Raw genomic sequence first — 71624 nt, forward strand, 5'->3', positions numbered from 1 at the left:
GGTGGAGTCACGTTGAACAATGGACGGTATACGAGAACTGGACTAAGCGAGTGTGACGTCACCCATGGAAAATGCCTTACTTCCAGCTCCAGAGAAATAAGGCCAATTCTGTCGCCATTGTTCTGCGATACGTACGCCGCCATGTTGGATCCAGACGAGGTTAGTAAGCAGTGATTGACCTGAGTCAACATTCCTGTAGCTCTTAATGTCGTCAATCAGGGGTTAGCTTGTTGGAAGTGCATACTCCCTCCTCTTAAAGCGTGCTCAGGAGAATGCGTCAATCAAACATTTTGCAAAGGTGGGGCCCAGCGGACATGACAAGCTGTTATTGACGCATTTGTTTGGTCAGTTTATAATTTGAATGACTTGAGATAAAGAAAAAAAATGAATTAGCAGGATCATTTTAAAGCATGTATCAGAGCAAGAATAGTTGTTCTGACCAATAGAATGACTGAGTAATAGCTGTTTATTTCTAAATAGAAGTCTATGGGATTTTGGCTTCCTGGAGCCAGCAGCTACTTCCTATTTGGAACGTGAGGGGAGATGAGTCACTCAGTCCAATTTTTGTACATTCACGTTGAATGTTCGAACCGTTTGATGAACAGATTCTTCCGAGGCCGCCTTGAGTGGAAGGGGTGGTTGCCATGTAAATGTTGACTCAGACCGACACGGATCAATCTCTGCTTATTAAGGCTGTCTGGCTCCAACATGGCAAAAGCCGTATCCCGGGAAAATGGTGACTGAATTAACCTAATTCAGTTGAAACCGGATGTAAGTCAAATGCTACTCACTCGGTCCAGTTTTCATATGTAGTCAATGGTTTTTAACCCTGCAGAACCCACTGAAAATGTCAGATTTGTTTTTAAAGAATTTTAAAGTTAACTTGACATTGTTTGTTTGTTCCATTTTGGTAGCAGCAATTAAGCCAAAAAACGGAAAAAAAGGGTGGCCAAATTTGACCCCATTGGTTCTCCAAGGTTTTAGAAGCTAAATTTATCTTTTCATTTTGTTGAAAAGGTACATAATTTTAAAGGCTTTAATAAATAGAACGTCATTATAGATGATCAGTCACAGCTTTAAAGTGGACTCGTTAAAAAAAAAAAAAGATGACAAACACTTCCCCGATACTTTACGTTGCTCTTATGAACTATCACCTCACAATTGTAACAGATGAAAGTAAAAATTAAGCTTTTATTCATTATAACCCATTCTTTTAAATGCATCAGTCTTCTAAACCTGCTGAATCCCTTTCAGGGTGATGGGGTTGCTGGAGCCAACCCAGCTACTGTTGGGCAAAGGCCAGGTCCATCCTGAACAGGTCATCAGTCTGTTGCACACATGCACACCTAGGTCGAATTTGGAATCATCAATCAACCTACAACTTGTGTTTTTGAACTGTGGGAGAGCCCAGCTGGAAATGGAACCAGGGCTCTCGACATGAGGCAAGAGCACCAACCACTACTCCATCCTACAGCCCATTCTTTTTTAGCAATATCTATAAAGTTTTTATTCTAGCTTTTTTACAGGGTGTCAGCATCTTACTGCTCCCATTGAAAAATTTCAATGAGCAATGTTTTTATTTGTACTTTTCCTTGTTTGGGAAGATCTCATCCACATGAGCCAGGTAGAAAGTACATGTGGAGATGCTGGTCTCTCTTTTATACAAACATGCACTTCAATAAGGAGAGATCTTGAAAGTGATTAAAAGATTTAATAGTGAAACAGGAATTGAACATGATTAGTCTGAAGTTTTTGACGGTTGGACTCAGAGTGAGGACTAATTGATGAGGGACGTGGTAAAGTGATGAATCAGCAACCAGAATACCTGAAGATGACGTAGTTCATCCTAATTGATATTGTGCCATAGCCTACCTCTAAATTTCTCATGTAAACTGATTTTGATTGGTTATTAGCTGTAACAGTAACGGTGACACACAGGATTACAGACGAGAATAAAGGGCAAAAACATGACTGACGTTAAACAGTTTTCTGCACTTTCTCAGAGCAAATGTTTTATATATGCTTGACAGTTTCAACTGAATGCCCATGTAAAGAGTTTTTATTACCAAGGATAAGACTTGTGCTACTTTGTTGTCATCATCATCATCATCATCATCATCATCATCATCATCATCATCATCATCATCATCATCATCATCATCATCAGGGGTAGCTACTCTTCCAAACATCAGCAATGGACCCTAACCATTTGAGACTCCTGTGAAATAAATGCTCTGCAGAGCCCCTTTCAGGGAGATGAGACCAGAGCTCTTTAGAAGCCAAATATGTGCTTAATGTATACAAACTGTAACTGGACGCCACCCCCAAACACCATAGCAACTCTTTGGATGCGAGAGTCTAAATACGTTAAGGTACTGAAACAGCATCATAAAATCAAAGGGAGCCTGATTGGAAAAAGATTTAAATTTTCCCTATGTAACATAATAAAAAGGAACTTTTGGGATTGGGATGACTGGGTGTAGAAGAACGTCCCAGAATCCCAGTTGAGGGTTTCATTCTTTTAGCTGGTATCACATCATCTTTCCTTAAGAAACATTTGAATTCCCTTGCATCTTTTGCACTGTGGGAGGGAACAGGATTGCTTTCCTAAAAAAGTCATGAATTGTAAAAGTCATTGTCATAGACTTTACTGTTGTTGCAGTTCAAACTACAACATTGAGAAGAGTACAAATTGAAGAGGCGAATAATCCTACAGGAAATTGAGAGTCCTTGAATGTCTTGATTTTTCGGTGCTTCATAATCGAGCTCATTGTCTGTGGGTAACATCCCTGCTTGTCAAATCCAGACCATAAACATCGAAAACATTAAAGAAGTCTGTCTTTTTACTCTAGATGTTCTACTTCAATTTCTCTGCTTTAGGTAAATGGCACCTTCCTCAGGTGCAGTTATCAAAAAACTAAAGGACCATTTGGTATTTTTATATGATTTCAGTACAGTGTGGAATGTTTGAGAAAAACTATCACCCAAACATACCTCTAACGTGACTCAGAATGTTTTGAATTAAACAGTCAGATGTCAGTACTGCGATCAATCAGTGGAGGTAAATCAAGATTATTATCCTTTGTGTGAAACGCTCTTGGAAACGGAGGAGAAAGAACAATTTACCACGAAAGAATGGATAAAGAACCACCAAGAGACATGGACAAACACCTGCAAAACAAGATAGAAAAAGCAAAAAGAATGCTTTACATTGATGGTTTGTTACAGCAGTGCATTCTTTTAAGAATATTTTATCAGGCTAAACTAGTATTTTGTCTTTGCTCTTCTTTAGAGAAAAAAAAAAGATCAGTTTTATGAAAAAAGGGAAAAGTTTTGTTTGATTTTATGAAGAATTCTTTTCAGCTTTAGCTTTTTGTCAATCAATTTGCAGGAGTGCAATGTACGGTGGCCCTGAAGTTCAAATCACACCAACTTATCACTCAACACAAAGACATTACAACATTATTACAACAAGATCGCAACATGAATTTAAGAAGTAAAACAAATAAAAAAATAAAAAATAAATCACATTTAAGCAATCAAAACGACCTTTCAGAAACCAAAACCCAATTCCAAAAAAAAGAAATCAAAATGAAACATTTTAGAAATGAAAATGAAGTGTTAAAAAACAAAGCACAAAAAGACACTGGAAAAGGAACTGTCGCTGATGGGATAATGACGGATTTTTGATGTTTGAATTTTTGAAATGTGTCTTCTTATTATCAATTTTAATGATGATTACAGAGCAGATCCAGCATCGCTTCATGCCAAATGACATTCGGTTGAAATGATGGACAAACGTCATCATCCGATCAGTGATGACTCATACCTACCTTTTCCCCTGCTTCTTGTTTTCTTTACGTTTCATTTTGATTTCCTGGAAATTATTTTTTATTTTAAATTAACTTTTGTTTTGCTTTTATAATTGTTCTTGAGACGTTTAATATGTTTTTGCGTTGAGTGATTTATTGGTGTGATTTGCACTTTCAGGGAGTATAAGCTTAAGGAGGACCTGATTGAAATAATTGGGCTGATGCAAGTAGAAGAGCATATTTGGTAAATACGGCTGTACTGGGGCTTGTTGGCAGATGTGGCCTCCTCATATCTGCACCTGAACTATTAGACCTGGAATAGTTGATTTACACAAATAGACATTGAGTATGTGCTAAAAAAAAAAAAAGAACAAAAAAAAATGGTTTCAATTCTACAATATCAGTCCATCAAACCAGATATTTGTTTGTTCGTGCATCTAGCAGAATGTATTGATACTGTAATGTGTTCCCTCTCCTCATAAGGCAAAGCAGCTGCACACAGAGCAGGACTTCCCTTTTTACTGTAAACTGTCTGGAGAGTTTCCCTCAAAAGCAAATCTCGTAATTCACAGCAGGAATCATGCAGATCCCACTCATGTTGCCTTTGCTTGCTCACATCACATTTCACTATCCAAACAGCCCCCCCCCCCCCCCCCCCATTTGCTTTCCCACCACATCCCTTCTGTTTCCATTGGAACTTCCTATATAAGGACACAGTTCTATTTGCTACAGTAAATCATGGCCCCGGGTGAAAGCTGCAAACTGCTTTGCGCCAGAAGCGGAGCCCCGCGTTGGTGTGTCCATGTGTGAAGCTTAATGGACTTGGGGAGCAACGAGGAGTGCCTTCAGAGTCCTCTGCCAACTCCATAGAGGACATGAGAGAGGCAGATAGACAGCCTGGAAACCTCAGCAGAGACAGGATGGGAGACGGACAGAGGGAGGGATGAGGAAAACAGGGAGGCTGCAGTGCGTGCCATATAAGGAGAGTGGCTTCTGTATGGAATCTCAGCAGCTTTCTGTGTAACTTTAGTGCATCAACGCCAGGCCCCAGTGACTAAATATGGTGCAACAGCAATGCTAGAACATAGTTGCTTCCCCGGGGACAGTTCTGATCATTGGACTACAGAGAGTTGTGGAGGATCAGTAGATTATCTGAGTGGGATGGGTAAAGGTTTAGACCTTCACCTTTTAGGACCATTGCATAAGTCAAAAGGGAAAATATTGCTTCAATATCTCTTTCTGTTGGGGTGTTTAGTGATTAATAATGAGGAACTCAGAGTTTGGTGGGTGAGGAGCTCTGGTAAGCTGAGCATCTCCTCAGCTCATTGGTACTCTAGTTAGAGACTGAAAATAAATTGTCCAAGCATCTCCTCAGGGAGAAGCTGTGAGTCCACATGTTCAAAAGACAAAGTCTAAAAAAGAAGTGGCTTATAACAGCACATTTAACAACCAAAGATGGCTGTTAATTGGAAAGTAGAAATGTTCATGGACATGTTTGACTCTCTGGGACTGCAAATCACATTCTAATTTGATCCCAGTGGAACACATCAACAATCTCCACCGCAGTGGATGATGTTTATCCAGCTGCTTCTTCTGCAAACAATCTCTTAAGTCAAGAGGTGCCACCTATTAGAGGGCAAACAGTCAGCTAAAGGTTCAGCTTCTGCTGCTCACACCATCCCCTTTGAAGAACTTTCCTCCTGTGGGAATCAAGTACTGAGGCCTAATGAAACCAGGAATCCATCTGGAGATAAAAGGGTTACCGTGTTGTACCAAATGCAAAAAAATCCTGTTAAATATGATGAACTTGTTGTGGAATCAAAAGGGTTCGGACAATTCAAACGTGTGGATGGAGGTCACCTCCAAGGATGTGAATTCAAACTAAAGGACAAAAATTATGTGAGGTAACAAAGCTAAGATGCCTCACTTGGTAAAAGAAAATCACAACAAGCACGTTAGTTTGGAGGGAGGACAGTGGAGAGAATTTTTGTAAACACGTTTACAGTCATATTTGTTGGGTTACCTGATTATCATTTGCTTACACGCTCTATTCACCATAATATGATCGTCTCAGTTCTATCTTTCATCAAGAAAACACTGACATGCTTGGTGCTGACTATCCAAGATATGATGTTCCTGTACTGCTTGATTGAATAACTCACTTTTATGTTATCAACCCCGGCCACCAATAAAACCAGGATGGATACACCGGGAAGGCAGAACTCCTCTGTGACAGCCTTGCGCTGTGACGGACGGGCTTCTCCTTCTGCAGAAGTCTAGCAAAAAATTCTCATCTCCTGTGTGGTTCTTCTCTTTGTTAGGGAAAAGTCATAACCCTGACAATATTCTTAAAAAAAAGAAAAGAAAGAAAAGCTTAGATTTAAAAACTGCAGTCTGAATTATCGGTAAGATAAAATATTTATCTCAGTTAAATAAAAATTAAAGGAATTTAAATCACGAGTTTCAGTTAGTCTTTTTTGTAAAGAAACGATAACATCAGTGCTGCTGGACGTAAAAGCTGCAGTCTGAGGTTCAGTGTTCTGCTGTTAATGAATCCCCCCCCCCCCCCACCACCACCACCAGAAATGCTGGCTTTGACCTGATGTCTCCCTCCAACTGCCTTCTGTTTGAACATCAGTCCTTGTAGTTTCATAGATCTGGTTCTTATGCTAATAAAATGTAAATAAACAAAGTTTTCTGGAATTTAGATAAACAAAATCCTAATCGGGACTTCTGAAGTTTTTAACAAAAGAGCTGAAGAACATTACAGCAGATTTTCTTTTTGTTTTTTTGAAGAACTGATGCTCTGTGTGAAATGGGATCAGATAATCGCAGTGAGTAATCCACTTCATGATCAAAATAAATCTATTGTAAAAACTATAGATATACAAAGAGAGATAGAGATTACGACGGAGTTTTAGGGCCACCAAAAAAAAAGAGCAAAATTATGACATTTTATCTCGTAAATTTACGAGAAAAAAGTCATAGATTAACAAGGAGAAAACACCGATGTTGTCCGAGATGAAAGATGTGGAGCCTTTTGTGAAGCTTTATTTCCGGATTATTATAGGTTTTATAGATTATTATAGGTTTAAAACAAAGAGATTCTGAACCTTTGGCGACTAAAAATCAGATTATTGTCAGTAGATGCTGCTTTCCGGGGTTCAGTGTCAGTAAAGCGGAGTTTCATATGTAAAATAAGGAGCTCAGAGACACGTTTGGGTGCAGAGGATCGCTGCAGCTTTTATTCTCCTTTTCAGTCACAAACCCTGAAGTTCATCTGTCACCTTACGTCATGAACCTGTCATCAGATCCGAACACCAATGCGGAAGTAAACGTCCCGTTATATCATTAAACAACAAAGATGAATGAAAATAGTCTATTATATTAGCATTACAACGTTGAAAATGCCAAAAAAGTGATCCTCCTCCTCAGACGGAAGCGTCACACAAACGTAGAGATCTTGTTTTTGGTGGAGGAAGAAAGGATTGAAGTGGACATCTGCAGGGACACCGATGGCTTCATCGGGCTGCAGGGATCCTGCAAACCACCCATCAATAAATAAAACTTTAATAAATCGTAAATCAAACAAGCTTCCAGATATTTGGAACGTTATCAATAAACATTCAGCTCACCTGTTCAACTGAGTTTAGTCGGTTTGCTATGTTGCTGCGCGACGTTCACCTGCTGCTCTGCATGCTCACTACCACTCATTTTTCTCATAAATTTACGACTTAAAATCTTGTAAATTTACGAGTTTTTTTCTCATAAATTTACTAGTTTTTATCTCCTAAATTTACGAGATAAAAACTCGTAATTTTACTTTTTTTTTTTTGGTGGCCCTTATACTCCGTCGTAAGAGATGGACAAAATTGGGACTTTTAATAAACAAAGTAAGAGATTAACAGAGTTTTATGCTGATAAATCAGTCTGAATCAGTCTAAATGAGGGAACACTGCCCCCAAGCGGCGAAGAAGGAACACAGCAACAGAACTGGCCTAGTGTTTGGCACAAAAGTTTATTTGGAACATCCCAAATGTGAGTATAAAAACATTTTTAAAACATGAGCAATTGAGAATAAAACCATCAGCACCAGTTCCACCAATAAAACAAAACCATAAACGACAACATTCAATACTTTACACGAGACGTTTTAAAACGCTTAAATGTATCTGCTGCAATCTCTCTGGGATGTGAACAGGAATCAACAGCCGGAGCTTCTTAAAACCTCCAGCCATATTTACTGATGAGGTCCTGCAGGTGGTTTTACAGACGCTCCTCCCTGGAGAAACACGCTTCCTCTGTTATCACCGCTGTTCATGAAGTGAGACACCAGGCCATACAGAAGAGGTCTGCAGACAAAGAAGAAGAAGAAATTTAACATTCTGGTCAAACATTTTTCAAACTTTCCTCAGTCATAGATAGGTGGGAAGTGACAGGTGACCTCTGTTTCAAAAGTCAGCAATCATGAACGAGTTCAGGGAAAGGTGATGGAAATTCAGCTGAAATGATTAGGAGTTTGTTGCCGCGGTAACAGTGGCAGCTTTTCACCTGAGAGGGCGTGTCGGTTTCACCTTTTCATTTCCACCTTCACCAAACTTATAACCAACAGTGACCCACAAGGATTCATCTAGAAGCACATTTATCAAAATCAAAGGTTTGAAATGGGTGGGAGTTTTTATTTTCACGGGGTATGATGATGATAAAGAAGAGAAAACTCATGCAGATTCACCTCAGAAAATGTTTCCTCTGGATAATATAAAACATTCTATTGAAATAAACATATTTTTTCATATGTGAAGCTCCGCATGGTGGGCGGTTTTAAACTCATCTTGAGTCAGTCAGCAGTTTGGATGAGAAAAGTCTTCTGGCTTCAGTTTCAGTTTCCACACACCTCTGATGAAGAGGACTACCGGTAAATAAGATCACTTCAAATTTCTGTTTGAATGAATGTTTGGATTCACTGACATTTCCTTTGCAGGGTTTTAACACACACAGATCTTCATCACAGTATGCGTTGATGAGGAAGAGTTTGCAAACCAGAGGTCCCTCATAAACCTGCAGACTGACTGAACACATTTCAATGTTTTGATCATGAATTTGTCGTCTCCCGAGTTCATTTCAACAGCAACACCTGTTCATTTCCTTTGCTCCCACCATATTTCATACATATTTGTACAAAGGTCTTCCTATTCAGGATTAAACAAGGTTTACTCGTCCAGCTACATGAGGTTTTGTCGACTTGCTGCTATGGTAACTCCATAAATTTGAGCCCTAAAACATGGTTGCTATTTTACGGTCCATGTCAGAGTGGGTCAAACTGATCCTGATCAGATGTTTGATACCAACAACAATCCCATCCTAGGCTCGTCCCGGACAAAGTCCTCCAGCAGGTCAGCCTCATTCTGGAGTCAAACAAATAATGAATTACTTTGATGGTTTTCAAAGTGCCCAGGAGGCTGATCTGAACAGCATCCCTGCTTTGACTTATTTTAAATGGCAAGACTTTCAAAATATTTTCAGGTGAGCGCTTCCCCAAAGTGTTCAGGTCTTCTCACGACAGTCATCAGACCTGATGACGTTTACACATTAAAAAAAAAAAAAGAACATTTGAATGGATCTATGTTGAAAGCAGAGATAGAAAAGAAATCTATGAAAAAGTGCCCCCCCTAAAATTGGGATGTTGTGGGTTTGAATCCACCATGAAGTCATCTCAAAGAGGGAGGGGACTCGTTGGCTCACTGACTGGCCCTCAGGATTAAAGGTTCGATCGGATGGCGAATGGTTCCTGACAGCAGCTGTGACTGCAGTCTGGTGCAGCCTCAGGAAGGGATCTAACCCAGAGGACACATTTCCCACAATGCTCTCTTAAAATTATGTTTCTGCAGAGCACAAACCCAGATTTACAGACTTACACAGACTTGGAGCTCGCATCCTGTGACACTTTCAGCTCCTCTGCGAGAAACTGTCTGTCCAGGTGAGCTTCAGGTAGCCCTGACTCTGAAAAGACAGACATGGTTAGGAAACAGTAAAAATGGCCCTTAAATCAGTCCACCTTCAATAGAACTCCACCTCCCGATGTTACGTCAGTGACCACGGCGGCGTTTCAGCTCACCTGCTGTGAGAACAGAGGCGGTGTGCCTGTACCTGTTGAACACCAGGTACTCCCGGATGAGCTCGTTGATGATCAGGTTTTCGTGGGACAGCGGCGGCAGCGACTGGCGCTCCACGTCCAGGGCGCTAAACACTTCCGCTCGCACGCGGGCCCTGAGCTCGTGCAGAACGCCGCGAGACTCTAGAGTGTCCCTGATGGCTGAAACGGTTGATCCGTCAGGCATTTCGAGCTTTTAAAACTAAAGCTGCACATACACTTTATTTAAACTTCTAAATCCCCGAAGAGCAGATAGCTGTATGTAAACACCCATAAAGAAAAAAGCCACAAGACAAAAAGAAAAAAAAAAAGCCACCCCAGAGTTTATTCTTATCTTTGCAACAAGCGTCAAATCTGATTACTTAGGAGTAAAACCCCACGAATTATACTAACATTTATTTACTTCGCTAAACAGCCAGACTTTGGATATAAACGCGGAAAAGTAAAGTATTCTTTGTTTCATTAGTGATGTTAACAAAGTGGTGTTCGTTGCTGCTAACTTTGTGTAACTAGCGGACAAAAGGAGGGTAAATGTGAAACCCACCGCTTTTGAGTTCCGTGATGGTCGCCATTGTTGAAGATGTAAACAAACCCTGGTCGGGCCTACTGTCTACTGCTCTCTAGCGATGGAGTCTTGTAACTACAACAGAGGACATTTTCACTGGGTATGTCCAAATTCCTTCACCACATGGTGCACGATATAGTGTAATTTAAAAGTTCTTGTTCCTATAGAATCAACTCTCGCTACCTGATCGGTAACAGGTTACCCATCAGTGTGCGCATGCGCAAATGTTACGTCATTTCCGCCATAACGGTTTCCGATCTGTGATGTATTTTTTTTAAAAAACAATTATTGACCAATTGCAGAATACCAAAAACAATAATGCAGCATTTATGCAAATATAAAGTGCAATACCGAATAAACATGGTATAACCCTTGGATATTTTTAATTATGAAGAACAATCACAGAAGGAAATTACAAAAAAAAAAAACAACAAAAAAATAACACACGTAGACAAATATATATGCGAGAGTAAACTTATGTCGTTCCAAAAGATTTACAGATGTTAATCGTTTTTTGAGCCTTGCCCTGGAGGTATGCTGTTATGAGTAAGTACAGGAGTATGATGCTCAGAGGGCTGTGTCAGGACTTTGTGGAGGGACAGGTTGCTCGGAATGAACAAGTTGCATCTGCTGCAGAAGCACACTCCAAAATCCAGCTTTACTATTTCCAGCAAGGGTGCTCAGCTCACCCAAGCATCTCTGGTCTAATTCTCGACCAAGCTCCTCCTGACACATTCCCCGAATGGTTTTGACATGCCAACTAACAGCAGGATCGTTTGGACTAGGTAAGTCACCAAGATTTGCAGGGTCAAGTTGGGATATTGCTCGATCAGAGGAGTACTGTATAAGAGTTCGCCCTTTTGGATGATCTGGGTCGTCCGGTACTCTCACTACCTTTTCAATATCACCATAAACTTTTAAAAAATCGACAATATCCTCATCAGTATATGTTTCATCTACGCCTGTCACATAAATGCAACTAGGCCCATGCAGATCAAACTGGTTACAAAGATCCATTTTCAACTAAATGTGAAATATCAATATTCAAAATATTTTCTTTACACACTGTTTGGGGTGGAATTTGATTTAAATTGCCCCAGCCCCACGTTGGGCGCCACTTTTGTAACTCTCTCTTTGCTCCACAGGCGGGGCTGTCCACTGTGGTAGAGGGGAAATTTTTTCTCAGGTTGGGTGAAGGCTTGGGTCAAATTTTGACTATCAAGGTTTATAATATCCACCCCAAGAATTTCACACGAAACGTACTGAAAATGATAACAAATGTATTAATAACAGACTTATACTCAACAGTTTCAAAATAAAAGTTGTTCAGACATAAACCGAAGGGATTCTGAAATTCTGCCAATTTACAGATATTTTTCCTTTCTTTTTTTTTCCACTTCAGGAAAAAAAATAATAAATAAAAAAAACAAAAAAAACACTGAGATCTCAGGGAAAATTGCAATTTGGAGCTCCAAAAAAAAAAGACAAAAAACCCACAAAAAATACCCTCAATTGAGTGCACTCAACAGTCCTACCGCCCTCTAATGTCCAGGAATGTAGTTCACAGAGTCGGTTTGGGTGTAAGGGGATGATGGGATGGGACCAACAGGCTTTTCACTTGAGGGAAATGATCCAAGATGGAGGTGTAGAAGGACCGGGAACAGAAGACGGCAGACGAAAGAAACTCTTCTGGAATGTCACATGTGGAATAAAGTTCCAGATAGATGTGGGGCTATTGAAATATTTCTTAATCCAGATTACCTTGAGTGTATTATTAAGCGCAGGGAAATCAATACAATTTAAGACGCCTTTATCAGAGGTATTTAAAATAACAGATTTTCGGATATAGTGAGATTTATTACTCTGTAAAAAAATCATATAATATTGTATTGATTGCATTGGAGACTGCGTTATTAACCTGTAAAGATTGAGCTGCATAGGTCAAATGAGAGATCCCAGCGGTTGGGGTCCGCTGCTGTATATGACATTTTTATTACATGTTCTGGGTAAATACTCAATTTTGAATGGCTCTAAGTCTGGATAAAGTAAGGGATAATGCCCAATGAGTTGGCCATTAGCAAAAATCTATTCTAACATTTCAGTAATTTTGCTTTATTTTTAACAATGTCCTTTTTTTAATGACAAATCTCTGTTTTGTTTGATGTCCCCTTTTGTTCTGATTACATACCTTTACTTTTCTCATGTTTTGTAATTCTTCTGTTAAGTTCACACATTTTTTGGAGACAAGATTTATGTTAAAAGCCACAAACCATGTTACATGTTTCATGGGTTTAAATGCATATGTAACCGGCAGGTATGCCTGTGACAGGTGCATGCCTGCTTGATTGGGGATGTAGTTCAGCTGTGTCTGCCCCTTTATAAGGAACGGAGAATGTAGATCACCTTTTACTCATTTTTATTCTGCTCTTTTAACTAGATGCTGTAAGCGGCTGGACGTGTTGCACATGTCATGAGCCACTGCGTGTTCTTTACCCACCCTTTTTATACATTTTAATGTGTTTTAGTGTGGTGCTGTATTTATTGTGTGGTTGACTCTGATTTCCTTTTATTGTTGCATAGGTCTGAGTCGGGCGCCGGTGCGTGTGGTGTTGGTGAGGGGGGCCCCTTGTGGCAGCGTCGTCCTCACTCCAGTTCCCTCACTGTATTTGTTTATTTCCCTTTTAGTGTGTAGTGGAAGTTAATTTTGCACGTTTTTCTTATTGTGTGTGTGGATTTGTTGTCAGCACGGAGTGGAGTGAGGTGCGCTGCCACGTACTGGCTTGGTCCACGGCCTCTCTCTTCCCTCTCCTCCTGCACGGGCGGTCGGCTCGGCCTTCCTGTTTTTATTCCTGCCTCTCCCCTTTTATTGTTTTATCTGTGTACTGCTAATCGGAGTAAAACTGCACTTTTAGATTTTAAATTGTTTATTAGATTAAATTTTTATAAGCTTTTATTGTCTCAGCCATTTTTGTTTTGGTGGCTCCACTCTGCACTGACGGTACCTTGGTCACACATAATCATTGATTCAAATAAAAAAAAAATCTCCTGTAATCTCTGAATCTGAATTTTGGCACATAAAACCTTTATTATCCAGCATAATGTATGACACAAGATATTACAGTACACAATACTAAAAGATCAATGAAAATGATCAAGCTTGTTACAAAAGTATAAATACAAAACAGTCCTCTTTATTTTGAGGACACTTAATGCATTTTGTCATTTGACATAAATTAACACTTAGGTTTTCTCACAATATATTGTCTAAACCAGTAAGACAAAAACACACAAGGCCTCTTCTCTCTGAAAAGTTCGGTGGGCTGCTTTATGACTCAAGAGCAAAGCTTCATATGAAGTGTCTACAGTCTGTCATGTCAGCACCTTAAGAACAATACTGATTTCCTCCTCTCTGTGTATGGCCGGAGTTGGAGTGCGGCACGCAGAGACAGTCCCATGGAGATTTATCACCATTGTGTCAAGAGGCATTCTCTTCATTCAAGGCGGTTTTTACAACCGGTGTCAGGTTGAAGCTAACCAGTGAGCTCTCTGTTGGCTTTTTTATGTGTTTACTTAGACAGAAATAAACAACAACCACAGCATAGTTGGACGATTGCTTAAGCCTTGGCCCACTTCAGTGTTTTCCCTTCACTCTCGCTCTTTTTTACCTGACTTAAAAATGGCCTCAAGCTCAGATTTGGAAGGTTGCAAAACCCCCACTTCGCCTTCTTTTGCCAGCATGGACCTTTTGAAGGTTACTGTGTCGGAACATTTTCCTATCCCAATTTTTGGGAAAATAACATAAAATAGATATAAACGTCTGTCAGTTTGCAAAAAATACGAAAGTGCCCCATCTTTTGGTGTAGGTTTCAAAATGAGAGTAAACATCAAAGTCTAAGCCTGAGGAAACATCGAAAACACATCATGTGCTTTATAAAACACTTAAAAAACGAAAAAAATATCATAGCTTCCATTCTTAAGAGGAAAATCATCAAGATTTGTAGTACCTTCTCGTTCCAGACTTTGGCTTTAAGGCTAAACTGGTTCATCACTTTAAATGTAATATTTATAGCTGAGTGTTCTTCATCGGAGGTTAATACGAGTCTCTCCCCAGCTTTGGAGAAGGTTTAACAAAACAGTGGAGACTGTTGCAGCAGCTGCTTTTGAGATGAAAGGACAATGTCCTCGCCGAGATGAGTAAGAGCTGCCACAAAGCTTGGAAAGGCCCAGTTCAACTTGTGTTTAGGAGGAACACAAATTGACTACAAATGTAAACCAGGCCTTAGTTTTCTAGTCTGAGGCCCAAGAGGGAGAATGCTAGACCAGCCCAGCTTCCCGGCACATCCTGTAAAACTGTCCCCGCTGCGAGATCAGGTTGGCCGGAGAGTCCATCTCAGAAATGTAGCCCCTGTCCATAACAATGACCCTGCAAATAAGACAAAAAAAAACGTGTTTATAGGTTTAGATCCCACACCTTCCTGTCCTTTCCAACTGATAAATGTGTGGAATCATGTTCTGTTCATCCACTTCTAGCAACGGACACACAATGAAGAGCTGTCTCAGCTAACTGACTCAATTGAAAAAGAGTGAGTTCATGAAAAAACAGAAAGGGGTTTAATGCAATGGTGACAAAATATAACTAACACCCTGTGAAAATTATTAGCATCTCTCTTTAAAACTCATAGTTTGTTGTTAAATGAAGATCTAACTGGACCTTAAACTTGAAACCCTGATGAGTTCTAGGGAGGACAATAGGGTGAGGCTGTTTTCCCGTTCCTTGTAAAGGTACACATAGCAGAAATGGTTTTATTTTTACGACATTTGAAAAATAGAAAGATTCAACATAATTGATATAAGGATTTTGTCATTGAAATGCAAATAGTGGCTTGAGTCTTGATTGTTAGAAATGAACTGCTTTCAAAGAAAATATTCTCAGTTAGTGATGATAAATGCTCAGAAAAATGGCAAAGACTTTCTGAGGATTTATCCGTCTTTTAATTATCTCTGTTTATTGTGTAATTTTGCATTTATTATCCTCTGAAGCCGCAGTTTAAGGCAGACAGTTAAATCTCCTCCAATAACACACAGCTAAAAATTGTCTAAATTGTGAGGAGATTAACTAAATCCTCTAACCTGAAACATGTTCTCAGTCAGATTTTTGTCTGATGTGATTCTGATGGGGGAAGTGCAGCTTTACATATCAGGTTCGCACCGATATGCAACACATTGTACATGTAAAGTGTTGCATCAATGCGCAAGGCCAGGTTTCTCCACAACAGAATCAGTTGATTTACATGGATTGCATAATCACTTCACTACTATACAGTGTTGGATGTCAGCGCGGTGCTGCTTTTCTCAGCTTCAGAATCTGCTGGAATTATGTTATTTGAATACACGGTTGGAGAGTCACAGTGGTCAAAAGAATGTAAACAGTTAAAGCTCCGATGTGAAAGGGTTAAAAACGCTGGTGGAGTGACATTTCTGGATTAGATTTGTTTGAACTGACACATCTTGGGGCTCTACCTTGTGTAGTCCATAATGGTGTTAAGCCGATGAGCGATCGTCAGGACTGTGCAGTCCTCAAACTGGGTGCGGATGGTTGACTGGATGAGAGTGTCTGTCTCCAGATCCACAGCTGCTGTTGCTTCATCCAGAACCAGGATCTTGGTTTTCCTGAGTAAAGCCCTCGCTAGGCACACCAGCTGACGTTGACCCAGACTTTAAAGTGCATTAAAGATAAGAGAAAGGACTAAACACATGGCCTAACACATGGTGGGCGGTCTACATGAATGCGAGATTCCCTACCTGAGGTTTTCTCCTCCTTCTGAGCACTCGTGGTTGAGTTTGTCGGGGAGGTTAGACACAAAGTCTTTGAGGTGAGCGAGCTCCAGCGAACTCCAAATTTCTTCATCTGTGTATATATCAAAGGGGTCCAGGTTCATCCTGAGAGAACCTGAGAACAGCACAGGGTCCTGGAGCAGAAGAAATTGGATTTATAATAACAATATTAGGACTGCCAAGGTTTCACTTACATTTGTTTCTAGGATCGGTACCTGCGGAATGATTGTGATGCGAGATCTGAGATCGTGGAGTCCGATCTCAGCAATGTTGACTCCATCTATGAAGATCCTTCCCTTTGCTGCCTCGAGGATTCTGAAGATTCCCAAAGCAAGTGAAGACTTCCCAGCTCCAGTTCTGCCAACAATTCCAATCTACAAAGGAAAGTTTTAATTTTGAGATAACCAGCAATTTCAGTGTTTCAGACTGGGAATGGCAGCTTTCACATTTAACTAGATGAGTCACCTTCTCTCTTTTTTGAATCTGCAGCGTAATCCCTTTCAAAGCCAGCTCCAGGCCTTTTCGGTACTGCAGCCCGTAGTCCTGGAACTCTATGGTTCCGCTCTGGGGCCAGGCCAGAGGCAAGGCGCTGCCCTCGGTGTTCCAGCTGGCCTGTGTTGGGCAGTGAGACAGTGTGAGCAGAGAACAAGAAAAAGCCTCTTTTGAACAATGCTTTCCATGTTTTGCTCCAACCTCTTTCGGAGTATCAGCGTACTCGTTCACCCTCTCCACAGACACAATGTTATTTTCCACATCAGTCCAGGACCGCACAATCCAGCTCAGGATTCCAGTCACCTGCAAAAAGAAGAAAAGTGTGCTTTACCAAAGAGACGTGGAAAATTCAGGCAACGATCACACAAACCAGTAGATCTGCATTATTTTCACTCATGGTTTTTCCCACCTGGAGGGAGTGCGACACAGCCAATCCCACGATGCCTGGGCTCACTGTGCTTTTCCCAATCACAGAGAGAACGGCAGCAGCCAAGACCACACCGTTACCAACAAACTCCAGATTGACTGCCAACCATCTGCAGAGTTACAAAAGTTTAGAAACCAGGTAGACAACTTTTAATGTCCACTATCATTACAAACATCTCCTCAGGAGATAAATAAATAAATAGAACTCCTCAAAAACGACAAATATCTCACCGGGTGGCAACAAATCGAGGAAAGTAGGATGTCTGATTGAAGTCGACCCTTTCGTTAGCCTGCATGATGAACCTGGACTGCTCACCAAAGGCCCGGATCACACTGGCACCCTGTACCGTCTCATTGAAGTGGGTGTAGATGGGCGAGCGGCTCACAGCCTCCAGCCTGCGCAGCTGACAGGATGTGGCAACATAGAAGCTCTGTGGACCACAGTGGAAAAGTGGAAGACCGGTTTTAGGAGGCCGCACTAAAACGGAGAACGTCGGGCTTTCCCATAATTAAAACTGAATGTGGGTCGTGTGTGTCAGCACAAGGCAAAATCAGCAGTTGGAGCTCAGAGCTTTCTAATAATACACAGTAATGGAAACCAGCTTTGCTGAACCACATTGGATTGAAAAATCTTCAAAAGAAAGAGAGAAAAAATATGCAAGGGATCAACTTTTTACTTTGATAGTTTTTGAAAAGCACAAACCTGAACAAAGGCATAGAGGAAAGCCAAGGGGAGGATGATCACAGCTGCAATGGGGGTTGCTATCAACACGATGATGCACACCTCCACAAGTTTAAAGACATAGCTTAGCATCATCTTCAAGCCTTCAGGTACCATGCAGTCGATGGCATCAATCTCCTTGACGAAGCGGTTCAAGAGGTTGCCGCTGGGTGTGGACTCAAAAAAAGCCATTGGGGAGCGCAGAACATTGACAAGCAGGTCCATATGCAACTGGCGAGATGCGATGATGCCGCAGATGGAAATGGCAACAGTCGTGCCGAAGATAGCAATACCTGAGGAAAAGGAGATGAAAATGAGCAAGTCTGTTGACAAACTTGTGTCAACTTCAAAGAGTCCAGCAACTGACCTTGTACAAAACCAAGAGCTCCAAAAACAGCAAGTTTTAGATCTCTGTCTGTCTGGGTGCCGTTAACAACTGGATCATCAGCCCACATGCTGAGCCAATAGCTGTAGGCCAGAGAGGCCCCCTGCTGGAAGGCATACAGGAAGACGATGGGAATGATGATTGCCAAGCCAATGGTCTTGAAGTACTTCTTATACATATCCAGTTTCACCTGCAGTGGGAAACATTAGAAGTTCAATCCATGTATTTTAGTCGAGTGCAATAAACGCTTAAAACCACAGGAAGTGAAGCAAGGCACCAGTTTTAGACTTACTCGTCCGGTGTGAGCTTTGTCAGCCTCAGTCAGTTTCCCCAAGTCCTCGGGTACCTGATCCTGGTCGTTTTCTGATACAGGCTCCATGTTTTGCAGGTTTGTATTTGTGGTGTCTCCTCTGAAATATTAGGGCAGGTCAATTGTCAGTTTTAACAAAAGAAGATGCCTTGCGCCTTAGTCACATGCCCTTGTTGTAGACAGGAGCGGCTGCATCTTAAGGAGAGGACAGGTGTGCAGTTCCCTTGAGGCGCCAGAGTCCACCTCATGAAAATGGAACGTACCATTGTTGTTCGTGTGGTGAAGTGTATTGTGAAGTATTTGTACGAATAATGTAAGTTGTACACACTTATAACGTAGGGGTGATGCTGTTGGACGGTGCCCTTCACGCAGCATTGCAGATGTTAGTAAGATTCGTGAACTGGCTCCTAACTGACAATTACTACATGCACAAAGTCTGTATGTGATATGTAAGTGCCTGTGAGACACTTGTAAGATTCCCACACAAATTATGCTCTGATTGTGTAATTTCCTGATTTCCATGATCTTAAGATGTAGCGCGGGAGCTCTTGCATTCCCCACAGGGATTTGCCGATTTATCACCTGCAGACAGCCCGTTTCCACCCATAAGGGCAGTTGTGACTAAGGCATTAGATTCGAGTTCACTTCTACTGTTAATGTACCCAATGAGTTGCTCTTGTGACAGGTCTCTGGAGAATGGCATGAAGTCGACCATACTCAAACGAGCATTGGATCTCCTGGAACCAGCTACACAAAAAACAAAAAAACAAGAAGACTTGTTTAGTCCATGCAGTTTGTGGGTTATTACAAAAGTTGTGACAAGTAATCTTGTAGATGTTCCAGTACCTCTCTGTATGGCACTTTCTTTTTTCTCTGTGCTTGCAAACGTGTGGATGAAGTCAGCAAAAGCCCCGTGGTGGCTGAGAAGCTCCTGGTAGGAGCCACTCTCTGTGATTTCTCCATCTATCAGTACGAGGATGAGGTCAGCCTGCGGCAAGAAGCTCATCCCATGGGTCACCAGGATGCGGGTCTTTAAATACAACCACACAAGAGAAAAAAAATAAGATTTCCAGCAGCCATCAGAGGCTTTCTTTTACACACTTTCAGCGAAACATTGGTTTCCGTATAATGTTAACAACAGCAGAGCTTTGGGTTGTAAATGGTGGCATTCCAAAGTTGTGTCTCAACAGATGTGAACAGCCTTTAGTGCATGGCTTTACCCTGTCTTTAAGGACTCCTTTTGGTCCAATGACTTTGTCGAAGATATGCTGACCAACATGAGCATCGACAGCCGACAGTGGGTCGTCTAGGAGGTACAGGTCAGCTTTTCTGTAGACCGCCCTGGCCAGACTCACTCTTTGCTTCTGTCCACCTGAAAGGTTCAATCCCTGCAAGATAAAAAAGAAAAACAATGAGGGCCTATGGACAGTCTGGATCAACTCAAGTAAAGTAAAAAAAAAAAAAAAACTGTAAGGTGTTTTCCATACTTTCTCTCCAATTTCTGTAGCATCCCCTGCAGGTAGAATGTCGAGGTCTGGCAGCAGGGCGCAGGCCTCCAGCACACGTTGGTACCATGTTTTCAACTTCTCACGGCCAAATAATATATTGTCTTGGACAGTGGCATTTTGGATCCAGGCCTGCTGGGGCACGTAAGCCACAGAACCCTGCAAAGACACATTCAGAGAGAGACACAGGGCATCAATATTTATTAAATGTAACCATGGAACACACATGGAACATTAGCTTTGTACCTTAACGGTGACTTGGCCGCTTCTTTTTTCTGTTTCGCCGAGCATGGCGGACAACAAAGAGGACTTTCCACTGCCCACATGCCCGACCACAGCAACAAGGGAACCTCGTGGGACACGGACACTGATCCTGTCAACACAGACATGAGTCAGACCACAGGCCTCCTTTGTTACTGTTGATGTTTTTGAACCCTCATTGAACAGCACACACCTTTTGAGACATGGAGGACCTTCTTTGGACCAACTGAAAGTACCGTTCTCTATGACCACATCTTCTCCATCTGAACAAGACAGAAAACCACAAAGAACGTAACCTGCAATGAGCTCTCAGAGAGGATGTGTTCTTTCAGACTGAGGCACAAGCTTTCAAAACAAAGTTTCCTTCTGCAGTTACTCATCAGAAAGCTTTCTGGGTGTAATTACATGTGAATCTGTTTAATCAGACTAATTACAGGGTTGCTGCCTTTTCCACAAGCTGTCTCAGGAAGTGTTGACAGATCATAGGCAGAAAAATACTTTTTTCTTAATTTCTCTATGAATCGTATCTTTATAACCATGCCACGATTTTAGTTTAACCACCAAATTGGAAGATGCTATAATTACGCCGTCTACCAGTCAGCCTCGGCCCAAGGAAGTGACAGTGCACATGATCCAAACAAGGTTGTGTTACCTTGCAATTACAAACAACATCATCTCACAGGCTGTCAATATTGATTATGGCAACCTGCAATTTCTGGCTGCATGTGCTCAAAATTGTGGAAATCTGACAGCATATAAAAGCTCATTTGAATGGTTTGTACTGTACATGAATGACTGTTTTACCAGAGCTTGACAAGGCCTTTGAGACGCCGTCCACCTTCAGCTCCTCTGAGCACAGGTATTTTCCCAGTCGCCTCAGTGAGACCAGAGCCTAAAAGGTGATTATTGAAACAAATTGTTTTTCAGATGTTAACCATTTAAAGAAACCACTTTGGAATCTGTGAGAAAACTCACTCACCTGCATGGTGGTGCTTATTGCAAATGGAAGCTGACTTAGTGGTGTCTTCAAGATGTTGATCAGAGCCATGGAGACAAAAACCTTCTGTGCATCCAGAACATTCCTTTCATCCAGCATCACATAGACTCCAAACATGGCAAAGGCAATCTTGGGAAGAGAGAAGAACAGTAGGGCATTGCATCAGGCTGAAACTTGTACAGATGATGGAGTTTAGACAGCTTCAGTCACATGTTGCCTGATTGTTAAATGTCTTCTTCGTTTGCAGCTTAAATGCAAACGCAAGAAATTAAAACATTTCAACATTCTTGCAATTATAGCTTTCGAATAATGAAATCTAATGATGTGATCATTTGCTGTTTTCCTCAAACAACGTGCTCATAGTGTGTTCCAAGGAAGCAAAATCCTTAGAAATCACCAAAGATATTATAAGAAATCTTTAAATGTCTACTCAAGTCTTCTAACAAAAATGGATAGGACTTTGATAAGCTCAAAGACTTTGCTTAAACACAAAACAAACATGAAGAGATTTGTTAAATGTTTTGGCTTACTGCTGATGATGACACAGTCAAAGCTCTGTTTGCCAAAGTAAGCTTCAGCATCTCATAGACATGATCTCAGATAGTGAATAAAATGTTGCAAAACAGCGGCATCCTTTGTTGTTTTTTTCCAGTTTTTGGTGTTGTGCATGTATTATATGATGGCATATGATGGGCACTAAAACGGGAAAGGCATTTTGTAAGTATTATTTGTCTGCTATATACATATATATATATATATATATATATATATATATAGTAGTCCACACAGGGGGGGTCTCACTCCCAGAAGGAACAATAGCAGACATCGAGGACAGTTACAAGTACCTTGGAATTCCACAGGCAAATGGCAACCTGGAGCAGGCAACAAGGAAAGCTGCAACAGCTAAATACCTCCAAAGAGTAAGGCAAGTCCTGAGAAGCCAGCTCAATGGCAAAAATAAGACCCGGGCAATTAACAGCTACGCACTGCCAGTTATCAGATACCCTGCAGGAATAATAAGATGGCCAAAGGAAGAGATACAGACCACGGATGTTAAAACACGAAAGCTCCTCACCATGCATGGAGGGTTCCATCCCAAATCCAGCACCCTGAGACTGTATGCTAGCCGCAAGGAAGGAGGCCGAGGACTAGTGAGCGCAGAAGCCACTATCCAGGATGAAACATCCAAGATCCATGAGTACATCAAGCTCAAGGCCCCAACTGACAGTGTGCTCAGTGAATGTCTCAGGCAATGGAGAGCAGAGGATACAGTGCTGGAGGACAGATCCTCATGGGAGGACAAACCCCTGCATGGGATGTACCACCGGACCATAACTGAAGCAGCTGATATCAAGAAGTCCTACCAATGGCTAGAAAGGGCTGGCCTACAGGACAGTACTGAAGCGCTCATCCTGGCAGCTCAGGAACAAGCCCTGAGCACCAGAGCGATAGAGGCTCAGATCTACCACACCAGACAAGACCCAAGGTGTAGGCTGTGCAAAGAGGCGCCTGAAACAATCCAGCACATAACTGCAGGGTGTAAGATGCTGGCAGGGAAAGCATACATGGAGCGCCACAATCAAGTGGCTGGAATAATATACAGGAACATGTGTGCAGAATATGAACTGGAAAGCCCAAGGTCAAAATGGGAAACACCTCCGAAGGTGGTAGAGAATGAGAGGGCAAAGATCCTGTGGGACTTCCAGATCCAGACTGATAGGATGGTAATGGCGAACCAACCAGACATTGTAGTGGTGGATAAAGAACAGAGGAAAGCCGTTGTGGTGGATGTGGCAGTGCCAAGCGATGGGAACATCAGGAAGAAGGAACATGAGAAACTGGAGAAATACCAGGGACTCAGAGAAGAACTGGAGAAAGCCTGGAAAGTGAAGGTGACAGTGGTGCCTGTGGTAATTGGAGCACTCGGGGCAGTAACCCCCAAGCTGGAGGAGTGGCTACAACAGATACCTGGAAAGACCTCAGACCTCTCAGTCCAGAAAAGCGCAGTGCTAGGAACAGCTAAGAGACTGCAGGACCCTCAAGCTCCCAGGCCTCTGGTAGAGGACCCGAGCTTGGAGGAGAAACCACCCGCGGAGGGTGAGAGGGGCATTTTATATATATATACATATATATATATATATATATTGAGTCGGATTTTACCAACCATATATATATATATATATATGGTTGGTAAAATCCGACTCAACTGGGAGGTTGATCTGTGCAGCCGTGTGTATAAACTGCTTACAATACTAAGTTTGGCTAAATTCTCATGTTTGAAAGTTTGGAGTTTAACAGCTGCATTTATTTAATAAAATCTCTTGATATTTTTTAAATATTGAAAAAAAAAGTATTTTCATCACATGAGAGACACATATGTTCAGCAATTGGTTAAGTGATGGCTATGGTCTAAACTTTGAGGTTGAATTTTAAGGCTGAAAAGACACTGATATCAAAATCCTGTTCTTGCAGTGTCACATCTTCAAACTGAGATGTCACATTAACTTCAGATGCTATTGTCTAACCCTAGTCTAAAGACTGTAGCTAATGCTCCATACTGATGCATCCACTTGCAGACAACTGTGTACCTCTTTGTTCTGCTCGTCTGATCTGGCATCTGGCTTAAAACTGTTCGGCTCAATAGCTCTGATATTGCTCGCCCCTATTGTTGCATCAGTAATGATAGGTTGGGGTGTGAGAGACTGTGTGCTAGCGGGAGAGAGTGTAAACAGATGGATGATGGGAAGTGTAGGTCGGCTAACTCCATGCCAACAGTCCCACCCACAACTCAGAGGTCACTTTCTGACAAACTCCTGCTACTCTGCAGAAACTATGTCCTAGAAAACAACACAGGTTTTTTTGATTTTGCATAGAAACAGCATAATCATAATTAAAAGATCACTGATAATGCTTTTACAACAGATCAAAAGATGATCAGAGTGGATCTTTAAATACTAGGTACAGCAATGCAACCTATCATTATTGCTAAAAATGACAGGCAGTGATTGTGAGGATCTATGCCATTACTTCATTTTTCTATGCTTTGTTCTTTTTTTTCCCTTTTTTTGTGTGCAGCTCAGTTACAAAGTAGACTTCTTTCCTCGGGTTCTCTTTCCACTCTTTTTAGCTTCACACCAGGTTTCCTTTACATGTAAATGTTTGTCCTTCAGCCTGGCTTTAGTCAGGTAGGCTACGTGTCAAAAACTTAAATGGCTAGAAGGTAAACATTTGCATGTGTTCTCTAGTTAACTTTCAAATTCTATATTAGCTGTGTTGGCATGTGACAAGGTAACGTGGTCTCATAGGGAAACTGGGTTACCAGAGAAATCAGTCTACTGGTCTACATGCATCCATATCCAGAGTCATCATCAACAACAAGCTGCTTTCCAGTTTGTATCCTCTGAAAATCTTGAACACCAATGCAGATTGAACAAAAAGAATCTAGTCTGCTACAGACAGGGCGGCTTGCTTAAATAACAGATGAATTCTGGTCTAATTTATTTCAGTGTGAATGCACTGCACACTTTCCAAAGAGTAAAAGCAAACCATAGGTTGTCCTATAAGCCACATTCTGAAATAAACTTTAACACGTTCTTTACTTAAATATTCTTACCAGGAAAGAGGAGGAGTTAAAGGACGCAATGGAGATGGAATAAAGGACCTGGGACTTCTTCAAGGCCTTGAGTTCTTTTTCTCTGTAGCCCAAAACCTGCTCCAGGAAGGCCTTTTCCCAGGCATAAAACTTCAAGATCTTTATTCCATTCAGGATCTCGTTCATCAGTCTGACCCGGCCATCCATGAACTTCATCTGAATCTCCTGTTGACCAGACAGAGAGGATACTTTTTACGACTTGGAAAACACGCATCTGAGTTAAAACTAGGACACTATAAGAAGAACCTCAGCAAAGCAAATACATGAAGTTGTGCACAGTGCCCTGATTGCAACAACAGTCGTTTTCCTGAAGCACAGAATGTGATTAATTCGGTAAGAATTTGCAGCTTCTTACAATGTAGTGAGTTTTATTGCAAGTAAACAACAAAGAACCAGGAATGTGGTCAGTTAATTGAAAACTAAATTTGATTGAACTGCCAGCCAAATTTTCTCTGTACTTTTTCCAAAGAAATGAAAAATGACGCTCTCCTTTTGCCAACCCTTTCCTGTCATTGTTTTTTGAACACATTATATGTGTCAGACATCAAAAGGACAAGAGAGAATGCAGCATCCATGCCAAACACCCACACAACTTTTCAGCTACTATCTAAACCAGCTGTGGTGTTCCTTGACCTGACATGCCAGATGTTTTGGCTTCTGTGCTGTACACATGGAGACTTTTACCTGCAGCTTGCTTCTTTTCTTTGCAATGAATCCGTTGAGGGGAAAAATCAGGATGACAGTGGCAATCCCTGCCAGAGCTGACGGGCCAAGATGCTGCACGGAGAGCAAACCGTGTGAAGGGAGACTCAGTTCATTTGCATGTGAGTGACAGTTAAACTACATTTCAACGTACCTGCCAGAGAAAGAAGAGGCAGAGGCCAATCTCAATAGGAGCCAGCCAGACTGCGTTGAAATACACCACAAAGTCCATGAGCTTCTGAGTGTCTGCTGAGACCAGATTCACAATCTCGCCCACAGTGCAAGTCCGCCTGGCAGCGCTGTTTATCACCAAAGACTGCAGTGACAAAAAAAGAAGGCATTTCAGCCCGTGGCTGGAAGTATGTGGTTGGTATAATTTCAAATCCAGATGAAAATTAAACAGCCCCAGTCATTTTAGGTGAGAAATGTTCATCTTTTTACAATAAGTGTAATTTAAGACCTGATGTCTGTCATGTTGAAGGGGTTAAACGACAACTCCACCTTTACACACCTTTCTGTAAACCAAGCCCATGACAGCCGTCTTCACCCTCATGCCGACGGTGAAGCAAGTGTACATGTACTGATGATTAAAAAGAGACTGGAGGCAGGACAGCAGGAACATCAGAGTGGCATAGAAGTAGCCTTTCCACTGCGGAGCTTCGGGATCCCTTATGAAACCCAGAAGAAGGCTGTGGAGGTGGGAGGAAGGATATTAGTGTCTCAGCATTTTTTGCTTTGTTATCAAAACCCATCAAAGCCTGGGATTTTCTGGAAAGAGAGATCTGCTCGTACTTTTTCTACCAAAGTGTAACTCTCTTTTAGCGCCTTTAACTTTCGGCCTTTGCTAACTGGTCCACACTGAGTGGTTAAAGTTGCACAACAGAGCTCAGCTTGCGGCCAGGCTGCACTCACACTTGGCCTGCGGCACCCTTATTGTGGTCCAACAGCATTTCTGGAGCCTCCTCTCTCTTTTCTGCCTGTCCTCCATGCTGGAGCGCAGGGTCTGTGGTCTCGTCTGCTTTTCTTGCTCGCAGCTCCACGGCCGTAATTTACACTTCCAGCGATTGTGCGCTGTGCATGAACAACAACATTCCAGTCTGACTGGCAGGGTGGCGAGGGAGTGGGCAGTGGGTCAGCCGTGACCCATACTGACTGCTGCCAGCCGCTGGTTTGTCGTGTTGATTGAGTCATAAATGTTTTTATCTTTCTGTTTATCCATCTATCCTATATGGTGGTATTTCTGTTCCTTCAGTTTAACAGAAATAGAATGTGTTTTTAGTCAAGTCTCACAAAAAAAAAAATCAAAGCTATTTTTACTGCAGCCTGGATTCCAATGTATTAGAGTATTTTCACTTTGAGCTGAGGTTTGGAAAGTTTTACTTTAGTTTACCTACTACAGCACATTCAATGCCATTTGGTTTGTGGGAAGCAAAGTGCTGCCAAAGATATATTTGACAGACTCAACATCATAATCTTCCTCCACAACATTATGACACTGTGCACCCAACAACCTTCTGTTGAGACCTTTTACTGATGCTTTCATCTGGGAGACAAGATGTTCTGCTGAGATTATCATCACTGTAAAACCCGAGTTTCTGGAATTTACCTCAGCACCTGAGGGATGGCGAACATGAAGGCATCGTGGAAGATAATACACAAGGTGCCAGTCAGGAAGTATGGACCAAACTTTCGTGCCAGGGTCCTGAGAAGGAAGAAACCGGAGCTCTGCTCCTTCTGCAGCTTTCTGAGGAGCTGGGCTTGATCTGGCAGTCTACTTCCCAACACAGGGGCGGACTCCAGGGATTTCTCCTGCCTGGAAGAGGAAAAAAACTCAGCATTAACATAAAAAGTGGAAAACATTTACTTTTTTCCTTGCTGGCACCAATGAATCAAAGAGTTCACAGCTGCTGTGAAAGAGGATCATCCAGTGGGATCATGATCAGACTCAAACTTCAGACCAAGACAACTGTCAAACATGTGTGTCTGCCCTTGTTCAAACTTTATATTACATTAATACCCTCAGCAGACTTCTTTGTGCGTGTCTTTTTTTTTCATTGTTGTGGTGCTGGATGGAGACTTTCAGTTTCCACAGTTAAGGCCATGTTGGGCTCTGTTTTGTGCCATTTTTGCAGGTTTGACCCAACCGCAGGAAAACTGAGTTTATTCAGAGGTCACAAAGTTCGCTGTGACAGAGCAGGAAACTCTCTGAGCAGAGACAACACATGTGACCAGACTGTCAGGGCTGTTTGGCCCAGAGTGAAAACCTCTGAGTCGAGCCTATTCATCATACCTTGCAGCAGATCTGCAATGTGAGGGCTCCTGCATGTCTTTACTCAAAGAAGGTAGCCATTAGAGGTGGATTTGAAAGTTCAACGCTGTGTGTTTGGCCTTTGAATACACCCCCTTCTCCAAAAAAAAAAAAAAATATTGTGTTGTGTTTCATGTGTGCTTTGAGTCTGAATGAAGCCAATGATTCTTCCAGCCGCTACAGCAGCTTCATCCTGTTCAGGATTATCGGAAAGGATGAGCTGGGATGCAGCGTGGAGAAGCTGCCAGGTTTCCAAGCCCACACAGAGACAAACAACTCACTCCAACAGACAGCTCAGAATGACCCATCAACCAAAAATGTATGTTTTTAGACTGCGGGAAGAAGCTGGACTGCCCAGAGAAAACCCCCACTTGAATGGGGTGAACATGAAAACTCAAACTGTGACCAAGTTTCAAACCATGGCCTTTTTGATGTGAGATGACTGGGCTAACCACTACACCACTGTGCAGCTGATGATGTCACAAGGATGTGTGTCATCACGATTATGTGAGCTTAAAACGACTCAGGAAAAATCCAAAGCATCACAGTCCAACAATATGGCAGATTTACACCACAGTCCACCCAGTGCTGTGGCGCTGAAAGGTCCTGCGGTCAGTTTATTGTATCAACAAAATACTCACTTCTGGAGTTTGGCACATTCAGCTCCCCATTCCTGCTGCAGGTCGGAGATGATTTTGTGAGATGTGTCTTCTTCCCTCAGAGTCCACAGGTCCGTCGCTTCCAGTGGGGTGCGATATCCTTTCACAACAAGCCTGAAGGGGGCCATGGAGATGATTCACAGTCCATCAGCAAAACTCGCGTGTTATTGTAAACAAGCACAAATCATTGCTGCAGTGAGTCAGCCTGTGGCAGAAAATGAGGGCTTTTCAAAGAACCATCTTACCCAGTGAACCACCAGAAGAGGATCTTTGACAGGAAAGAAGCATCTTTCACGGGACAAGGATTCTGCAACAAATTAAAGACCTGGTTCAGGTTTTTTCTCAGCAAATAATTCACTGCCTAAACGCTTCATGAGCCTCACAACGTCATTGGATGGTGTCTGAACGCTGGTACGAGCAGCAGGTTAGAAAATACTACTGTGTGTAAACAAGGGGGTACATTCAGGGGGTCCATTGTGAGGAACAGACGCTGTGAACTCCCACCACTCAATGTAAATAAGAGCTACGTAAGGGGGAAGGTGACATTTGAGGTGCAGACAGAGCAGATATGTGTCATCCCCAACAAGTTTGCTCTTTCACGAAAACTAATAAATAGCATCTCCTCCGCCCTTCCACCCCCTCACTGGGGTGTTTGCTCTGCTCATTACAGCACCACGACTTTTACCCCCCACTTCCCTTCTTCCTGTGACTAACTAACCAGAGCATGAGGAACAGAGGAGGAGAAGGAGGTGGAGGAGGAAGAGGAGACGCCACCGGGTGTGTCCACAATGTCAGACTGCGGCTTCTACAGCCCAAGCCTCCTCCCTCCCAGGCAACAGTTTGTTAGGGACTTTTTCTAGCTCCTTCGATAGTTTATCATCACACGGAAATGACCTCACGTGTCACTATGATATATTAGAAGTTCATTTTCATTCAACTGCCAGAAGTCCAGCTTCAGCGTGTTACTCTGAGTTTAAAAAACCTTCTGTCACGCTCCTGGTTGGAGGAATATCAGCTCTGCATCAAAAACGTATCCTGTATTGTGTGGAAAGGTGAAGTCTTGCTCAAAATCCCACAGTTGCACTAACAGTTTGTGTGAGTACAGAATCAAGCACATACACTACTTCACACACCTGTTACAGGTCAAGTGGTGAAGTGTGAGAGAACTGGGGGGGGGGCTCACATCATTTCCTCCAAATGGCAAACACTTTTTGAGCAGCAGTGTAAAAAAAAGAAAACAGCTTGCCTTGCACTTTTCTTTTCTGGGTTTTGGGAAACAGAGGACATTTTTGATGGATGCATTCTTCTCTGCCTACCTTTTCCAAGTTGGGTTTTCCTTGTGGGGGCTGGTCAGCAAAGCAGCAAAGAAACAGCTGTGCCATTTGGATTGTGAAGTAGGAGAAGAAGGCGAGGTACCGAACAATGTCTGAGGCGATGCCCTGTGGAATAAAGTGCATATGACTGGACTGTAAAGGCTGTTACTTTGTAGGCCTGTAAAGGAGAACAAAGAAAGTCCTTACAGGAATCCAAAGGATTTTAAAGAGTCTCAGAGTGCCTCTTCTAACATGACTTCCTGTATTATACTGCATCATTTATTATAACTGTGGCTTTGTTTCACAACAGGACTTCTTTTGTGTAGCACCGCATGGTTTATGCAAAAAGATCACAAACACAATGAAGAATAATTTGGACCGGTGAGCTAAATCCAAGTGAAACCCCAGAGATTTTAATGGAGTTCTCCACAAAAATGAAGCAATAGTTGAAGTTGCTCAGTCACGCTATCTGAAAATGGAAAGATTGGGGTTTAACAAACCAGCACTCTTACTTTTAATCAAGAGTGCAGCTGCAGTATTATCCTCAAAGAGTTCTGCACTGCAAAGGAACGGACTTGCATGTTATTCTTGACATGCAGAAATTATGGTTTTTGGCAGAGAACACTGTTTACCACAGAGTAGTGCCAAGGGCAGCATGTTGGGCAGCAGTGTGTGTGAGAGGGAGACAAAGTGGCAGCCCTAGTAAACAATAGCAGTCAATGGAGTGCTGCACCCACAAAACATATATGCAGAGCTCAAATAAATCCTGTCACAAAAACAATCAAGATGACCAAAGAGCGGGTGGGAAAATGTGGGTCAAACAGCTGAGGCCAGAGCTGACACAGACCGTCAGCTCCAGCTAATATTTATTGGATATTGAAATTATTTAGAAATCTCCTTCATAGTCTACAGAAGCATCTACTGAGCTGTTACCTAAAGAAAAAAAAGTGTGCATGACAATGTAACACTGCAACATAAGTATTTGTATAAGGGTTAAGACAGGGATGTCCAAACATTTTGCAAAGAGGGCCAGATATAGAGAGGTTTAAATGTGTGAGGGGCCAACCATTCTCCCTACATTTAAACCATTTTATAACATTACATTTAAAAAAACTATTTACTGAACACTTGTTTCAATGGCACACTTTGGATTTTTTCCCCCATAGATTACAAATACATCTAAAAACAGGCTTCGTCATTAGGAGTTAGCTTGTCATAGATGCGTCATCTGGTACGTTCTCTTGATATTGAACTCCATAAAAACTGCTACAGTCTCTGTTAGGCAGACACAGTTGTTTCATATTTCACCGAAAAAGTGTGTCAATTTCTACTTGTCCAAGTGTCACAGGAGGGTCCGAAGATAAAGGTTTGCCTTAGGTTTACAATCAGTTAAAAACATAGTTTAGCCAACTACAATTAAGAAATCATGAACGTTTCTTGTGAAAAATACAGAGGGCCACATGTCACTGATTTCATTAAGGAGCCTGGCGGCCGTCGGAAATTTGAACACAGGCCGCATTGGGCCCCTGAGGTCTTTGGACATGCTTGGGTTAAGGGTTTTGGTAAAACGAAATCTAATCTGATATTTAAAAAGATGATACCTCCACCCCACCCTAAATGGCTGCTACTGCGATAAACTGCATGTTTGCATATCTTACCGCTAGTATCTCCACCATTGAAATGCATAGTGGCTTCTGCACTACCTCTATGTGCCCAATACTTAATGGTTTGTTGATACGAACTATGCTCTATTGGGTTGATATCAATTAAAATTTTAAATGATACCTTCTTTGTTCACAAGGTGAACAAAGGATTAACAGTGTTTAAACAGCCGACTTCAAACATTTCTTTAAAGACTCCCGCTTTTAAGGATGATTTCAAAGGAGAAAACATCTCCTATAGCCAACTTTAGAGGTAAATAGAATGCAACAAAAATTTCTCAGCATTTAATTGCATAGAGGGGCTTTGGGTAAATTGTCTTTGGTATTTTTGTAGTAGGTTAACATTTGGTAAGGATACCTTAAAACCTCAAAACAAGTGTTTTCCTGTCTACTGATAATTCCTCTAAATCCAAATATGGCAACATGAGAACAATTTTTGTTGCATCTTCATCCTTTGTAAATGCCACTTATAGTCCTACTCTATCATTTTACCCACATTTGGTCTTTTTTTGTATACATGAATTTGAATGAAGACAGATTTCAGCATGGATTTACACTGGAATGCTTTGCAGCTCTTTGTAACTAGAAAGCATTTTGTGCTCCAATATTTTGTTTGAGAAGTGCTACATTAAAAATAGCTAGTTTGAGGTCATTTGGAGTGGATATCTGACATTGTTGGATGATGATGAAGGTTCAATCCTCTTCATCAATCAGCACTAAAGACGCAGTCTCCTTCAGTGTCTGCACCTTAATAAACATCTGTAGGCAGCATTGTAGAGAATCTTGCAAGTTGTAAACATTAATTGTATTATGTAGCTATCACATTTATAGGATGAAACACAACCTCGTTGTAAAGCTTTCTTTTTTGGTATCTTTTTAGTCTCTGCCTTTTGCCTTCAGAAAAACAGAGAGCCTCTTTTGTAATTTTTTCCCAAATGTATTTTAATGTTTCTAATAAAAAAATTGAGATTAAGGTCTAATAGTCTAATATTTGCAACAAAATGAGAGCTAAATTCCAAGATTTAGATTTGGCTTTAGCTGTTGATAATTGGGATGAGACATGGGGTTCATAGAAAGGTTGCCATGTGTGCTTCTTGTGTGCTTTTTGTGTCTGCCCACAAGTAGCTGTTTGCTTCTAAACTGTACAGGCCTTTGCATTATATGCGGATGCATGGATTATGATCTGGCAGTGTTTGCAGCAGTGCAGGGCCATAAACACAGCTCTGACGTTCCTCTGGTCTGACCCCAGGCTGCCATGTCTCACCAGCATTTATCCCAAGCCCATCATTACTCCCCCCCTAAGCAGTGTGGGAATGTCACACTGAGGATGATAAAATAGAAATATGGATGTGTGGATGTGTTTTTATAGAAATGCAAATGGAACTGCCCCATGGCTGTGTGCACTGACCTACCCCATTCAACAATGATTGCAATGTCTGACAGGAGACTCAGGAAGAAAGGGAGCCCTTAAACACACACAGACTTGACCAGAATTGGCAGTGTCATCCTCCAAAACTTTGTGTTAACTTTAGGTTACCTTGGCTAAAACTGGCGATGAAAAAAAAACTTTTTGCTGACACAGGATACATCTCAAGCTGTGCTTCTGGAGGCTGTCTAGACTTTGGGTAGGAGCAGGACTGATTAAATATTCCTACACTATGTTTTGACACTGGAAGTTCACCAAGTTCAAAACAAATACACAAACAGATTTCCTTCCTCAGTTTTGAGAGGGCTTGAGCTAATTTGATGCTTGAGAGTGTTTACCAGCAAACAAAAAATGAACATTATAAAAGCATAATATCAGATGCAACGGTGTTGTGTTAATGTTAGGCGCGTGTCTTACCTCATCCACAGCTAGTTGGATCTTCGCTCGGAGAGGCACCAGAGAACAAACGACGGACAAGACCCAGAACAAAAAAAGAAAGATGGAGGAGCGGCAGCCCCTTATTCTTTCTAACTGGATGATGCATAAGGCCAGGATCTGCACAGAGAAAGATAAAGGAAAAAAAGAAATCTACTTAAAAATCTAGGACACCAGAAAACAAATGCTGAATGGGAAATGTTGTGCATGTATGTAGAAGGCCCAAAGTGCTTTACAGTAACAGTCCCATTCACCTACAGGGAGGCAGTCTAACTAAATCAAATAAATCATCGGACACTGACAGACAAAAAGTCACAAAAAGAAAGGAAACACACTGTCAGTTTAGCAGAGTTGACTAAATAAGGGTAAAAGTCATGTCACCCACTCTAGGCTATTTGATTAGTGGTAATTGCAAGTCCCTCTATATTTATAGAATCAGTGCAACTGTTTTCTGCTTCAATGAATAACTCACTTACAGTTATTGACCCTGAATTCCTTCCTGTTTGCATGAAGAAACTACATCACAGTCTCACCAGACAATGACAAAATGAAACTTTCCCAGTCATGTCTTAATATAGATTAGCATATCTCATTTTTAAATGTCATCTGAACAAAATATTACTCACCTGAGGAAAAAAGTGAGTCGATGCAGTTTTTATTTAAGCGTACCTGTGTTTTTCCTGTTCTTGCTTTTTGTGTTTGATTGCTTCTTCTAGTTCACTTTACTCATTTTTCACTGCTTGTGTTAAATGCCAAAGCTATGGGTGTTTTTTCTGACTGGCCTTTGGAACAGAGAAACGATTTAAAAATTGACTATTGCAATCCTGCATCCAGTCTCTGGGATCAGCTACCTCCAATTCCTCTGCAGTAACAACAGCGGATGAAATCCCCTCTAGCAGCTAGCATTGAAGCAAGCGTTTTTGCCTGATCTATTTCAGAGGATTGATGGTGGACTGGTTTATTTCAAGCAATTTTCATGAGTAAAAAGAACGTAAAAATACATCTAATGTGTTTAGGCTATTAATTCATAAATTGACTAAAAAAATAATCAACGAAGCTATGCCATCTTCTTGACTTCATAACTTTTCCAATATCAAAAATAGACATGTTTACACCAGTACCATTCTCTATTACTGTGAGATTACAGTGTTAATAAAAAATGAAGTGTGTAGCATGTAGTGATCAACTTTAACTTGCACTGTCCTGAGAATAGAACGTTGCCCTATGAAATGGCCTTGCTGGGTGTTTGAACACCGTTTTGTGTGGTTAGCCAAGTGCCAATTCATCAGGAATTGTGGGTAAGTCGCCTATAGATTTTGTAATGAGCAGCATTTTGTTCATAATTAGTTTTTGGATAAGACAAGGCGACAACCTTCCATCACACTGCAGTCTGTCACGGTTCTCCCACATAAAAAAACATTTTTTTGCCCAGCAACCACGTCAGCCAGCAGGTTATATAAGCTGTAGCGATATTCTTTCATTTACCCCTTTTTCATTTTTCTCCTCCACACACCAACATTTGTTACAAACAGAGAGGAACCTGTTGTCACACCCATGGGGAATTTGCAGCCTACCTGGCTAAGACTACTGCAGCAAACGGCAAATCTGCTATGTCAAATGAGCATGAAGGCAACGAATGAAGCCCATAGCAGATCACACATACTCAAGTCTGATTATCAATCTCGCCTTTAACTCATGAAAGGAGAGAAAAACGCCTCAATTGAGAGCTTAAGACAGTAGCTGGCCTGGGGTCAAAGAGGGAAGGCCCCCACTGGCTCTCTGCTTCAACATGCTCCAACAAAACATCAGTCCATCTGTTTACATAACTTAAAGGGTGGGGCTATCTGCATCACTAAGGACTGAATCAAACCCCTACCTTGTAATTAGACGGGGGTTGGAATAAAAGTTGACGTCAACATATCACCGCTGGAGGGTTGTGAATAACGACCGTGCTTGGGTCATGGCCTGCCTGTTTTTGGTTAAAGCCAAACCCTTCTGCAGTTTTACTTAAGGGGCAACAAAACAAGCGGATCAGGGCAACAAGAGAGCGACATGTCAACCCTGCATCCAGGAAACGAGTGGAGACGTGTAGTTACAAGCATCATCCTGGCAATTATATCCTTTTAATAAAGACAAGCCTGACAAGAAGATTAAAAGACTTGTGACAGGCTCTTCGCATGATTTAGTGTGTCTGGACCCCTCTTATGGCAAACAGTGAAATTAAATAAAAAGTTTTTTTAAGATGCATCTGTCAGTTTAACAAAGCATCCAGTGTGTTTTCAGCCAAACACATGCTGGTGTTTACTCAAACGTCTGAGAAGACCACAGGTGGGCACGAGCGTCTGGCTTAAGGAGCCCAACGGACCACAGCCTGTTCCCAGCTGTAAAAGAGGTTCTGTTTAGAGTTTGGGGCTCAAGGAGCCACCATGCCCTGCATCATGGTTCTTACGTCGCTCCCACTGTTAGATAAACAGCTGTGAACCACCCATGGTAAGCTGCGCTCCTCCTCTATTTTGTTTACTCTTACCAGGTACAGGTATAATTTCTAATCTTCTGAAAATTAGTAGTTTCTGAAATTTCCATTCACTTGTGGCTCCGAAAAACGTGATTGCATGTTGTCTATAATCAATGTAATGGAGCCCCCCCACCCACATGCCACCCCGGTCCAGGCCAAACTCTCTACAAAAAAGTATATTTGTTGGTTCTCTGACAGTTTTGATATTATGTATGTTTTCTGTTGGCAGATTCATGAGTTTGTTATAACTATTTGAGTGTCTTTTGTTATAGTGATACATAATTTTTCCACTTATTTCATTGAAATGTGTGCTGTTAAGCTTAATGTCGAGTTAGTTTAGTTTATCTAACTAAAAATCTACCAAATGTACAGTTTTTGCAGAGCTGAGGACATCGGGGTTTCATTGAAGTATTCAAGGAGGATTTTTAGGGGTTAACATCTTCTCAGTTGGAAGAGAAAAACTCTGATTGGATTCTAAAAAATCGATTTATCTTCAAGTTTAAAAAAAAATGTATTTATCTTTTTTAACTTTACCCTTTCACACCTATTCTATGCCTTGCTTGGTTGCACGAGATTCGAGAGCATAAGACACCCAAGCCAAATTCCTTGTATGTGCACCGTCTTTGTCCAATAAAGCTGATTCTGATTTATTCCACCTTTGGGCTGAGCTTTTGCTAAACGTTAAACCTTCTTGTAAGAGAAAGGTGGCTGAAGGTCTTACCTACTTTTTTCTATTGGAGTAAAAACAAACAAAAAACTCTTCTCGGATCTCTCGGATGTAGATAAATGAGACCCGAAATCTTCGCTTTTTTTGCTCATAACACTTAAGAGTCCAGATCAAATAGTAACTGATGCTTCCACATATTTGCTCTGCATGACTGTAATATTTACATTGCATGTGATGCAAACAATTAAAACTCTCAGCAATAGGCAAATCTACAACACACACACACACATGCATGTGCACACTCATGTATAGACAGTATGTTTTTTTACTGACGCCAAATGAAATATGTCTAAAACCTTCTCAGTAATTGAGGGAGGATGTGAAAATCTTGGTGCCAACTCAACAGGATGCTTCATTCTGCTGCTGTGAACAGCCTCTGTGTTTTGGAAGACAGACGTCAACATGTCTTGATTGCTGTTATCCAGTTTCGTTTTTCAGAATAAAACCAAACCTCTTTTTGAAATTTGGAAGAGTTGTCTTTATGCAGAACACAACCAAGCGTCCAAGCAGTGAGTGTAATGCCGACTCCATGCAAACATTTGATGTTTTTAATGAATCTTAGCCACTGTATTTACCACAGTCATGCTGCGTATGATGGGGCTGAGCAGGAAAACCATGTGATGGCCAATATCTTGGCTTCGCTCCAGCAGGATGTAGAAAAATTCAACAAAACCAAAGGAGGCCAGAAGGAATCCCAACACCTGAAAGACACAAGCAGGTTCTGGAACAAACATATTTCCATGTGCAGATGGCAAATTTGGGATTTTGTGAATCACAGACCGATGAATTGACCGTACGACTTCTCACCATTTTTGCCATGCAGAGGCAGGACATTCGGATCCGTCCACTGTCGTGACAGTAAAGGTGAAGACAGTAGAAAGGCACCAACAGCCACAGGTAGATGCATGGTACCCACACCAGCACCGTGTTCTGGAAACACTGGGTCAGGTCAGGGTTGGCTGTGTACCAAGTTCGATTCCAGTCCTGCCAGACAAAGACAAGTATTCACATTTTGATTACGAATTTGAGCAGGCAAAGACTGGAATAAAAAAATAAATAAAAATACATTCAGAGTGGAAGCTACACATTGACTGTCGGGAGCAAACTGCAGCAATAAAAACTGTGCATTTTTTTTGGTCTGCTGTTCCTCTAAAAGTAGAAGGGTTATGTAACAGGTGAGGCTACTTTTAAAGTTAAAGTTAAAGTTTAGGAAATTTGGAGAAAATGTTTTTGTGTGAATAAAATGCTGGAGGTTGAGAGGTTCATTGCTGTTCTTGTTTATCACCTCTCTTGCCAAATCAGGGTCCGGGTGTCTGGCTGTGCTAACGACACTAACCACAACAGGAAGTGGTTGAAAACTCCCAACATGGCAGCTGAGTCTGCTGGACTCCCAACCAGGATAAGGTGGCGTGGCCACAATTGGTGGCAGCTGTAAGATCATTATGTAACAAGCATCGTCACCACAGGTCTGCAAGTAAGCCATGGCAGTAACCCCAAGTAACCCCACGAATGCATCCTGCAACTGCATATCTGAGAACCATCCGTTTGAGCTGTTTGGTGCCTGTGGAGACTGATAAACTGACTGAACCTCAAATCAGAAGTGCATTTCTCATTTCCCTGTTAAAACCAAGCTGAATGCCTTCATAAATCTTTAAAATGTGGCCAGTAAAAGTTGCACAGTGATCCCACCAATTTGCAGGTAGACTAAGACCTGTTGCAAGGGCAAAAGTCTGCAGACGCTGAGTGGGAGGTGACTTTCACAACCACTTCTGAGTCCTGCGGTCAATGGCAGGCATATGGTCAGAGCACTTCATGAAAAGAAACAGCCTGCCAAGCCCTCTCCAAGGTCTTTCTTCTAGATTTTACTCAGGCTTCATCCTGAATCTCACCTTAGCCTGAAGTGGCTGCCACAAACTTGTGCAGGCTGGCAGCAGCTGCATGGGGTCTATTTTTACTGGGCAAACACAGAGTTGTGAAAGTGGAGAGCAGAGACTTTTTTTGCACCAATGCCAATTTGCTGAGTTCACTTTTTTTACATTCCCAATTTGCCAGACATGTCTGAATAAACCATGAGCTGAGGAAAAATACTTTGCAGAGAATCTTAAGGTGGACTCGACTGAGTCCTGTGCAAATTCACTCTTGTAGTTCCCTTTTCAGGATGCTTTAACCCAATAACACCAAGATAGAAGAAAAGGCAGTACCTCAGACGTGCATGGTTCTACATGATGCTTGCCCTTAGGCAAACTTTGCTAATTAATATAAAATTTCGGCTTTGTAAGGGCTACGTCTACTCAACAGTTTTTATTTGGGATTTTAAACTGGACTTAAAAACATCACTTCCACTTATTGTAAGTTTTTTAAAAACTTTTAAGGAAGATTTTAGTTTATTTTGGAAAAAACCTTGATAACCATTTGCCATGATTTGTGCACTGTCCTCACATGTATTTTGTGCTTCAGTTTGTGTGTGCATGCCAATGCATGGATGGATATGTCGGCACCAATATCCATATTTGAGTCTAAACTCTGCCCAGTGTGACTCAACATTTGAACTTCCTGTGTGAAGCTTACTCAGCTATGTGACCCCAGCAGTGACCTTTCATACTGACCTGTTGAGTGTGAACAGATGAATAACCATGTGACACTCAGCTTTATGTAACACGTATTGACTGTATAAGAGAACTGGACTGAGTGACCCCTCCCCCTCGCATTCCAAACAGGAAGTGCCTGTGAACTCCAAAAAACAAAAAATCCTGTGGATTTTGTTGAGACACAAACAACCATTCCTCGGTCATTCTATTTGTCAGAATAACCATTCTTTCTCAGATATTATTTTTTTTTTTTTACTACAGTAGTTCTTGCTCATCTTAACATTTATTTATTATATTTTTTGTAGTGCAAATCATTTAAGTTATAATCTTCCCAATCAGCTGCCTCAATTAAAGTACATTCAAAAACGTAGGATGGACATATTCTCCCGAGCCCACTTTCCGGTTGTGAAAAGCCCACCCCCGATTGGTGAGGGGTGCTGCATGGGGTCTTCTGATACTTTAACTGGGCAAACACAGAGAGTTGTGAAAGTGGAGAGCAGTGACCTGTTTTGCACCAATGCCCAATTTGCTGAGTTTCACTATTGTTAGATTTAAATTTGCCAGACACGTCACTGAAAAAAGACCCATGAACAATCCATGCGCAAAAGGAACACACTTTGCAGGACAAATTATGAAGGACTGAATTGAGTCCTGTGCAAATTCACTCCCGTAGACCACTCTTCAGGACGGTTTAACTCAATGACAGCAAGATGAACACAGGTAGTACCTCCGATGTACACTGTCCTCAAGTAGAGAGTTTGCTGATTATGTGGTGCCATAGTGTGGTTGCCATAGAAACGCTGACTCAGACCAACTCGGACCATTTACTGCTGATAGCAGCTGGCTCCAACATGGCATTGTCCACATCATGCATAAATAATGACTGAATTGACTTAATTTTCTTGGAGCTGGAATTAAGCCATTCTCTAGGGGTGACGTTACACTCCCTCGGTCCAGTTCTCATATACAGTCAGTGCTAACAAGTGACTTGGCCTAACAAGTGAAGGAGCTGCACAGCCAACACACAGAAATAGGTTCCAACACCGTGTAGCATGCTGTAGATTAAGTAGCAACTGCACATGAAACAGAGACTTTCACTTGCATGACAGTTGTTGCTGCTTGTTTTGGAGTCTTTCTAAAACATGTGGGCTGTAATGAGATCCAGAACTTGACGGATCAAGGGAGGAAGAGACCTGCCGGGAATTGCTGTGCTCACTTCCAGCTGGATTTCCCCCCATTCTGCTTTTTTATTTATTTATTTATTTTCTTTAGCTCAGATCCAGAATGTGGAGGTTTACTTGTTCACAAAACTAAAAAGCCTTTGGAAGCACACAGGTTCACTCAGTGAGATGCTTTCCCGACAGTCAGGATCTCACGGGACTGAGTCACAGAAATGAAACACACCTTTGACTGAGCCCCTCTCAGGCCACCACAGGATTTACCTCCTGTGTGACTGAGTGCTGCCGAATAATGTTTTTCACCACACACACACACATTATTTATTTTGCCTTTCAGTGGTGGGGGAGAAACTTTCCAACGTTTCTAATGGGGAGGACCTTGGGAGGTGAAACTCTAAACAGAGTCAATTACCAGTCAATTATCTTTAAGTCCAAGAAGCTTCTCAGTTTTTAAGAAAGTCAACATTAGTTGTGGGGTGGAAGGAGAAGTTTGAAAAATTTCTGAGATTACTCACAATTTCAACAAATTCTGTTTTTTGTCCACACTTTTTCAATGTAGATTTTTTTGTAAAGTCAATGCTTTATTTGCTAGTCTTTTCTTTGTGTTTAGATCTTCTGCATATTGTAAATAACTAAAATAAGCAAAGGAAAACTTACTTCAAAACAATCAAGAGTCATTGTGATAAATGCCAGACAGCAAAACTAGACAAAGACCTCATTGAACAGAAGGTCACTCGGGACAAACATTCATTGAAAAACAATGGGTCTTTACAAATATACATTTATGACCTACCAGTGATATCAAGCTCCTCAGCGAGAAAACACTTATTGGAGGGTCAGTGAACACATCACACACTCACCCACAGGGGGTCCAGGCCGCTGAGTCTGCAGAAGGCATCCATCCACTTGCTTGCTTCTTCCTCCTCGCTGCACAGCTGCTTCTGGTCAGTCCGTCCTGCTCCTCAGGCTGGGCTCTGCTTTCTGCACCAGAACTGCTTCAGTTATGAGTGTGTTAAAGCAACTCTATTTCTCTGATATTTACGGGTTTAGTCTGCTCTTGCTTCAGTTACTTGAAGGTTTCGCTTTATTTATGTAAAATTTAAACTTTTCCTCCGCTTTAGTAAAACATCTTGCGTCAAAGAGGCTCTAATTCTGCAAAACTCTCTGCAAAGCTCTCAGTTTGAGCTGCTGCTGCTGCTGCTGCTGCTACTGCTGCTGCTGCCCTCGGGTCCTGTGTCTTTCTGACAGCGCCGCAGTCTGCTGGCTGTTTAAGAGCGTGTCTCCTCTCTGGGTGGGTGGAAATATGTCTCTCTCTCTTCCTCACTCACACCCCTCTCTCGTCTCCCACGTCTACTGGATCTGGATCAAAACACCACAACTACACCACTGAATGGGATGACAGTCCCACACCCAAACACACTCCTCCCATTTTCACTTGCTGCCCCCTCACCTCCTTCCTTTTCCCCACATCCCACACAGCCAGTCGTCTGGCCACAAAGTGTCTGGTTGTACGTAGATATACTTTTTGAAGCCAGGCTTGCCCGACTCAGATGAATACAACTATTTCACAGGTTTTTACTTTTAACACTGCAAAAACAGGCCCCTTAGAAAAAACTCAGAAATGCTTAACCCATTGGGAGATTTTCTTTAAATAAGTAAAGAAATCTGGCAGTGGGCTACAAAAAATGGTCTTACCAAGAATTCTTATTTAAGAAAAAATCATAGTAACTAAAACCTGTTTTCTCAAACTAAGATTATTTTGCTTTCTTGATGAGATTGTTTTTCTAGAAAGCAATACACTTTTTCTGGCAACAAGGGGTTTCTTGAGTTTTTGCAGTGAACCCACATTCATTCAGTCGTTGTTTACCATTTTCTGTGAAAGCTTCGGGCCGCCATAAACCTGAGCAGAAGCGTGGAAGGCACGCTGAGCTTCCCTGCAAGTGACACCTCCAACATGCCCTTCTATAATTAGCAGAGGTGAAAACTGAGTATGCGGAAGTTTTCCTCTCACTTTTCGTTAACATGTCAGACATTATGATGTGTTGTGGAGCAGTGGTTGTAGTGGAGGCTGTTAGCTTGTTCTTGAGTGGACCTTTACGAGTGCTTTGGTTTTCCTCCACACCTCCAAGGTGCCGGGTTTTTAGATGACACTGAGGTGGACTACCTTCACCGGGAGCCTGAATAGCCCCATGTGGCTCTAGACGATATGGAGCCCCTGAGACATTTTAAATTAAAATGTTGGTCTTGAAAAGATTACAGACATTCAGGAGAAAACGTATTTAGGTTCACACCTAAAAGTGACCAATCACCAGGTCAACCAGAATCTCAAACCACCTACCAGTCCGTTCAGATCTTTACACAGAAACTGTCAGCTGAATGGTGGAGAAATTTATCAGGTTATTAGTCCAGAATCATTTGCGGTTCCACTGTCTCCACCTCAGTCAGCTGCAGAAAATAAAGACCTATTTTACACTGAATCATTCAGCTCTGGAGTGTGAGTAATTCCACAGTTTAGCACCATCCAAGTCAGGCCCCCGCATTTCTGTTGTTATGCTTCCAAGGAATCAGACAAGTCGTCTGGAGCGGACTTCTTAAAGTCCTTTAAAGCTTTTCCTGGCACAAATGTTCTCTCTTTACTTGGTAACTTTTTGATCTCTAATGGTTTTCAGCATAAAAATGCAACAAAAAGCCAGAGTTGCACAGATTTGGATGGAAAATCAAGCAAAGGATGAGCTTTAGATGCTTGAATTTGACTTAAAATGGCTAAAAACGTTGCTACGGGTTTGTTTTTGTTCAGAAAACAAGACTGTTTAATCCACTTTTGGGACAAGAACGTTTTTTATTTTGAAGCAAAAAGCGAAAAATGAGGGTTGTCTGAGATTTTTGGACAGTAGAGGATAAAAGTATAACAGTAAAATAATTTCTTTCATGTGGCACATTATGCACCTATGATTTTACTTCATTTCAATTTCCAATGTTTGTATTTCAAACGTTCAATTGAAGTTTTTTCCCACCCCACCTTTATACTGTTAAAAATGATCTCTAAAGAACCAATGCAGACGTATCCCTTTGACATGCTTTCACATTTTAAAAGCTGAGTGGAAAATTTTGACCCATCTTCTTTGTGCAAGCCAACTCCGGAGATTGGAAAACCTGCTGATATGGAAAGATCTAGAAGCTAGCTGGTTAATGGCTCATCTTGCTGCAGAGAGACTTGCACTGTCAGTGGAAAAAGTTCTGATTTCTCTTACCGGTGTCATATTAACCCTTGTGCTATCTTAGATGACCCCACCCTTGCATTGACGTGTTCTCCCTACCATGACAAAGGTGGAAAAAGGTGGAAAGATTTCATGTAATCCATGGACACCAGTGAAGATCACAAATCATTGAAGAAAAAAGGTTCAGAGCACTGTCTAGTGGGTCTAGATGACCCAACTCTCAATGTTAAAGTGCTTAGGATAGCACAAGGGTTAAAAAAAAAGTTGGCTTTAAAGTAGTTGTGACATCAGCAATGGCTCAGTGGCTGAGCTTGTGACCCAGGAGTTTATTTCAGAGCAGATCCTTGAGCTAAGTTTTCTTGAGAAACAAGAATCACACAATAAATACTAGATTCTAAACTTGTCAAAGTTCTTTGAAGCCTGCTTAAATGAATTGTCAAATGGAATGACGCTGGTCAACAGAAAGAAAGGCCTTGGCTGCAGGAAAGTATGACGCCATCTGGCCAAGCAGCATCATCAGTGCAGAGAAGAAACATGGAAAGTTCAGCAGAGTGGCAGACCACCACCGTCCCATGTCTCGCCATGAGTAAAAATGGCAATATTTGCTTTAATAAATGAGTCATCACTTTATGGTTTCAATTTCGGGCAACTAAGTCAGAAAGAGTTTTGTGTAGAAGGACACATGTTATGCAACGTGGCAGATGTTAACTCAGCTTGATGTAAAACTGGTTAATTAATTGCAAATTTTCAGTTTAGAGGACAAAAATAACACATTTTTTGGGCACACGTGCCAGAAATCCTTTTAATTAGAAGCTAAAAAAGATTCAAAAAGAGTTAATGATTTCCTTGATGTTAAAAGCTTCGATGGATGAGTATAAAAATAATACAAAAAATTAGTTTAATGCTGCTGTCAGACGTATCCAAACAAAAAAGGCATTCAAGGTCTGACCAACTACAGTATTGTTATGTCTCAGCCCTACAGCCTTAGTGTTGCTGCTACTGAGAAATTGTCTGAAACTCTTTATGCAATGCACCACAGCCAAAGAGGTGGGTGGTGTGTGTCTGTGTGCGAATGGTTCTGGTGTGTACAAGGTTCCCAAAGGTTGTCAGGGAACAGCTCTTTTCCTTTTTTAAGTCTTTAGTTGAAGGTGTTTTTTAATCAGCTGTAGACAAATGACAACATTTGGATGTTGGCAACAAAAGAGGACATTTGTAAAGGAGTTTCCGACCCACCTTAGTATGGTCTATTTCACTGCGGTTTGCATATTTTCTTTCCTAAAGCTGTCTCATAACTGTTGCCTGTGCAGCTTGCCAAAAATGTACAGCCATGTTCACTAACATGAGAGGGGCCAAATAACTTTTACTTTTATGTCCAACATAAACGTTGCCGAGACCTCTGGGCCAAGTCTGCTCAACTGATCATTCCCAGACTTGATCCAGAGGCTAAGGGGTGTTGCAATGTTAAAAAAGTAAAAGACACAAAGAATCTGCACAGTCCATAAGAGGAGTGTGCAAACTGTGCATACAGGCCCAAACACAAACATACACATGGCTGCCCAGTAAAACCGACCCAAATAAGCTCTGGTACAGCCAAAGCCCAGACAGCAGACTGTTTACAGCAATAAAGAAAGGGAAAGCACGGAGCATGCACCCAATAGGCGGCTGGTGCTGGAACAGGACCGCTTGTGGTCATGGTATGTAGTAGTAGTAATGCAGCCCTGGCAGGCAGTGGATGCAGGGGTGGCTTGGAGGGGGTGGCATGCTTTCAGCTAGTGCGTGGCTGTGCAGCGGTTAACCAGTCTGGGTCACCTACACTTCCTCTGGCCTCTTTCTCCCTCTGGGAGGAAAAACAGTCTAGTCAAAGTAATGCTGTCATTTTGGCTTATTACGTTCAAGCACAGAGAGACAAATTTAGCAGGGGCAAAGCAAAGCAAAGGGAGGGACCTGAGAAACTTAAGGAAACAAACAAGAAAAATCTCTGCAGCATTTTTTTCTCACTGCTCTCAAGTAAGCAAATCTAATGAGAACTGCACCTCCAGCCGTCTGAAGGTTCAAATATGTTGGCCTACGCCAGCAATCAGATCAGGCTCCTTCTCCCCCTGTCACAGCATCTGTGGAATGTCTCCTCTTCGCTTCATTAGGTTTCGTCTCTGACCTGCTTCCTGCATGTCAGGATGACTGCTCCTCAGTGAGACCTTGTATGACGGCAAAGGTGGAGGTCCAATCCACCTGTGCATCCCTTTGTCGCAGCTGGGCCTCTTCCGTCTGCAGACTTCAGACCTTTCTCACATGCCTACGTGAGTGAGTCCAGCCCAGAAGTATTTAACACCATGCCGACATGGCACCTACACATTCACAGGAAGTCCAACTTCTCCCAGATTGATCATCATACACCGCCTCATACATACTGCACTGTATCTCTTTTTCACAGAACGCAGAGATTGATGACTGAAGATCAGGGTGGAGCAAACCCACCTGAGACTGAATGTGACAAAAGCAGAACTATGTTTTAACTAAGTACTTAAATTATGTTATGGGCTCGCTTTCGGATCTCCACCGCCTCCATGATACGAAAGCGAGCCCATATTTCCATGAACAGGGATGAGGGGGCCTCCCTGCTCTCTCGCACCTGGGTCAACATCGTCCAGCAAGAAACTGACATCAAGGGGCGGAGTCACTTGTCAAAGTTTGACAGGGGACTCCGCCTCAGTCACAATCATGTTTTTAAAGACGTCACACACTACCACCTGATGACGACCCTGACGAAGGCGGAAGGTATTCCACCGAAACATGTCGGTACGTTTAACGAAAACAAAACAGTGTCTGATAGAAAAATACTCAGTATAATTTATAGACATAATGAACTTTATTGAATCATTATTTTTTTGATTAAGTCACATACCTGCACAGTGATGCAGTCAAGACTGTTTACACCCTTTTATATTAATAGTGGGAAACTTTGACTATTTTCAAACACAAAGCAATTGAAGTGAATCATTTTTAGGTGATTGTAAGGTTTCTGTAATTTAGTTTGTTTCTTATGTTGTGTTAGTTCATGTTCGGAGTGGCCTTTTGTTAGTTTGTTAGTAAACAGTTTCACTAGTTTCAGGTTAATCGTGACCCTCAGCTGGTTTCATTTTAGTTAATTACCCTCAGCCTATGTTACTGTCTGGTGTTCAGGTCATCTGCTCTGCTCTGTCACTCATTTGGTTCTCCATGGTTTTTGTCATGTTTCATTTTTTTTTAATAGATGTTTTAGTTTCTGCTACCAGGCCTGATCTCCTGCCTTTTGGGTCCTACACCACCAGCTCTAAATGGTGAATTTAAGCCAAACCCATTTTAAACTTAACCCTTGACGAATGTGACGCATTAACTGCATCTTTTTTAAACTCTTTTTAAAGGGCCTATACCATGCACAATCAAACTTTTGAACTTTTAAGTGTATTACGTTAATTTCTCAAGAAAAAAAAAAAGAAACCTCAAAGCTGTATTTTGATCCATGTCCCCATTTCTGAGTATTCCCTCAAAAACCTGCTCTATGAGGACCAGCCCCTCCCAACCCATGAAAACGAGTGGATTCTCACAAGCTCACGTAGACAGGTGAGAACCGCCCCTTTCAGGAAGAGTCGACGCTGACAGCACCGCCCCCAGTCTAACACACACACACACACACACAAAAACACACACACACACACTTTCTCTGCAGAGTGATCGGCAAAAACGCTTTCCTTTTATATGCACAATATGCACATTCAGCTTTGCAAGAGTTTGAATCTTTATTTTCGTGGGTGGAACGCCGACACGCTGCAGAGGCCGACTCTAGGTTGATGTCATGAAATGGGCGGCACCCACAAGGAGGGAAAGGTGGAGCCTTAGAGATCAAGTTGACTCACGTTGGAAAAGAACTCAGGAAAATAACTAATATTTATGTAAAAAAATTATTGTGTGTGCCAAAAGTAATATATTATCATATACATGGGTATTGCTAACCATAAAAGGCTTAAGAATAGCATAGTATAGAGCCTTTAAGAAACCAGTTTGTCTAAAAACCACAGCCAAACTCTAAGTGCCAGCATGTGATATTTTGTTTTATGTGAAGTCAAGCCAAAATGTCCATCCCAAAAGCTGATGCCAAACCTAATTCTAGTTCTTTTATTGGTTACCATTCGTTAGTTGCAAAAGAAAGTCAATGATTCCTGGAATAGGCTTATGTCTATAGTAACATACATGGTTTTTGGATCAATGTTTGGATATTTTTTCAAGAAATCTTAACCTGCTGGGTTTTGGAAAAAAAATACCAATAAATATTTTTTACCAGGTAGCAGATAATTTTTTAAAATGACAAAGTTCTGCAGGTTTGTGCCCTGTCATCGAGAGAAGCTTAGTGAACAAATCCAGGCATAAAGCCAAAACTGTCATGACGCTGCTTCTGACATCAGGGACTGTTAGATTGGCCAGTAGTTTGTTGAAAAAAACAGTAAGTCAGTAAGTCGGTTTCTACTGAAAGTACAAGTTTGGAGAAAAAAACTTATGATGATCACCAAAAACTCTACATTGATGTCTAACAGAAGCCAACCTTTTGGGAGACAAAATTTGAAGAAATATGAGGAAACTGTAGCGTAAAGCCCAGAAAAACAGTTTATGTTGCTGTTCCTTTTGACTCCTGTCACTTTGAAATGCAGTTCAACAGCATAAAAACTTGTTCTGGCTCTGATTCTACAGGGGATTATATTATGGTCCGGGTAAATACTGGATTCTGATTGGCTGCTGGGTGGGGATTAAAAAGTGATAACAGACAGTGAAAATGTACACCTAGAAAAGAAGTTCCGGTCAAATAGCTTAAATGTTTTATATTACTGCACTGGCCTCTTTAAAACAAACTTTTGCTTCATTATCTGAACAAAAACAAGTGGTAAAAGGGGAACGTTCTCTCTGAACTGATGCTTTGTTTAACTCAGGGGTGTCAAACTCATTTTGGTTCGGGGGCCACATTCAACCCGTCTGATATTAAGGGGGCCGGACCACTAACATAAAAGCAAAATGACAGCTTTGTTTTTTTTTGTTTTTACTCGGTTGGAAAAAATTCCTCAACCAACATGGTAGCCTAATCACTTTTTATTACACATTCATTCACAGAGGCCAATGGATCTCAAATAAAATGCATTTTGCTGTAAAAAAAAATTGGTTTATTCAATTTAATACAGACTGAATATTTTATATTTTATCTGACACTGAAGCAATCCTACGATGGAGTTTTAGGGCCACAGTGAGAAAAAAAATTCTTGAAGATAAGTTTTTCCCCTCACCTACAGGAAAAAAAAGTTGAAATGGTGAGATTAAAGGCGAAACAAAGTTTTGAGAAAAAAGTTGAAATGTTGCTCAAGAGATGTTTTATTGATTGATTGATGGCTTGCAGGATCTCTGCAGCCCGTTGATGAAGATGAAGACTTAAATCCTTTCTTCCTCCACCAAAGACAAGATCTCCAAGTCTGTGTGACACTTTTGTCTGAGGAGGGACACTTTTTGGCACTTTCGACGTTCTAATGCTAATATGACAGACTATTTTCATTCTTCTTTGTTGTTTTATGTTTAAACGGGACGTTTGCAGAAGATAAACAGTGTAATCCCCCCCTCCTCCATTGGTGATCTGCGCATGACAGGTAAATGACGTAAGGTGACAAATAGACTTCTGGGTATTTGAATGAAAAGTAAAATAAAGTTGCGGTTCTCTTCACTCAAACGTGTCTCTGAGCTCCTTATTTTACATGTGCAACTCCACTTTACCAACATTAGCCATTCTGTTTTGTGAAGACTGAATTATTCTAAAAAACTCGGCTTTACTTTTCTCAAGCAAAATTTTGATTTTTTCACGAACCTTTATTTCAACTTTGATCTTGCCATTTTGACTAATTTTCCTGTAAGTGAGGAGAAAAAAGAATTATCCTCCAGAGTTTATTTTCTCACTTAAAACTCTGTGGTACAATCCCGATAATAAACCTTAGAGGGGCTATGGAAAAAATGAATCACGCTGCCTAAAATGTAAATGTGCAAATCAATGAAAAATTAAACTAAATTAAACTTGCAAACATTTGTGAACTGAAAAAGAATTTGGAGTTAACCTCTCTTTCTCTCCTGAAACTTCAGCTGGCCATCAGTATCAGGATTCAGATTCTGTGCAGCGACAAATTTCACTGTCATTCAAGTGTGCAAAATCCAATGAAATGTCCAAGAGTCTTTTCCTTGGCGGCTGACTGAACTTTGTGGCAACACCTGCCTCCTTCCTGACCTTTGATGGGGCGCCATCAGTGGCCAGACGGGCATCACGTGACCCGTTCACTCCAACATTGTCCAGCACTGTAACTAGAACTGACTGTCATCATCACTGTCCATCAACTCAAGAAACTCTGTTGTGACGGTCAAAGTCTGATAAACACCTCTAAATAATATGCACAGATGTACATATCTGTGATGTCGGTGCTTTCGTCAATAGCGACCAGAAATGTAATAAATGACTGGATTCCTTCATTTGGCTGCCCAAGTCTTTTCAGAGATGTTGGATCTGTAATCCTGATTCCTAGAAAGACTTATGCTGGCAAAGGTCGACTGCTTTTTGGGGCACAAGACTTCTGCAGCCTTCAACATTTTTCCCATATGTTCACCATCCAAAAATGGTTTGGATGTTTATACCAACTTGTTTGCAATAAAGTAGCTGTCACTGCTCCATCACTGACGTCACTGATGGCTGCAGTAAATACAGACGGTTGTTTTTTCAGTCCAGCTAATAGTTGGTAAATCTTCTCTTTTCTCAACTGCCCCTTGTCAGTAAACAAAATGAACTTTATTACACCAACAATCAAATCTTTAAACGTATAAATGTTTAATTTCCAATAACTGAAGTTTGTTGTTTGTCAGTCAAATTTAACTGTATGTGTCAATAGTTTTTTGTTTTCAGAATGCCCTTTCAACCTACCAAATGAGCAACCCTCCTGTTACCCCATTTAACTTTTTAAATAGTTTTATTGGTGAAGTGAATCAGTTTTTTATGTTAGATGATTCAAAATACATTCAACAAGGGGCTTAGTGTCGGTTTTTGCGTGTCTCTCCCTGTTGTTCTTGCTGGGAAATGCTTTGCCCTTTTAAAATTTTAAAAATATCCAGCCCTTTTATAATAAAATTGTGACAAGAAAAGTAATTTTTCCCCTCCGAGTGGATGGGGTAACTCTGCCCCAGGTGAAGGAGTTTGAATAGCGGAGTGTGCGATCAAAGAAAACTACGTCTCTCGGCTGGTCTGGGAACACCTCAGGGTCCACACACATTCACTCACTGATGGTGACAGCGTCCCACTCACCTGAAAGACGAGGCTTATCATTGCTGAAGGTAGTCTCAATGCAGAGAGATATGTGGACCAGATCCTGTAACCAGTGGCAATCCCACACTTCCAAAGTTTGAGGGTGAAGTCCATCCTAGCTCTTATTTCCAGAGAAATTTTTTTTCGAGATGACCATCAGATTTTGGGAGAGGAAAATGGAGCTCTGGCCAGAAGGACCGACCTCAACTCTGTGGAACTTTTGTGAGATCAGCTCAGGTGTGCTGTTCATGACCAACACAATCCCAGTGGTTGACTATGACAAATGTTGGCTGAAGAATGGGGATGCCATCCCACAGTGGTGTATGAGCAGGGCCGTGACCAGAATGAGGAGGAGCTGGTGTGGATGTGTATTGTTCCTCTACATCCTATTAAGGCTCATGCTTGTCCAACAATAGACTGTTGCTTCTTAAGACTTCAGTAGTCTGATCCACCAAACAATATGAGACAATAGCAGAATCAGTTGTTTAGGATTGGTACTGGAGATTAACCATATTTTTTCATTGAGTGAAGCATACACAAATTGCCGTCTCTTTTTCCTGTAATGCGATAATCAGATGGAAAACTAAACTTGACGGCACTCCAGTTTCCTTCAGAAAAGGCTCCCGGATTAGGTAACAAGTGACAAAAGGCTGACGTCTTCTTGGTCAGTTTGGTGCAGCCACACAAACAGGCTGTGAAACCAATTTGTTTTTTTCCAGACAAAATAGGACAAAATTTGCATGCTAAAGCTGGTGGTGTGTGTTCATAAGATGGTTTTGGTGATCATTATATAACTTTGCAGGAAACCAAACAAAAACAAAAACAAAAAATCTAACCAGTTTTTGTGAAATTTCTATTTATACTGATGAGAAAAGCTTCAAGTGTTGGTTGCAGCAGATACAACCACACGCAAGCAACAGTTACTCTTGCTTGGCTTGCATGACATTAGGAGACAGTTTCGTTCCACAACCAAACTAGAATTAGTAAGGTAATTGTTAGGCTCCAGTTTTTGTTTTCCCCCCTCTGGTGACTCTGATCACAACCTGACATCTTCAAACCACAGACACACTAAAGCTGCTCTTTTCCCTTTTAGATGGTCGCCATCATTTTCTCAACTGCTCTGAAACCAGTAGGTGTCTGTATGAGACTATACGCTGTGATTACTCTTTAGAGGGAAACCGCACTGGAACACGGCTAGAGAAGGAATGGCACAGATACCACAGAACGGCCTGAGAGCGTGGCATTCCAAACAAACAGTTTAGGTATTTTGTTTACATATGTTGATGTGCTAATGTTCGTTTTTATTTTTTTAAAAGATCCATTTGCCCCCTTCAAAGAAAGGACAATTTCCTTTTTTATTTACATTACTGTACAAATGTTTCCCATCCATCCATCCATCCATCCATCCATCCATCCATCCATCCATCCATCCATCCATCCATCCATCCATCCATCCATCCATCCATCCATCCATCCATCCATCCATCCATCCATCCATCCATCCATCCATCCATCCATCCATCCAAACAGTGTTCTCTTCGTGCAGCCAACCTTTGCAAAGGCTCAGCTACTTCAATAGTTTTTTTTCCAAAACACAAAACAGACCTGCTTTCCAGCAATTATCTATGACTTAGAGCCCGTCGGTAGTTTGCCAAATGACCAGGGACAGTGGCTCCCCCCTTAATAGACGCCGGAGCCTAACGCCCACTCGTGCTGCGCTCCTGTGATGTGCAGTCACCAGCTCAGTTACTGCAGTGGTTAAAAAGAGGCATCAACAAAACAACTCCTATGCTTTTCTATAGAGGATTGCGGACAAATATCCTCTAAAAATATCAACACTAAAAATTAAAAATGGAAAAAAAAACTGAGGGAGAGGTCTGAATTGTGGTTGTGACATTTATTAGGGTATCATCCACTCCCTGCTTGTCGTAAAAACACAATGGTTTTCAGGCTAAAAAACAAATAGAATAAGCACTGCTTTGTGGTAAAATGATGAAGTGATGACCAGCCCTTTTTTCCTCTTAACCACTGGCTGTTATATAATAGTCCACCACAGAACTCAAGGGTAATCGCCTCTGTCTCTCATTTTTATAACTTTGGGAGAGCTTCTAGCTGTTAAACGTCCTTAGAGCAGCTTTTCAGGAACTCTCAGACTGGTGAAATGTGGTTCCCGCTCACAATAACATCACCTGAGTCACTTCAGTGACTTCAGGACAGCATGAAAGGCTATGTTGTCTTGTTGTGTTTGTGCTTCAATGAACAGCAAAGTTAAGTCAAGTCAAAGCCGCCGGAAGCAAAAGACCTTATTTTCTCACTTCTACATGTAACTTACTTCTCTTCAAGCTACTTTTAGCTCGGAGTATAATCTGGAAAAGTGAGCACTAAATCATGTCTCTCTATGTGTGAAGACAACTCAATTCTGCAGAAGCGCTCATTACTTGGCTTCCTCTCGCAGCAGCATTTCTATAAACTGTTACAGTGGAAACCTACACTTTGCACTTTGTAAATCAAAGAGTCGAAACATAACAGACTTCCGGAATTCCATATAGGACAGCAAAGGCTAGGATCCCCAGAAGAAATGAGCCACATCCTGTGGGTGACAGGAAATGTTGATTAAATGACAGGTTTCAATGTAAAGGGCTGCTGGCCTTTCCATCACACGCTTTTTTAAATACATGACTTCCTGTGCATTGAAAAAGGAATATTCCTTAAAGCCTAATTACTACAGAAACATATCATCTGACAAACTCTTGTGTATATTACATAGCATGGTAAATCATTGTGCCCACACTTATCTTTTGTCTTTGGTTATGACAAATGTGTAAAACCTGTAAAAGGTTTAAGCAGCTCAAAGAGTGTGAGGGCCCCGAAAAAGAACTTCAGGTCGAGTCAGATTATTCTGCTTTTCCCATTGGAGGGTGCCATGTCTCTGACTGTAAACAGAACTCATTATCATTAAGAGTGGAATTTCTCCAGACAACACCTGTTGTAAAGGCGGCGAATTAGTCCAAAAGATTGCTCAATTGCAATTTGATAGATCAACAATTCAACGCTGATGTTCCTGGTAAAAACCCTGAGGGAAAGGTGCATTATGGGAGTTTATGATTTTATTTTGTGTAAGACGTGGTATGTGTTTTTGCTGCTTTTTGGTAGAACATATAGATTATTTCTTGGTTTCACTGCTGACAATCCAACCATATTAGAATTTAAAAGTAGGTAAATTGTGTAAAATATGTAGCCACACTATCTAGTAAACAGTAAATAAAATCAAATACAATTATAAGTTAACTAAAAGGAGATAATGAGACAGGTACTTTCCCTGAGGTCGAGGGTAGCCCCTCTGATTTAAAAGCTTTATAGCACTAAGAATAAAAGATGATGTGTACCTGTTTGTTTTTCTAGCTGGGACGATAAAACGACGGCCTAACGGTAACATTGAAAAACTGGAGGACAGGATGTGATCGTGTGTTAAAACAGTGTTTTTTGCTTTCTGAACCACCTGCCTCTCCCACAAGGAGTTCAAGCTCTTCTGTTGAACACCAGTGATTTTAGAAAACAGACTTTAACAATGTTATAGAGCCTGTTTTTGCCTTTAACAGACAGGCCACCAAACCAGAAAACAAAGGAAAACATTAAAAGGCTCTCGATAACAGACTGATAAAACATAACGGTACATTACAAACGGGCCAGCCGTCTTTGCAGGTGTGTTCTGTTGGTATCGTTTCACTATGAATTTTCATACCAAAGTATCTCCAAACTGTCAATTTATTTGAGTAATTATTTTTATAATATATACAAATATATTATATCATTCTTCTAAGTATTACTGGCTTAGTTTAGGATATTTTTTCATTCAAAAAACACATTTAATTGTACCCAAACATGTTTTAGGTAACTTTTGTACATTTTTTAATTTTAACAGTGCTGGCTTCTTTTAATTTTATCTGAGGTATATTTGGGTTTTTATCAAGAATAATTTAGGAAAAAAAGAGCAATACAAAAGATTTCCAGAGTAATGCTGAGTAATTTACAAATCAACACAAATAATTTATTTTGAAAAGCTTTGAATTACTCAACCTTTTTTAATTTTAAAGAAAGAAAAATGCCATACTGACAAAGTGTATTTGACTTGAACTATGAAGCAATAAACATAAAGACTTTGACGTTGGAGGCTTTTTATTTAGAACAGAGAATGACTTTGCATTGGTTTCAATGTTATAAAAACTCTATAAAAAAGGAGTTGGGCTGGTTTTTTAGCAGACTTGGTACATTTAAATCAGAAAATAAGTGTCTTTTTGGTGCCTTTTTATGAGACATTTTGCATTTCCGGAGGAAAACCTCCAAACCATAAAAAGGTTGGACTTTTCAAACAATGTTACATAATTTTAATTTCTTTGTCAACCTGGTTTTGTAACTGTTTAGGATGACTGACTGTTGTTTTCAGGAGGACTAGCATGCCTTTGAAGTGTATAAATAGTGTTTGGCAAGCCAAAATGTGTTTGTGAAAACATTTCAGCCTCAAAAGTTATGACTAAACCCAAAGTGGTGTGCGGCTGTGACCATGCCCTACTTGCCTTTTTCTGATCTTGAACTTTCACTTTAAAAACGTAAAGTAAAAAGTATTCGTCCCTTTGAGAAGTTTTTGACATTATTGCACCTACATGCAGAGCCCCAGTAGTCCTGAAAAGGACAACCTTTTTTCATTTATGTACTGTAGTTACTGATAATCTTTCACTTTCGGCTTCTCCCATCAGGGCTCGCCACAGCGAAACAACCCTCCCTCGAGGACGAGTTGCATGGTTAACTTGGCAATGTTTTTACGCCGGATGCCCTTCCTGACGCAACCCCCTCAATCCAACTGGGCTTGAAACCGACACAGTAGCAGAGACGAGAACAGGGAGCAGCCCGGATTCAAACCCTGGTTTCACGGACGGAATGCGCCGCAAACCAGCACGAGCTAAACCGGCCACCTACCGTAGTTACTGATAATAAACTGTGTAAAAAAAAACAACGTTTGTGCAAGATTGACCTGTTTACTGTGGATTAAAAAAGGTTACTTTGTTTTATATGGACAAGATATCTGCTTTTGTCTGCAAACATGGTAGAGTACTTTGATAATGAGCAGAAAAAATGCAAGTGTAAAGTTAGAAATTTAACAGTTTAAGTGTCAAAGTCCCAGAAGGAAATGTTTTTGTCTACTTGCCAGAGGTTTAAGTTATTGTCATGTGCACACGAGATAAAAAAAAATGTTCTGGGTCCATATGGGGGTTGTGTACTTACCTTATTTATTACTCATATAAAATCAAATACTTCACAAGTTAAACAAGTACTGCCCTGAGCCTCTTCAGGGAGAAGGGAGAAGGGAGAAAATAGGTAACATAAAGCAAACATGCAAAAAAAAAAAAAGAATAAAAAAGATGGCCACGTAAAAAAAACAAAAAAACCAGTAAACTAATAAGCAAAACAACAAAGCAGGACTTTAGTTTTGAATTATTGAGCATAAACTCTCAGGTTATACAGCAGGAGCGTTGACCAGAAATACAGTCATCAACAACTCCTCAAAAGGTCACCAAAGCACCATTATATAATATAGATTATATAAAATAGGATTATATAAAATACGGGCTATCACAGAGCCACTGAAAACTCAACTGAGGGAAACCCAGGCGTTCTCAAGCTTTCACCAGGCAGACAGCAGGCCAGGCTGAAAAACAAATTCCTCCCAGGAATTTAGCCGTCCCTGGAGCAAAGGTTTCTGGGAGCTTTTAACCATGCCTCCACCATGCCACAGACGATCGGGTAAACTTGTTGTGAACTCTTCCAACAACAACAATTTCCGAAGAGAAGCAAAATTGTCTACTTTTAGATGCTGCACAACACTTGTCAAAAATATTGCTCTTTTCCTAAAAGAAACCCCACATAAGTTTGAGACAAACTTCTTTGCTGTCTGAAACTTTGGTGGAAGGCTTTAGGCACTATAGGCACAAAACAAATGCACACACAAACACAGCCAAGACAACAAAAAATGTACCAAGGCCAGTGATCACAACATTGTGATTTGTCAAACCTGAAACAGGGTGGAGGGCCCTATTTCACTACAACACAAGGACTACTTGACTAAACCTAATGCAGAAAAAGCTGCAGTCATTTTCTCGGCAGGAGCAGCAGGGCATACCAGGTTACAGTTACAGTCTTTCTGCTCAATCCCCTGGTGTTTAGATGTTTATCATGTGGCCCCTCACATCTGATTACACAACATGTGTAATCAGATAATGTTTTGAAAAAACACAAAAGGCTTATGAATAACATGTAGCTCTCTAAAATGTGTGTTTTTCCGAAGGCTCCATACAACGCATGTTTGTGCTGTTCAGGTGAAATGTGCGTGCTCCTCGCACGTCCCTTCCATGCAGGCTTTAAGTCTGGGAAGTGTGATGGAGAGTGTTTTTGCAGTTGTTCCTTTTTTTTAATGAAGAATTTATGGTGAGCAAAAAGGGCAATAAAGAACTCAGTAATTGTTTTTTTATTACTTCTTTTCCTCAATCATTTTTGTCTGCTCATAAGACATATATTTCTTCAGGTATGTGTTTTAAATGTAACCCAAATTCAATCTATTCATAGTGAATTTCTGAATTACACCTTTTGTTTAGATTTTTGAAGAAATGTTGGCACTGAAGTATCCCCTCACTGAACTGACCTGTTGCAGTTGATGGCCAAATGGAGGCTGGAGCCTATCCCTGTTGTTACTGAACCACACTTTGTGGGAAATTGAGCTTTTAATACACCCATGTCATGCAAAATTTACTTTTTTGAGCTTTTAAGTGTATTATAATGTTTATTTCTCCCAAAAAATAACCCTACCGCGGTATTTTGCTCCATTCATGCATTTGTGAGCATTCCTCTAAAACCCTGCTCTCTGAGCACCAGTTCCCCTAATCCACGTAAAAAACTGGGTTCTCACATTGTGACATAAATAAGAAAGGACCAGCCCCTTCCAGGAAGAGTCTGCACTGCCCCCAGGCTAACACACACACACACACACTTTGGAGTTGCCGATGATCGGAAAAACACTTTCCTTTTACATGCACAATATGCACATCCGTCTCTGCAAAAAGTTGGGCTGTTGCTTGTTTTCGTGGACGAAACTCAGACCCGCTGCCAAGGACCGGCTCTAGGTTGACGTCATGAAATGGGCGGCACCCACACAGAGGGAAAGGCGGAGCCTCAGAGATCAAGTTATCTTATTTCCAGGTAGGAAAATGAGCTGCGAAAACAACTCATATTTCATTTAAAACGCCGTTCTTTAGTGTTTCAAAGGTAATATATGATATTGTAAATATGGATAAAATTGACTCTTAAGAATAGAATGATATAGGCCCTTGGTAGTCAAACACTATTGTTCACACATAATGTCACGTTACCACATTGAAAAAATCTTTCCCGTTCATAGACCAATCCAGACTAATGCTGCTCTTCAAATACGACTCAGTAAAAACACAGGAAGAGCTGAAGATGGGCTGAAGTTGCAAAATTTAGAGTTTGCATAAAAAGGAGTGTTTTGAAAACCAACAATTTTGAGAAGCCATCACAAAAATTCTATAAAAATAGAATTTTATGACCTGTAACTGATGTTAGCTCATCATTAGATGGGACAGCAGGTATTTAAGGGGGGTTGTGTTGAAGAATATTATGTAAGTGAGCCAGTCCATTGACTCAAGATTTTCTTCATCTGTTTAAACGGCCGCACACAAGCTTGAGGAGCCCCACCACACAAGTCAAAGACCAAACGAGACGAGACCTATCATGTCTTCTTCAAGTGAGAACAGACTCTGTTGACTCAGTGAAGTCTAGAGGCGCTTTGGCTGCGTCCCACCACAGTTATGCACTGTCTCACCAGAGCTTCAGAGCAGACGCAGACACTTCCATGGATGCACGCAATCATCACAAAAACACTGCTGGAATCACACGCATGCAGGTACATTTGAAAAGGAGAGGTGCAGCCTTAAAAAACCTTCAAACCTTTTCACAACAGCTGCACAAACAATGAAAACATGCAGTTTTTCAGTTCTCACCCCTCCTGAGGCTCTGTTTTGTTTCTTACTTTTTAGGGACTCTTTCATTAAGGGGTGAAAGACGATGTCTTGTACCTTTATACCTATTCCGAATTTCACCTGTCTAAAAGAATGTGCTCAAATGTTTTATCCTTTAATCATCCTTTTACTGATGTGAATCAAAATGTTAGGTTTGAGCCCCCAGAGGCCCCCCACACCCCTTTCATTGTCTAGTTTCTATTAGCTCTTCCCTCCCATGTTATTCACCAAGCATCTCATTTAATCATATTAATAAGTTCTTACAGGTCTTCGCCTGCTGGATTCTTTTTTTTTTTTTTTGCAAACTAAGAACTTTTTTTATGTTTTTATATGATTGTATAAGGTTTATATATACTTTACTTATTTCAAGACCTAGAATAAGCAACAAGATCTTTTCTCATGTCCTGAATCATGAAACCACAAACAAACTCCATCCGTCCATCTTGCGAACCCACTTGATCCCCTTTGGGATCTGTTTGAGTCATCACCTTCAAAATCCATCCAACGGCAACCTTTTACTTTTTCAGAACTCCCCCACCTACTGTTAATCTAAAAAATGATAAATGTAATCTTATGGAATGAAGCAAATGGTTTTTCTGTTTTTCTTCTTCGTAATGGTCTTGTGACCTCCAAAATTGTGGCACAGAAACATCTCTCAACTCTTAGACCTTCTTTGTTTTCAGTATTTTCCAGAGAAATGTAACGTTTTTATAAAAGCACAAGTACAAACCCCTCCATCTTATGCTCATCTCCTCTTTTAGTGCAGGACTGGGTCAAGAGGCCAGTGTTTTAAGCAGATTTACAAAGACCAGTGAAGTCAGATTGAAAGATACCATCTCTGCAGGGAGTAAGGAATCTACCCTGGGGCGTCTTACGTGTCCAAAATACCTCACCTAAAAGGTACTTCAATTTGTTTCTTCTGATGTATAAGAGGAGCATCTCTATGCCAAGCGTCTCCCAAATAAGTGAGCCTTTTTTTCACTAAAAATTCTCTCCAAATGTAAGCACAGCTTTTCTGTGAAAGCTGAGGGCAACTGCATATCATTCAGATCTTATGCTCTCAAACATTACCCAAAAAGCCGTTGGTCCATGGGGGAAGGATGGAATGTAGATCAGTTAGATATCCATGCTTCTTTGTGACATTGCTGTCTGTTGGTTTTACTGTGTCTGCATGACTGGACACTCAAATGGACTCTTAATTGACATGGTTGACACGTGTCAAAACAAGCTAAGGAATAAGAGAATACCTAACTCTAAAGACATCAGAGGCATCGGTCCACAAGTTTATGTTGTCTCCTGCGTTTTTATATAACCAAGAAATCTAGTGTTTTAAGAAGATGTCAGGAACTACAGCTCCCGTGAGATGTTTACCTCTCGACCTTTCCCTCCCATGATTCATCGCTGGAGGCTTGACAGTCAGGACAATTATGTTCCGAAAGACTTTGATCTTTGAGATCCTCGGTTCAGGCATTGCAAAGGAGGATGAATAAAAACTGCTAGATATGCTGCAGAAACAAATACACTTGACAAAACTGTTGGTGCCCTTCAGTTAATGAAAAGAAAATTCTCACTGGTCAAAAAAAACTTTATTCTGACCTTAGTAATAATAAACACAAATTCTACGAAGTGTAAATCATGGAAGTCAATAATTGCTTTTTAACCATATTTCAGCAGAATAATTTACAAAAATAAAACAATAAAAAACAGGCACGGACAAAAATAACCCATGAGTAAATATTTTGTTACATAACCTTCCAGCTATCAACTGACAACCTATGATTGTGGACATACACATTCTTATTGATTACTAACTCAGTAATTGGGGACAACAATTAAGACATCAGCAAAAGTGTTTTCATAAATCTCCATGCCAGTCATGACCTGTCATTTATTATTGGATGGTTATTGTTCTTCAATAGAAAGCAATTTAGTGTTTCACGCAAATTCTATTCAGAAGACCCCATCTTTTTACTATATGGTTTACCAGCTGTTTCAATTATGCAAACCTTAATCTATAACACACCAGGAAACTCCATTCTGAAGCCATTATGTTCTGATTTTAAAAAAAGAGGTTTAGATCTGCACTCATTATACTTATCACCTGGATTCTATAGAGCAGACCTGTAAAAATGAGGTTGTTAGTTTCTGTCACAAGAACAGGCAGACAGTGGATTCAGTGGAATTGCAGCAGCTTTATTAGCTCAGCTAAAAGTCCACAAAGCTAAATTGGAGTCAGGCAGATAGAGGTCAACAACGAGTGTTGGAACATCCAAGGAGAAACAGGAGAAGTCAGGGCGAGATTCGGGGCAGGCAACAGGCAAACAGAGTTAAATACAGAACAGGGACAGGAAAGCAGAAAATCGGCCCTGGATATAAAGAGGCAGAGTGGTGCAAACAATACTTTGCACTGAGTGAGGCTCAGTACAGTTCTTAAGTGTGCTATAGTTGATTGAGTGAATGGGAGTCAGATGTGCGGCATCCAGAAAGTGTGCGCTGGGTTTGCTGGGAGACGTAGTGTGGTTAGAACTCTGGGGACGGCGCCCCTCGGTGACCAGAGGGGGAGACAGAGTTCTGACAGTTTCTATGCAAGTAAACCCTGGTGCAGTTTTAAAAAATGTGAATGAACAGAAGAGCGGGAAGAAACTGATAAAGCAGGATGTGTAAAGAAAAAAAACCCAACCCCACAAAGCGATATTTATGAGGCTAACCCCACAATTGAACTGAAACCTCCCTTTTCCTCCTTGTAGAAATTGGGGGTGAAACTTTTTATTGACATGATAGTCAGAGGCTTTTTTATTTACAGTGTTTCAGGCAACACTGCCCCCAGCTGTCTTAATGGCTTGATGCGTTTTTCTCACGAGTGCAGTGTGAAAGCAAACCGTGTCATTTTCAGCCCTCTTCGGCTTTCCTAACATCAAAGAACCCTCCTACTGTTGTAATGGGCAGAGTGGGTGGATGGATCAAAATAGCAGACAACAGGCTAGTGAGGATTCATAGTTTATTCAGAACGCTTACTGGCCCAGCGAGAGGGACCTGGCTGCAGACAAGATGGTTCCTGACATCATCTGCCTAAAGTGGGTATTACACAACTTTACCCACAGCCAAAAGTGTTCAGAATTGTAGAAATAAATGTTTGTTAAAGCTTAAAATAAGAGAAAATGTACCTGTTTGGGTCGCCAGTCAAAATAAAGTGATTTTAAAGCGATATGTTGGGACTTCCGGTTCTGGTGGCGAATTTTCGGTCCTGGCTGTTGATGCCTGCAGCCAGATCCTCTTCGGCCCTGCTTTGAGTTGGGAGCAGAGGACTGAGAGCCGGGCAGGTAAGGGCAGGGCAGAACCAACAATCTGGCAATGAGTGGGAGACTGAGCTGAGTTAATACTGTTGAAACTGATATGAGGAGGTTAGAGGGAGGTGGGACTGGTCAAGAACCCCCCACCAGGTCATGCAAAGGGACAGACCAAGGGAAAGGACAGGAATTCTGAAATCAGCCAATAAAGCAGTCTCGTTTCTGATCTTGCTTTTTTCCTGAGCTCTTTTCCAACCCTGAAGCAAGACACCTTGATCTCTGAGGCTCCGCCTCTCGCTCCTTGTGGGTACTGCGCATTTCACGATGTCAACCTAGAGTCGGCCTCGGCAGTGTGTCTACGTTTCACCCATGACATTCGAACTTTTGCAAAGATGGATGGATGTACATGCTGTGCTTATACAGTTAAAGTGTTTAGCCGATCACTGCTTGCTCTGTGGAGAAAGTGTGTGTGTGTGTGTGTGTGTTAACCTGGGGGCGGTGCTGGCAGAACAGATTCTTCCTGTAAGGGGCTGTCCCTCACGTCACTATGTCACAATGTGAGAACCCACTCGTTTTTGTGGGTTTTTGAGGAATACACAGAAATGCATGAACGGATCGTAATACCTCTTTGGGGTTGTTTTTTTGAACATTACAATACACTCAAAAACTCAAAATAGATTTTGCACAGTATTGGCCCTTTAAAACAGGTGAATCTACAAATACAAAGATAATTACAAGAAGCATCTTTTGAAAAAACTAAATAGATTCAGGCGAAACAATAAATTCATTAAATATGTCTAAAATTAATGTTGGTTTATTTTAAGATGATAAAGACACTTCTGTTGCGTCCACTCTAAACCCCTTTTGACAGTCATTTTTTTTTTAACCTTCAAGCTGTTTTTTCTTTAGTCTTGAACGTTTTTTTAAAGAAAAGCAAAGCTTTACAGTGTGAGGACTTTTTTGGGGGGAAAATCCTTAAAGTTGATTGATCATTTGAACTGTTGTTATTAATAAAGCCTGCAAACACCTGTGACTGACACGCACTCAGAGCAGCAGAGAAAGCCAACCAATGAAATGTCGTACAAACATAGTATCCCACAGTCAGACAGACAGATAGGGAAACACATAACCAGTGTCTCACCACAGGCACACACACAGACAAAGCCGACACACCCCGCCATTCACAGTCTTGGCCTTGTTTACTTGTGACTATCACAGATTTGAAGCAGCCAACCTCACCATTCCTGACATTCCAGTACACAAGCTATTTAATGTGCACTTGAGCTTTTATGTGCATGTAAAAGCAGGTGTAACTCAGTTCTTCAAAATGTTGCAGTGTTGTGTGCAATAAAAGTTATGTTTTGATTCAAGTTCCATTATGTCAATAAGTCTGTACTGATATTTTAAAACAACAATAAAAGAGGGTGCATGTCTCAGAAGGACTGAAAGTGAACACGTGGGATGAACTGGAACCAGCTGGAGCTCACAGGAAATCCACCAGAACTGCCTTTATCTGTGCAGCGCTGCCATCTGTGGACCACCAACAGCAGTGACACTGCCATAAAGAACTTCTTCAATAATCATTTTAACTCTTGTGCTATCTTAGATGACCCCACCCTTACATTGACGTGTTCTCCCTACCATGACAAAGGTGGATAAAGGTGGAAAGATTTCATGTAATCCATGGACACCAGTGAAGATCACAAAGCATTGAAGAAAAAAGGTTCAGAGCACATTCTAGTGGGTCTAGATGACCCAACTCCCAATGTTAAAGTGCCTGGGATAGCACAAGGGTTAACCAAAGAAGCACACTTGAAAAACAAAGTGTTCTGCCAAACTTATATTTTTGTTTTTACTTAGTCCCTTTAAAATGTGTTTTTCTCCCACTGACAAAACACTCATGTTGAACTCTAATATCTGAGAGATGTGGATTGCTTTGCATTGTGTTTTAATGCTAAAATAATTTTTCATAGATGCTGGCATAAGTTGACCTAAAAGAACAATTCATTCACTCAGCAATTTTTTTTTTTACAAAATGATTGGAGAGTGAATGCAGAACAACTAGTTTTCAGAACTTTAGTCACCACACAACTAGATAACTGCCAGACAATAAGGGCTACTGCTAAAAAAAATGGACGTAGATAAAGTTCAGGTAATGCAAAATAAAGCCCCCCATGTGGCACTCAGATGTAGATAATAGAATAAATAAGATCTCAGATGACTTAAAGGTCAGGACAGACCATGGTTCACATTTGTCACTTCTCCTCTCCTCTATTCTTGATGATTTATTTATCATTTAGTTCTCTATGACTCTGTTTGGGTCTGTGCGATTCATGTGTTTTCCCTCTTTACCACTCCCTTCCGGGGAAGCGGAGATGATTCCAGTTGGCTCGTCTCTGGTCTCTCCTATACTTGGCCATGGACCTCGCCTCTGGCTCGTGTCACGCCCCAACCTCCATCTGGATGAAGCCCATTTGCTGCACTATTTAAACATGTAGTTGTAGAGTAGGATGAGCTAATTCTTCCCTACGAGTTCTGGAACATCACCAGTCCATCCTGAGGAGAATCCCTCCTTCATGTGGACACCCTGGAGGTTTATTTTTTCTCCCCCGAATCTGGTTTTTCTTACCGAGAAAGGGAGTGTAGGGACAGATATGCCCAGTTTAGCTTAGTATGTTTAGTTTAGTAAATTTACCAATTGAATTTTATGACTTATTTCATGTTCCTATACAATTACCGATATTAAGACCATTGAGACAACTGTTGTTGTAATATTGGGCAATATAAATAAAATTGAATTGAATTGAAATGGAAGGCATTAAAGTAGCAGAATCTGGTGTTTATTTTTAACCTGTTAAGGAGAAAAAAGAACCAAACTGTTCTACCAAAGAAATGCAAAAAATAGACGTTTTTAAATTCCAAGAGCAAAGACCAATTCAATTCAACTTTATACATATAGCCCAATATTTACAACAAAAGTCATCTCAATGGGCGTCATGCCAGAAATTGTGTAATTAACATGAATCATAGACAACATTAAGTCATATAATTCAATAGCTGATTGCTAAACTAAACTACCAGACTAAGCTAAACTGGGCATCCCTGCCCTTAGACCCTCCTTCTCAGTACGTAAAAACTCCTAAAAAAAAAAAAACAGATGCCAGAGAAAAAGAAGAAACCTCAGGGGTGTCCACATGAAGGAGGGATCTTCCCTCAGGACTGACAGGCGATGTACCAGAACTATTAGAGAAGAATTCATTTATCTAAATCTACAACTACATGTTTGAATAGTCCAGCAGATGAGCTACATCCAGATGGGTGGGGGGACGGCTGGGGGTGTGAGACAGGCCAGAGGTAGGGTCCCCAGCCAAGTGTAGGAGCAAAGACGAGGTACACGGCCAGATACAGGGGCACAGATGAGCCAGAAGTGAGGTCCACAGCCAAGTACAGGAATTGGAGGGGAGTGGGAAAGAGGGACAATACATGAGTCGCACTGCACCAAACAGAGGCATGGAGAAATAAAGAATCAAGAATAGAGGAGAGGAGGAAAGCAGAAGTAGATGAGAGTTGAGGACAGAACCCCAGCTTCTGGTACAGGTTAAGTTTAAGGTTCAGGTCAGGGTCAGGGTCAGGCTTAAAAAAAAAGGGGGGGGGGTTATAGGGGAGTTTTGGCAGTGGTCTCTGGGTACAGTCGTGGATAGGTTGTAGTGCAGGTGGGACCTGAAGGTCCCTTGAAAATATTCGTGTGGTTGAAATGGAATCAGATCATCCCTTGAAGTGTGTGTGGTGCAAGGGTCAGGTTGGGTCCGGTCGAAGATGGGTTAAGATGCAGGCAGGATCTGGAGAAGCCTACTAGCAACTAATTATTATTGTTATTAAGTTTAATTCAAACATGTTAATAGTAAGTTAAATATTATTTGATTACTAGCTAGTCTGACAATAAGCCTGTCCAAAGAGGAATGTTTTAAGCCTAACTTTGATGGTAGAAACTGTGTCAGCCTTCTCTTACATGAACTGGGAGCTTATACCATAAAACAGGGGCTTGGTGGCTAAACGCTCTACCTCCAACCGTACTTTTACTAATTCTAGGAACCACAAGCAGTCCTGCATTTTGTGAGCAAAGTGTTCTGTTTGGATGGTAAGGCACTATGAGGGCTTTGATATAAGATGGGGCCATACCATGTAAGGCCTTATAGATTCTTCTTAAAAAACATTTATTGTTACAGCAATAACAGCTTGGAACTCTTTGCCACAAATGTTCAGATCATGATATGAAAAACAACTGAGGTTACATTTTAGAGCCGTATATTTTAAATGAGGTGAATTGCTGAGTACTATTTGAATCAGACACTGTACAAGTTTTAATTGTGTGATTGATTCAAAGGTTCAAGGCAGCTAATGGGGATCCTACAAAGAATAAAGCCTAAACTAATCCTCTTTGGTACAGAGAAACAAAGAAAGATCGATCAATCAGGGAACTTTCAAACAGTTCAGTACTTAGTGGAGCAGTTGCTTTAATATTTAAAAAAAAAAAAACCTTAGCTGTGGTAAAATGTCCATCAATGACAAGAATGTAAGTGTTTGATACGCATCTAAAAACTGGAATCACATGTAATAGGTCAATGTAAAATAATTTTATTACATATGTTATAAACGTATTTCATATTGTATAAATGTACGTGTTATAAATGAATATCATATGTTTACTAGGAAAAAACATTTCCTTTCTAGAAATTATTACCCACTAACTTTCTAGTCGGAACAAATGACAAACTTCTGTCTTTTCTTTAATTGATCAGTTTTTAGTAAAACTAGTCAAAGTTTTAACTTTGTCTTTTACTGAAAGAAGGAAAAATACTTTTTGCTTTATTTGCTGAAGTGGGATTTCTGCCAAACCAAATTCTTTTGCTGCTGGATGTTTTATTACTCATCCATCTTCTAAACCCTTTTGTCCTTTTCTGGCTTTTCTGCTGGAGCCTATCCTGGCAACTTGTGGGCGAAGGCAGGGAACATCCCTGACAAGTCGCCATTCTGTCGCAGGGTCACCCAAATCAAACACCCATGAACACTCACATTCCCACCTACATGCTTCATTAGTGAAAGTTTAATCACTAAACTTGTTAAAAAGTTTAAAATGTCTGCACTTCAAGAGACAAACTATCTTTATCCAGTCTACAACCATGGTAAGACTTCCCTCTTTACACCTCACACCTCCCTAGGAAGCCTAGGAGGAGGAAAAAGGTAAAGCAAAAAAAAAAAAAAAAAGAAGGATAAAGAAATCGAAGAATTAGATGAAATTAGGAAGTAAGGGTACGAAAAAAATAAATTAGCTAAGAGATTTATATTACATTAACATTTATTCTAAAAAAGGCTCCCTGCCTTCTCTGGATCATTCAATTTCTTCAACTTCATTTCAGGAAACACTGTCATTTCAGGAGACACTGTCCAACTGACCTGGTCATTCACTTTGCACTAACACAGGTAAGATGGATGTTTTTGCAAATCCTATGTGTACCTGTCTGTGTGCACAAGAAAATACCAGTTGGTGTGATTTGTGACTTAAGTCCTCTATAATTCCTGTTAATTTGTACTTAATACTTGTAAGTAGTTGTGTGGATACCGTGTGACGGTGCGTATGTGTCAAGGTAATTAACAAATGCGTTAATAATTATTGTAATAATCCATAATAAACCCATTGTGACCCGCATTCCACACCTGTAGGTGGCGGTAACGCGCCTTTACGCGGTATGCCTTCCGCCATCAAACTACAAAGGAAGAAGAACAAGGGGGGATGGCTCAGAGCGCGATGACGTCATAGACACCAGTCACGTGCCCGTCTTGCGACGCTCAATGTCATCCTACACGCTTAATTTCGTAAGTTTTTTCTTTTCTTTTCTTTAACTTATAGCGCAGGTAGTTGAAACATTTAAAAACTAGCATGCAGAAGATTACGCAGAGGACACTTTCAAACTGCTCCCGCCGGCTTCTCTGTCCCGCAACGTTTCAGCAGAAATGTGGAGGTAAGGGATTGATGCTTATGCTAACATGCTAAAAACATGTAACGTGCTAATGATGTAACTTTGACTTAAGTAACTTTGACTCACTTAATGATGTGTTCTGCATACATATAACGTCGGTGTTATGGTTGTCTATGCCACGTTTTACACAAACAGAACTGTTAGTTAATACGATTCTGGTTCCTTTGGTCCAGAGTCTCCCCACTGTTTGACGCCCATTGTTGCCCTAGTACTGCAGCTGTGAATTGTAACAGGTTATGACTTTTATTTTGTTATTATTTTTTTAATCAGCGTCCCTGCAGTTCGGCGCGCGCGCCTATAGCGTTGTTCCAACGCCTCGCGACAAGGAGGAGAAGGAAATGGTCCACCGCATCTTGCGCGTGGACCATGCTGGGGAATTTGGTGCGAACCGCATTTACGCGGGCCAGATGGCAGTGTTGGGCCGTTCAAAGATCGGACCTCTCATCCAGGTATCGAACACTCACGGCACGAGACACGTTTGAACGGGAGGGGGCGGGGACATCAAAGATGAACACGTGGTTTGTTTAATTAAATGTCAATCCACCTCAAATACGCAGTACAACCCCAGAGAAATTCCAAAAACAATTGATCTAAATCAGAAATAAATATATAAATTCTATTAAACTTAAAATGAACCTTTTAAAAAAGTTTACCCTGAATTATGTGAGACAAACACTTGAAGACTGCTGGGCAGAGGGATCTTGGCTGCAGAAGCCCTTGACTGAAGATTTCCCATTCTAACAGCAGACCTGCGTTACAGCAGAGCTGTGGAAACGCTCAGTGTTATCTAAGTTGTTCTCCATATCCCAAAATAATCTTCATCAGAAGTTCAGATATGGAAGTCATCAATACCTCAGATATGCAGTTGGAGAGCACGTCTATCCAACCAACCATTATCTTGAACCACTGTATCTCTTTTGGGGTCACTGTTGGGTGACCCACTGGACAGGTCGCCAGTCTGTTGCAGGGCCACACAATCACTTCCACACACACTCGCACATGTAGGGACAATGCAGGGTAACCACTCAACCTATGAAGCACGTTTTTGGACGTATAAAGTATAAACCTCAGAGCCTCAGAGATCGAGTTGTCTTAAATAACTGATATTTCATGATATTATCTATATTATCATATATGTGAATATAGTTTACTCTGAAAGGCTTAAGAAAAGCATGATATTGGCCCTTTTAAGTCTCTTCATAAAGCTGGGTTTGTTTTTCTGACATTTAAAAAATGTCAAAAGATTAAAAAAAAAAAACATCTGCTCACGCATTCTTTCAGCTGTATCCTTTTTGCTGTCTGTTTTTCTTTAGCAAATGTGGGATCAAGAAAAGAAGCACTTGGCAAAATTCAATGAAATTCTTTCAGAGAACAGAGTTCGTCCCACAGCACTGCTGCCTTTCTGGAACATTGCGGGGTTTGTATTAGGTCAGTAGAGTCCATAAGCATGCATGTTTCAGATGAAGAAATGACAGAATAATGCTCCGTTTTATAGAAATCCAGTTTACAACATTTACAACGATGCTTTGGACATGTATGTGACCCATGTTTAATCCTTAAGGGGCCTCTACTGCGCTGTTGGGAAAGGAAGGAGCTATGGCCTGCACTGTGGCCGTGGAGGAGAGTATTTCTGAACACTACAACAGCCAGATAAGAGTTCTCATGGAGAAGGACCCAGAGCGGTACACTGAGCTGCTGCAGGTGAGCGGTGAACTTCTGTAGCAGAAAAATAGACAGGCCTATTTTCAGCGATGTTAGCATCTAGCAGCCAAACGGGCTGTTCTGGAGTCCATGTAGTGATTATGTAGAAGAAACTGCCGGTAGCTATAAGCTATTCACTCGGAGTGGTACACACCCAAAAATAAGACAAAACTGTGCCTGTGTGACCAAGTTTCCATCCTTATTTAGAGCTGTGACGGTGTGGGATTTTTGATCACCGCGGTGATGAACCAGCAGGGGGCGCGGTGTCGCGGTCAAAACAGGACTAGCAGAAAAGTAAATTATCCGCAAAGATGCATGTGTTCAATGTGTTTATTAAAGTTCCAATCACGCACCATATGCAGAACTTAAAAAAAATAAAAATAAAAGTGCTATGATGAGGTCATCACCGCGGTGATGTGGTGATGTTATCGTCACACCCCCATCCTTATTGCATTTTAGTTTTCTGAAGTTAAATCAGAGTTCATCTTGGATCGAAAACAAACCATTTTATTTATAGGTTTCCATGTTTTGTCAGATGAACTGCAGTTTTTTCCCTCTCACTGCCCCATGCAGAGGAGCCAGTAGTAGGGGGTCCTGGACCTGGAACATTCGCTCTTTAAAACAAAACTGGGACACAAAGTTAGTACAAACAAGTGATGCTGATGTGACTTCCTTGGTTTATAGGGTGTAATGATTTATTTGAACAACAATCTGATTCATAAAATAATTTGTGGGCATTGAAATGATTCAAAATCAATATTGGTTCATTTTGTGTACAAGTAAACAAATCACATTTTAGTTTTCCTAAAGCTCAGACCCGCTGTTGTTTTTCCAAATCAAAATAATCCAAATTATGAGAACATTCTAGAACACTGTATGGTCACATGTCTTTGCTAAAGGACTGGAATGATGGACTGATCAGTTTTTGCTGCGTCAGGTGTGTGTTGTCTACTTTGATGGAACTTGGTCGTTTTTACGTGAGAGTAAAATAAACCTAGCGTGCCTCACAATATAATCCATTTATCTGATTTTGAAACATTTTGGAATGGTGTAGGTCGATTTGATTAACTACTTCCCTCAGACAGGTCGATCTGGTTGGATTATAGGGATATACATTGATTAAGACGATTAATCGTTACACTATCGGTTAAGTTGGCAGGGTCAGCAGAAACGTGAGAAAAGTACATTTAAAAGTCTCTTGAGTGTCTAACCTTCAACACATAAGCGTAGCGTTTCTAGTGGAAAATCTGGTGTTGAATCTGTAACCGTCAAGGAAAAGTCATCTGTGCAATCACAGCTGGATCCAAAATGATGAGGACAA

General features: G+C 41.1%; 3 protein-coding genes across 5 annotated transcripts in view; 1 reads left to right on the forward strand and 2 right to left on the reverse strand.

Moving 5' to 3' along the window:
- Positions 1-7811: 7811 nt before the first annotated feature.
- cep20 (centrosomal protein 20) lies at positions 7812-10746 on the reverse strand. Its single transcript, XM_004066200.5, has 4 exons — positions 10508-10746; positions 9928-10125; positions 9728-9812; positions 7812-8164 (listed from the first exon to the last, which is right to left on the reverse strand). Exons 1-4 carry the CDS (start codon positions 10533-10535, stop codon positions 8053-8055), a joined length of 423 nt encoding a protein of 140 aa, XP_004066248.1. The 5' UTR covers positions 10536-10746; the 3' UTR covers positions 7812-8052.
- A 2843-nt stretch (positions 10747-13589) lies between these two features.
- On the reverse strand, positions 13590-42031 carry abcc6a (ATP-binding cassette, sub-family C (CFTR/MRP), member 6a). The gene is made up of 31 exons (XM_011479752.4): positions 41485-42031; positions 37666-37842; positions 37434-37559; positions 33599-33736; positions 30098-30220; positions 29027-29088; positions 28764-28895; positions 27421-27627; positions 26326-26503; positions 25969-26130; positions 25797-25889; positions 25074-25277; positions 21443-21589; positions 21268-21355; positions 20657-20726; positions 20449-20575; positions 20185-20361; positions 19918-20085; positions 19544-19727; positions 19360-19444; positions 18680-18797; positions 18370-18577; positions 17985-18295; positions 17513-17712; positions 17265-17391; positions 17057-17158; positions 16829-16975; positions 16579-16737; positions 16331-16497; positions 16049-16243; positions 13590-14951 (listed from the first exon to the last, which is right to left on the reverse strand). The coding sequence occupies exons 1-31, from the start codon at positions 41524-41526 to the stop codon at positions 14843-14845; spliced, it is 4533 nt and encodes a 1510-aa protein (XP_011478054.2). The 5' UTR covers positions 41527-42031; the 3' UTR covers positions 13590-14842.
- Positions 42032-68299: 26268 nt separating this feature from the next.
- coq7 (coenzyme Q7 homolog, ubiquinone (yeast)) overlaps positions 68300-71624 on the forward strand; it is a 4932-nt gene continuing 1607 nt past the window's right edge. The window contains exons 1-4 of one of the 3 annotated variants that reach the window (XM_078930723.1): positions 68300-68438; positions 68873-69051; positions 69916-70019; positions 70164-70303. In XM_078930723.1, the coding sequence (XP_078786849.1) occupies positions 68415-68438; positions 68873-69051; positions 69916-70019; positions 70164-70303 (447 nt within the window). In that variant the 5' untranslated portion in view covers positions 68300-68414. Of the gene's footprint in view, positions 68585-68872; positions 69052-69915; positions 70031-70163; positions 70304-71624 lie in introns of all 3 variants that reach the window. The other 2 variants (XM_020705704.3, XM_011479736.4) reach the window with 2 other exon arrangements.

Source organism: Oryzias latipes, chromosome 1, assembly GCF_053564925.1.
Source record: "Oryzias latipes strain Hd-rR chromosome 1, Olatipes_Hd-rR_3.1".
Lineage (NCBI taxonomy): Eukaryota > Metazoa > Chordata > Actinopteri > Beloniformes > Adrianichthyidae > Oryzias > Oryzias latipes.

What these genes read in the sequence shown, in the direction of transcription:
- cep20 (XM_004066200.5), bottom strand. Translation starts at nt 10,535, where the DNA reads ATGGCGACCATCACGGAACTCAAAAGCG. An exon ending in CATCACGGAACTCAAAAGCG is followed by an intron (nt 10,126 to 10,507) that starts GTGGGTTTCACA and finishes CAACCGTTTCAG; the next exon opens with CCATCAGGGACACTCTAGAG. An exon ending in GATGCGAGCTCCAAGTCTGT is followed by an intron (nt 8,165 to 9,727) that starts GTAAGTCTGTAA and finishes CTTTGTCTGCAG; the next exon opens with ACCTCTTCTGTATGGCCTGG.
- abcc6a (XM_011479752.4), bottom strand. Translation starts at nt 41,526, where the DNA reads ATGGATGCCTTCTGCAGACTCAGCGGCCTGGACCCCCTGTGG. An exon ending in GAAAACCCAACTTGGAAAAG is followed by an intron (nt 29,089 to 30,097) that starts GTAGGCAGAGAA and finishes AATTTGTTGCAG; the next exon opens with AATCCTTGTCCCGTGAAAGA. An exon ending in TCCTCTATGCCTTTGTTCAG is followed by an intron (nt 17,713 to 17,984) that starts GTTTGTGCTTTT and finishes TGTGGTCCACAG; the next exon opens with AGCTTCTATGTTGCCACATC.